Source organism: Oncorhynchus mykiss, chromosome 11, assembly GCF_057628025.1.
Source record: "Oncorhynchus mykiss isolate SJ-2025 chromosome 11, ASM5762802v1, whole genome shotgun sequence".
NCBI classification, from domain to species: domain Eukaryota; kingdom Metazoa; phylum Chordata; class Actinopteri; order Salmoniformes; family Salmonidae; genus Oncorhynchus; species Oncorhynchus mykiss.
Window position 1 is genome coordinate 64,435,701 of NC_143032.1, and position 57,514 is coordinate 64,493,214.

A 57,514-nucleotide genomic window follows, 5' to 3' on the forward strand; every position below is an offset into this window, starting at 1 on the left:
ATGAAGAGGTCCCAATGAATGTTATAAGAGTAAGGGTACATCCTTGTATGCCAAGGATTGTGTACCTATGTTAGTAAATTGTGAACCAAAAATAGTTTAAAAGTCGCAATGTATAAACACTTCTGTTCCAGCACACACATCTGATTCAATGTATCAAACCTAATTAGTTAATAAAGTGTGCTATTGTTGGGCTGGAACAGAAGTCTACTCACCCACTAGATCAGAGGAAGGAGGTTGGCTGCCACTGGTATTGACTTTTTTTTCTCACATTTAATTGTTTTAGTAATAGCTTACTTGTTACTAATATGTCTAACCTTTTACATAAGTTAGCTTACTTGTACACTTTGAAATATGAAAATGTTGATTTATTTGAAGTTAACAATTAAAACAAGTTTAAACATCTAACTTAACTATTATTCAAGATGACTAGTGTTGATGATAGATCACAATCCTACAATAAAGATGGGAAGGGAATATGTCTCTAATTTGTCTGTATTCTCAAATGAACATGACTTGTTTTTCTTCACTCGTAAGATCTCCACTTTAGTTTTATTTGATTGTCACAATTTTTTCCCAGGATATCAGCCATGTGAACCCATTTTGCAGTCCTTCAAGTAACCCCAACTGCACACTTTTGTTGTAGCCCCCGACAAACATGCCTGATTAGTTGACAAGTAGAATCCGGTGTGTTTCTCTGGGGCTACAATTGTGATAATGCCTAAGATATTTTAGGTCCCGAGGTAGGCCGTCATTGTAAAATAAGAATTTGTTCTTAACTGACTTGCTTAGTTAGTTAAATAAAAGACTATCACAATTTGTCTATGCTAAATGTGTTTAAATTGTAAAAATAAGGTGAAGGTGCTCCACTCAAACCACACAACAGAATCATTTAGATTAAACACGGCATATTACAACAATATTGTATAATTGAGGGATGTCTCCTTTCATATTTAGAAAATAACAAAGTAGTTTAAGTAGAAACTGATGCTGCAGCAGCATTCATCTTCACAGTGGTAATGCAGTTGATGTGGGTGTCTTTTATAGGTCAGCTGGTGAACCTACAGTAGTACATAAATGAAAAGCACACCTGTTGTTAGAATATCACTTCTTCAGGTCATCTAGACAATCAGGGTTCTTAATTGTTGGGTTGCGTTTAATTCATTCAGGTGTTTTAGTGTCGTATAAAGATGACATTGTTGGGCTGGAACAACCAGTCAACACAGCAGGTTGTCTTATCACATTGAGGCCTTTGTCCAATGCTGTAATTATCATTGGGTTATTTTATGACTATATGACAATCACTGGAGTTTTTTTTTGTTGTGTGTGTGCAATAGTGACCTCCAGGCTTCTCTTCGTGGTCATTGCTGGAAGGGATCCAGTTTTTGTTAAATTAATGTCATATTTGACATTTCATAGCAGATTATGAGAATTTAGGCTGCAGGTTGAGAATTAGGTAAGGGTTAGCTAAAATTCTAAACTATTTTGGGACAATTTGACCAAAGCTGGATCCCTTTTAGCCAGTACCCCTTCTTCATAGGCCTGGATTACATGGTTGCATTCAACAATGTCTAGAGTAGGCCTAGGCTACAATCGTATAAAAAAAGTGTGCTGATTTCTCCAGTCAGTGTAGAATTGCATGACATGCATGACAATGACATGACAAAGGCCACATTTTCCAGTGCGAAGGAAACGTTAACAACTACGCGCTTGTTAATAGCCTAAAGGGGATCACTATCCAATCTACTCAGCACAAATGCGATGATCGGGGCATGCAATCCTTTGTTATCAAGGTACATTTTTAGCTTCCCCAAAATGTTAAACTCACGTGATACATGCTAATTGCTAGACTACAAGCTTTCTAGCTAATTTTCGATAATTCTAAATTCGAAATCAGACCAGATTTGCCAGTGATCGTAACAGATCGGTTACTGAGAGCTGTTTTTTATTTTACTTTTATTTTGGGTTCAGGTCTTGAACCCAGATAGACCGTGTTGATGAATCAACCTGATTTTATGCACTGTTATCATACAGTTTGGGGAGCCACTCGGCTGTTGTGTCAGAATAATTAATGCGGTGTTCTAACATGGACGCCAGGAGGCGTCGTACGTCAACTGCAAGCCCTCTTTAGCCCGGTAATTTAGTAGGATCTCTATGGTTTTGTGGCTTTGTCTTAGTCTGCTGCAAAGCAGCCAGTTAGAAGCAGGTCAAGGCTAGAAGGGATCCAGCTTTTGTAAATGTAACGTTTTTTATTTATTTAATATTTATTAACCTAGGTAAGTCAGTTAAGATCAAATTCTTATTTACAATCACGGCCAACCCCGGACGACGCTGGGCCAATTGTGCGCCGCCCTATGGGACTCCCAATCACGGCCGGTGATACAGCCTGGATTCGAACCACTGTCTGCAATGACGCCTCTATCACTGGGATGCAGTGCCTTAGACCGCTACGCGACTCGGGAGCCCAACGTCAGCAGGCAGCAAGCTAATATCAAACACAGTACAGTGAAATATATTATATTATATTTATAAGTTACCCCTTCTGTCTGTGGTATAGTATGGTTTAGAAACTGATACGTTTATTGTTTACAACGGTTTCCACCGAAACCAACGACGCGTGGGAACCGTAAAGCATGATGGGTTGAAATAAAATGCAATGAGAAACACCAGCGAAAGCTGCGACAGATTAACCAATAACTACACCAAATGCGTAACGGCGTAGCCAATAGGAGATATGTGCGATCGGGTTCGGTCAGTTACACACCCACATTACTTTCTGTCAACCACTACTTAGCGGGAGTTGTAGCTGTGAAACCAAGCGTCCATACAGCGGAGACAACCGGCGTTGGATTAATTAGGTAAAAAATTAGCTTGGTTACTATGAGATGTCGATCGTTATAATTTGTTCATAGTGAAGGAGGTGGTATATTATTAATTTGCTATCTGAATTGATAAGTAACGTTACAGTGGAAACCGTTGTTTGCTTTTGAGTGGCACACAATGGTAATTGACGTTGATTCACCTGCAAGCTAGATAACGTTTAGATTGTCAGACAGCTATCAATAACTTCCATTTTGACACCTAACCTTAGCTAATATCCTGACATACTGACTTGTTAGGGAAGTAAGTTAGCACCTAAAGAAAACAATGCTGTTTGCTCAGAATGTTAACGTTAGCTAATTTTAACTCTTGACTCATTTGGGGAAATGGTATTAGCCAGCTACTGTATAACTTAGCTGTTTTGTCTGTAACAATCTTGATAACAAACGTTAACCAACTAGCAAACGGGTTATTTATCAAAGCAAAGGTCACCCCCCCCCCCCCCTCCCCCGTTATTTGGAGAAAATAATTCTAGCTAGCAATTAACTTTAGAAGCGTATCCATAGAAACTGCGCAGTAGCGGTGATGGAAATTGTTATGCAACGTTGATAAAATAATAGTTCCCAGGGATGCCATGTGCCTGTTATGTAACTGTTATTTACATGGCAGCCGGCCAAGTGGTGCTTTGTGTGTTAAGCTCTGATCTGAAGATGCAGCTTTAGCTACTAGTGGATTAGTTTTAACACGCCAATCGCTTTATAGAAGAAGTGAGTACCGTTAAATGCTGGGTGAGCCCATGTTGATCCTCCCATGCCATTAATACCGTGATGTGTTTTGGTTTCCTAGGGCAACCATGTCTGACAGAAAAGCAGTCATAAAAAATGCGGACATGTCGGAGGAGATGCAGCAGGACGCAGTGGAGTGCGCCACGCAGGCACTGGAGAAGTATAACATCGAGAAAGACATCGCTGCATACATCAAGAAGGTACCCAGATGACAGGTCAATGACTAACATGGTCTGTGGTCCATGGAAGTCACTGAACTTCACTAACAGTTGTGCGGAGACCAGGCTTTGTGGAATCTAGCCCATAATACATCGATTCGCCCAAGGTCAATTAAATGATTAAATGCCCACAGTCTACCTGTTTGGCCTCTGTAGTTGCATGCCTTTGTTTGCTGTCTATTTCAATAAATACTAGTCAAATACCACCACTGTTTCCTTGTTGAGATTCAATGGGTGCATTTGCACTGAGTTGCTAGCTTATAGCAACAGCATGAGCAAACGGTTTACGTTTATTGAAAAAGTGTGGATTTTTGCTAACAATCACAAAACTAGAGGACAAACTTAAGTACACGTGGCCAGTTGCGCTTTTAAGTATTGACCTTGGGCGAATCGACAGTGGGAGCTAGATTCCACAAAGTCTGGGTGAAGTTACTTAAACTTTCTTCACTGGCGAGTTTAGTCCGCTAGGTCTGTGGCTGAATAACTCTGCCTATTCCCCATGCAGAATAGTCCTTGTGACTCTTGCCAAAAGTTACACTCGGGGCTGCAGGGGATTGATTTGATGTTGCGATATGTTTGATGCTCAAAGGAACTGTATAATTGTGTACACGGGTAAAGAGATGTTTCGGTATGAAATTTAGTTTAAATAGTCAGACCTTCATACTAAATGTTAACTGCCTGACACGTTACTGGTTTACTATAAATCAAGGGAAAACTATATGAAATTATTTACTAGGTACAGTTACAGCTCCCGAGTGGCGTAGCGGCCTAAGGTACTGCATCTCAGTGGAAGAGGCGTCACTTGAGTTCCTTGGTGTCCACATCACCAACAAACTAACATGGTCCAAGCACACCGAAAACAGTTGTGAATAAGATATGACAAAGATTTGGCATGGGTCCTAAGATTCTCAAAAGGTTTTACAGCTGCACCATCGAGAGCATCCTGACGGGTTGTAATGGCAACTGCCTGGTATGGCAACTGCAAGGCACTACAGAGGGTAGTGCGTACAGCCCAGTACATCACTGGGGCCAAGCTTCCTGCCATCCAGGGCCTCTATACTAGGCGGTGTCAGAGGAAGGTCCTAAAAATTGTCAGACTCCAGCCACCCTAGTCATAGACTGTTCTTTGCTGCGGTACCGGTGCGCCAAGTCTAAGTCCAAAAAACCTCTTAACAGCTTCTACCCCCAAGCCATAAGACTCCTGAACATGCTGCTGCTACGCTCTGTTTATCTATGCATAGTCACTTTAACTCTGCCTACATGTACATATTACCTTGACTAACCAGTGCCCCCTGTATATAGCCTCGCTATTGTTATTTTACTGCTGCTCTTTAATTATTTGTATTTTTTTACTAAACACTTATTTTCTTAAAGGCTTGTAAGGTGTTGTATCTGCATGTGAGAAATAAAATTTGATTTGATGGATGCCAGGTTGCAGTTGTAAATGAGAACTTGTCCTCAACTAGCCTACCTGGTTAAAGGTGAAAAAAATAATCATTTGATCTTGGCAAATGAAAAATGATCTCTAACAGGTATTGTAAACAAAAATTTGAGATGCACTTTATGTGGAAAATTTCTGGGCTCCTTTATTTCAGCTAATGAAACATGGGACCAACACTAATTTTGTTCAGTAGCTCACTTAATAATGGTTTTGTCAATGCATGCTGCGTCTGATTCATCACTGCATTCCTCTCTGCCCCTCCCAGGAGTTTGACAAGAAGTATAACCCTACCTGGCATTGCATCGTAGGGAGGAACTTTGGCAGCTATGTGACCCATGAGACCAAGCATTTCATCTACTTCTACTTGGGCCAGGTGGCCATCCTGCTTTTCAAATCTGGCTAAGCGGCCCCAGCCCCTTCAACACCAACTGACCATTAAATACTGACTCGACAGAAAGGCCATCACCCTGGTCAATGGGGACTGCCTTGTTCTGTGCTGCTTTGTTTAAGAAAAAAAAATACATGGCCATGTGAGATTAAACACTTGTATTTATTTTTGATGTCACCGGTTTTTATTTTTATTAAAGCGATATTGTTTGGCTCTGTATCTTTTGGAGTACTTTATTTTAGCTACTTATGGTCACTCCTTTTATTTGTGCTATGACGCTAGCTTGTCACGAGGTGGATTGTCCAAGTTGATAGAATGACAGCACTGATTGTGTAAGAGGCCATTTTATTTATGATAACCAGATACTACATGCGGTGGGTGACAATTTTCACCTCACTCACTTAACCATTAAGGTAAATGTCGAAGATCACATGGGGTAAAGAGCTCTTTTCCAAAATAATCCATAAGATCGTGTTCATCTGCCACCAGGGCTCTAAAGGCAACGCGTAAAATCTTCCAGATTAAAAAAAAAATAGTTTTGCGCTGTACGGTTTCCAAGTACAGCAATGGTGCGGATTAGATGGCTACAGCAGCGAGAACGGATTACTTTTTAATTATTTAACCTTTAACTAGGCTAATCAACACATTCCCATTCACAATGACGTCTAAGAACAGTGAGTTGACTGCTTTGTTCAGGGGCAGAACGACAGATTTTTACCTGACAGCTCAGGGTTTCGTTCGAGCAACCTTTCGGTTACTTCTAGTCGAACCAGGGATGATATTTGACCCATACCGACGCAACATTTATCTTCCTATAGCAGTAGTTTAATTTAGGCCAAACCATAGAATGGGATTTATAGGATCCCTGGTCCAGACGTAAATTCAGACCGTCAGGGTACTCGCGCCTCGTTAACGATTTTTTTTACACGCAATCTGATGCCACAAAGTACTTAATTGAAATTGGATAGGTTTGGTATGCTAACATCACCGGCAACTCATATCCATTTGGGGCGAAGAATGACACCGCTTGCATGTCTCAGGACCTATTTAGAAACCTAATACTACATTTTATGTACAGTAATTCGAATAAACATCGATGGCATGTGCTAATTTAATTGAGTGTCCAGACCTAAGAATCAAGGTCCGTAACTCGTAAGGCCCAAGTTAAACTATAAAGGCAAGATGGAAAGAGTTACGGTTTTACCTGTTCCAACATCCTTGTATGGGAGGTTAATGTCAGTTTAATCGTGAAGACATCAGTGTAGGGGTGAATGAAAGACAACTGGAAACTGAGTTGGTCGACAAGACTTCAATGGCAGCACACAAACACCTGACGCTCCCTGAATGCCATGGCCTGCCACAACCCCATTGAGTTTTGAATTACAAGGGTGCTGCTGGGAGTTTAACAGGACACCTCAAAGATTGTATTGATGGAAAATGTCAACTTCAAAACATACAGCCAGAAGGTGGGATAGGACTGTGGTGGTACTCTTTATTACAACATTTAGAAAACCAGTTTGTGAGGGTAGACACCATTGGAGAGGCAGAAAGAGGAGCGCAGGTAGCCCTTCAGCTGGGGAACCTTCTTAATGAGGGGTAGCAGCTGAGAGTCTACAGTCTTCTGGTCTTCTTTCCTCTGCTCTGTCAACTGGTACTTCTGTAGCAGGGGGAAGAGAGATTGTCAGACAACTTTAGCTTCTGGCCTACCAATTAAAATCATTTTCTATTTACAACCTTGTTTAGCCACAACCAAAGAGGAAAGTAGTTATCTACCATTGAACGAAAGATTAGAGCTTTCTGGATAAACTGACTATTCTTCAAATAACGAGGGATTTGGATTTATACACATATTGCTCATCTAGTGCAGGCCAAAACCAGCTGGCAAGTAAATACAAAAAACACCAGGAATCCAGCTAAAAATATTTTATTTAGGAAATCTGTTCAAGTATTCCCACTAATACATTTTAAAAAGGAAATGTGATTGTGTCTAAATGTAATCAAGGTATAAAATTGTTATTTTAAAATGCAATCTCTTTGTGGTCAATTTGCAGTGTACCAGTTATTATAATTATGTTACTGCCCGTTGACCATCCACTGACAAATCGTCCCACAGCTGAATCTAGCTGCCTACCCCGATTTATTATGCCCACACTGCCTGTACGCTACCAGTCCAATGACAACCTTCAATAGTTACCCCTAACCTCTACTCCCTCCCAATAGTTTGTGAATCCCAGAAAGTGTGCATGTGTGTATAGGTTGTGTATGTCTAATGTGGGGTTTACCTCTTTCTCTGTGTCAAAAATCTCTCCCTCCTGGTGGCGGGGTCTCCTCAGCCTCTTCTTCTTGAAGTAGGCGTCTGACAGAGTCTTGGGGATCTTCATGCCAGAGATGTCAACCTTGGTTGCAGTGGCGATGACAAACTTTTGGTGTGCCCTGCGCAGAGGGACACGGTTCAGGGCCAGGGGACCTAAAAGTTGGAGTGCGAGTTGGGGATTGAGTTACAACTGAAATAGCAAGAAGAGCATATTTTCAAAACATCACATCAAGGTAGGTATGGATACCTGATGAGGTACTGCAGCTACACAGACATGAATGTGAAATAAAATCTCACTGGACATTCTGAAAATAACTTTATGCAACACTTGTTTTGCCAATCCACCGTGATGAATAAGAATATTTCAAAGAAAGCACTGGTTGTTCTTACCAGTTACAAGCAGGAGACCACTGGAGAGCTGCTTCAGGAACACAACACGCTGAGAGGAGAGAGAAGAGACAGTCACTGGATTGCACAGGACAACATCTACCACATGTACATGCTACAGTAGATCACCAGCCCTGATCCTGAAACAGGGCATACAGGCTTAGTTCCAGCCTAGCGCAAACCCACCAGATTCTTACTGGTAAAATCAAGTGCCACAGCTGAAACCATCAAACTTGTGGCTTAGAATAAAGAGCATTAACAAAACGATCTACAAAAATAGTACAACAAAAATTGTACTAGGCCACTGCCAATTTAAATGTATAGGGAAACGCATTACATAAATCTTTAACAAATCTGTTCAGATGTTCATCAACTTGAGTTTAATGGAAATGTTCCACTTTACACATTTATGTGCTCCCAATACAATGCTGCGAGTGTCCTCTGGCAATTGAGCCGCACTTAAAAGCTGACACCGTAGCAGCAGGACCTGCTGGGTGAATTCAGTGTGTGGGCGCAGTCCTGTGTGTGGGAACTACTGTAGTATGCCAGCAGTATGCCTGTGTGAGGCTTGTATGCGTGCGTGTTTCTATGTGTGGGCAAAAGGTGAACTGATTTGTCAGTGTGGGAGTATCAGGCAGCTTATCACATGTAGGGCACAAAGGGGCAGCAGAGCAACAAGGGGTTTAAATTCATATGCACAGCACACAATCTGCAATATTATTGTTTGCAAAATAATCATACAGTGGGTAAGCTTCAGTGTGTGAAAGCAACAGATATTTATAAGAGCATTGTTTGAGTTTGGCCATGAGGGTTCTCACCTTCCTGCACTGGCATCCAGTTAGCAGGACAAGGACAGTTTAAGGTGGTGGGGCTGGAGTGAGGTTACGGTATGATCCAACTCAATGACACATGAATGTGTGTGCATGCATGAGTATTAATGCATGCAATCTAACCTTTCCGCGGTGGCGTCCAGTGAGCAGTACAAGCACGGTTCCTGGGGTGATGGTGGCACGCAGGTTCCTCTTATGCTGGCTGAAGGGCTTCTTACCATGGTTCTTCAGTTTACGGGCCACATCCTCTGTGGGGTAGTAACGGGGCTGGGGGGCAAACGAGTCAAGGGATATTACACAACTTCACAAGTGTAGAATTAAGCAACATCTTGCTACCAGACCCAACTGTATGCAGTATATTGAACCGATGAAAAGTAAAAATCAGCCTTTTATGTATACGACAGACCAAATCCGTCTCAAACCGGAATCTTCATCTGCTGAATGTGGTAGTGAGCTACAAAATCCAGCAATGGTTACAACGACCCAAGAGAAACTTGATGCCAACCACAATATAGGAAACCATGTTTGAGTGAGCTAAAGACTCACCATTTTGCGCATCTTTACAACACGAGTGCCTCCATTCTTGTCACCGCCAACAGTCTTGGTGATGGTGGATGGGGTCTTGACCTTCAGCTTCTTCTCAATCTAAAACAAGCACCGACAGCACATGTTGAGGCTTTCCGTACACTACACAAATGACTTGACATTAACCAACATCTAGTTTTTAATAAACCCTTAACCTGTTAGTATTTATTAGGGATCCCCATTAGCTGCTGCCTTACTCTTCCTGGGGTCCAAACAAGTTTAACAGGTTCAATCTAGAGAACCAAAGTGACCGCTTCCCCCAGTCGGTGTGCCTCCCCTCTCTTACCTTGGTCTCAGTGGTCTTGGTCTTTCTCTTGTACATGGCCCTGCGGGCATACATGGCGGAGCGAGAGTAGCGACCGATGCCCCTGGCCAGGACAGGGTTCCGGCTGCAGTGAGCCTTCTTGGCCACCTTCTTGTCTCCCTCTGCCATCTGGGGAGACGGGGAACAGAATGGGTTAAACTCATGGATAGTTCTTCAATAGAAATATTGCTCTAATATAGATTTATAAGATTGTAGTAATTCCATGGTCGAACATTCATTACTAGTGGATCATGAATGACTGATGCTGGTTAGTTAGATACTTTCAATATGGTGCTGAAACAGAACGTGACAGCTAGCCTGATGTTAGCACACCAAACCTATCCGCTAAGAACATTGTGGCTTCAGATAGTCAAGAACGGGTAACCAAAATACGTGGCTGTAAACTATGGTCAAATTATAGAGCAAAATCAGCAGGCCCCATCAATGGATGATTGCCTGCCACTACAACACTGGCATGCCATGAACATTTCTGCAACTTGGTAACATAACAGCACAAGTGTGCAGGTAAAAACGGACATTTCAACAGACAAGTTAATTAGGCATTTCACAGAATTGACAAAACACATTAAAATGACTGGAGAAAGTGTACACACAAGCATGAGCATATACCGGCATGACAAGTCGTAGCTAACGTTACGTTAGCTATACCATTCACCTTAAGCTAGAAACCAAGCCAAATGTGAGGGCCAGTGAATAGAAATGAAACATGCGCCAAATCTGAAATCTGCTAAATTACAACGCGTTGAGATATGTAGCAGGCTGTGGGCCTACGCTTACGAAACATAACGCTATTTATTTACAAATCATCACACACAAAACAACCATATTCAAACATAAATAGTCTTAAGGACATAGTCAATAGCCCCGTATAAATTGGAAGCGGTTATTTGGTGCATTTTGTATGGATGAACACCGATTTTATTTATGCAGTAATGTGGTGAGAGGCCATTCTTACCTTTGCTATGAAAAAAAGACCGATATCCGGGAAGTTACGTATATAACCACGTTGCATTTGACGTTGACGTAAAAGACGCAAACAAATCTTGGCCCTTGTAGTCCTTTGAGAAACAACTCATTTATCAATAAAATAAAACAATTTATAGTCAAACATTGTAAATTAAATCTATGAATGCTGTATTTGTCTGGTAAGAGGAGTAATGTTCATATTTGTAATTTCTGGACAAATCTACATTATTTCCAGCAATCATCATCAAGTAATGATCTATGAAAATATTTGCATCTACAGTCTCATAGGACCAAGATTACTGTGGCGTTCCAGGTCACCTTCATTGCAGACACACTGCACAGAGCAGCACATTGCTATATCGATGTGGATCCTGAGATACATTACCAAAAGTATGTGGACACTTGCTCGTCAAAATCTCAATCCAAAGTCATGGGCATTAATATGGAGTTGGTCCCCCCTTTGCTGCTATAACAGCCTCCACTAATGGTAAGGCTTCCCACTAGATCTTGGAACATTGCTGTGGGGACTTGCTTCCATTCAGCTACAAGATAATTAGTGAGATTGGGCACGGATGCTGGATAATTAGGTCTGGCTTACAGTCCGCGGTCCAATTCACCCCAAAGGTGTTTGATGGGGTTGAGGTCAGAGCTCTGTTCAGGCCAGTTAAGTTCTTCCACACCAATCGCAACAAATAATTTCTGCATGGACCTCACTTTGTGCATGGGGGCTTTGTCATGCTGAAACAGGAAAGGGCCTTCCCCAAACTGTTGCCACAATGCTGTATGCTGTAGCATTAAGCTCTCTCTTCACTGGAACTAAGGGCTCTACCCGCATTCCATTATTCCTCCTCCCACCAAACTTTAGTGGGCACTATGCAAACCCTTTCTCTATGCACCCAGTAGCGTTCTCCTGGCTTCCGTCAAACCCAGATTTGTCTGTTGGACTGCCAGGTGGTGAAGCGTGATTCAAGACGCCAGAGAATGCATTTCCACTGCTCCAGAGTCGAATGACGGCGAGCTTAACACCACGCCAGCCGACGCTTGGCATTGCACATGGGCTTGCGTGTGTGGCTGCTCGGCCTTGGAATCCCATTTCATGAAGCTCCCGACCAACAGTTCTTGTGCTGACGTTGCTTCCAGAGGTAGGTTGGAACTCGGTAGTGAGTGTTACAACCAAAGATAATTTTTACATGTTACGGCACGGCACTCGAGTTCCTTGAGATGGTGTGGCCTACAACTCGCGGCTGGGCCGCTGTTACCCGTAGACATTTCCACGTCACAATAACAGCACTTACAGTTGACCGGGGCAGTTCTAGCAGGGCAGACATTAGACAAATTGACTTGCTAGAAAGCTGGCATCCTATGACAGTGCCACATTGAAAGTCTGAGGTTTTCAGTAAGGCCATTCTATAGCCAATGTTTCTCTGTGGAGATTGCATATGTGACTGAAACAGCTGAAGCCACTACTTTGAAGGGGTGTCAACTTCAGGCAATAGACAGTGAAAGACCTAGTAACTACTACATGATACTCCATAAAGAATCAACAACAATCTCACACATTAATTTGTGAATCCCAGGTTTTCACTTTAATCATAAAAAAAAACAAGATCTTTACAGGCAACCTTACATCATACACACATCTCACATATATATCTCCAGTAGATAAGGCAATGGTGATCCATGCAAAGGAGTGATAATTCAGGCAAGAAATTCTGGATCAATTATGCAGTTACTTCTCTTTCCACAGAAAGCAACATTGGTTACCTCAACTCAATAACACTCACCTCAACTATTCATATACTACAGCGAGATGTAAATGCTATGTCCTGTATGAGCTAGCATTGTCTCCAAGGCAAACAAAGACTTACAAAAACAGGAGTTAGCCCTTCAGATTCACAAGGCCTCTTTAAGCAGATTGTTCATGTATGGCAACCCATATTGTCTTTTAGAAAAAGGTAACAGGAATATGAAACATCCAAGAAAGGAAGTTTAGACATTTATGTTCCTAAACATACAAATACCATTGTCTTCTGTGTTCAGAGAAACAGCAACCATTTTCTGGAGTAATTATGAGATCTTTGTATTTTTTTTCTGAGTGTAGATGCTGGAGTCATGTCTAATTTGAAGTGTGGGTCAAACGTACAAAGAACCTAATTTTATTTATTTTTTTACATTGGAAGGTGGATATTCTTACATTAAGTCAATACTAAGAAAACTCTACCTTAGACAAAAACATAAGGTCTTACTCGAGTGTGTATATGGCATGTACTCTATTGAGTATGTAGGGTGTGGTGTGTGTTAAGAGTGTGGATGGTATTCTAACTGTGGATGGTTTGCTCGGTTCCTCAGTGAGTGTTCTCTATGATTATGGCGATACCCTGACCACCACCGATGCAAGCTGATCCCACAGCATACTTTCCTCCAATCCGCCTGAAGGAGAGAGCAAAATCACAAAATGGAAATCACTCACCTGTGAGATAATATGAATTGCTCAGCCATTGAATAGCGTTATTTATTGGTTTAGCTCCTGTATGCTGAGGTATAGAACTGCCCTTAGCTGTGGTATATTGGTCAGATACACTGTTTGTTGAACTACATAGAATGATAAGCAGTGCTCTGAGTAGTAAGAAGACTACTGGTGTGGTTACCTGAGCTCGTGGACCAGGTGAGCAGTGATGCGTGCTCCAGAGGCTCCCAGGGGGTGGCCAATGGCAATAGCCCCCCCATCAGCATTACTCTTCTCTGGGTCCAGACCCAATGCCTTGGCAACAGCCAGGTACTGAGCAGCAAATGCCTCATTCACCTGAGAGACAGCAAAGGTGAGAAAGAGGACATGAGAAGTCAGAGCAGGAGAAAGAGAAACAGTGAGAAGGAGGAAGTCAATTCTATAGGGTGCACCACAAGAAGGAGATTGAGTAAAGCAAAACAATATCTGCGATTTCCTGCACCAGTTCCTACTTCCTATTCATGAACTTAGATGAGCATACCTCCACCAGATCCATGTCTTGGAGGGTGAGACCTGCTTTCTTCAGGGCTTCTGTGATGGCTGGGACTGGGCCTGAGGGGGAGAATGACAGAATCTTACCAACAGAAACCACTAGATGGCCATGCTGGAAAGGACTATATTTGGCTGTATTATATGTTTTCATCAAGTACATGAGATATGTTGCCAGTCACCCACCGATTCCCATAATGCTTGGGTCACAGCCGGAGACGTGATAGGCCACTATTCTTGCCAATGGGGTGAGCTTGTGCTCCTTCACAGCTTCCTCACTGGCTATCACCACGGCAGCAGCGCCGTCAGACACACCCTGTTGAAAAGGAGCATATCTTGCAGAACAGTACATTCAAAACTAGCACAGGATTTAAACCTAGCACACAAAAATGATCTGCACGCCATTTAAAACCGGTGTGCTTGGGGACAGACTGAATGTGATACTCCGTTGGCAAGCGCTGGTAGGAACTGGGTGAAAGGGCTTGGACCCAGAAGTTAATCGGTTTTGTTAAGAACTCACTGATGCGTTGGCGGCAGTAACCGTTCCTCCCTTTTTGAAGACAGGGGGTAGCCTAGCCATCTGCTCCAGGGTGGTCTGGGGACGAGGGTGCTCATCCTGGGTCATGGGTACTTTGCCCTTCTTTGCCTTCACGTCGATGGGTGCTATCTCTGCCGTGTAGTGGCCCGCCTCATGGGCTAAGGTTTAGAGCGCACACAGACAAGGTCAGTGATGTAGTCAGCATTCAGATAGAAATCTGGAAAAACTGTTCATTGTCATGATAAGATACAGAAGTATTTCTGGTTTACCGAGGACAGATAATCAGGAATTCCTTATTAAAATCAGGACAGTCTTCATGCCTTAAGTAAGGATTGTAAACATGTAAGCTTAGTTATGGTAAGGGTTGACCTCTAACCTGCCTTCCACCTCTGCTGGGTCTGGTGAGCGTATTTGTCACAGTCGTCTCTGCTGATCTCATATTTCACTGCCAGGTTCTCTGCTGTGATGCCCATGGGGATCTTAATGTGCAGGTCAGTAAGCCCCGCCCACAGAGTGTCCTCTAGCTGAGACAAATACAGAACACATTAGTTTAGTCCTTGGCATTGGTTTAGAGCAGCTGTTAAAGGGCTCTTGCAGTCAAAAATTATCAAAACCACACACATTTGGTTCTTACCGCTCCTCATTTATTAATTCAATACCTTGAGGTCGAGTCCGAACTTGGTTCCGAAGCGGACGTTGCGGACAGCGTATGGCGCCTGGCTCATGCTCTCCGAGCCGCCACACAGCACCACCTCTGAATCCTTCAAACAGATTTCCTACAGAGACATACAGGGTCTTAAAGGGGACAAACGCACAAGGCTGCAAATGTTCCTAAGCAATCAGCAGAGGAAGAAACCATGCACCTACAATTGACCTACAAACAAAAAAGGGTAGGTGACACTGCAGCAGAAAGAACTTTCCTGGGGTCTCTGTGACAAATTTGTATAATATATATTTTTTAATTATAGTGTACAGTGGGCAGGAGTCCAGTTCAGACAGAGATACATTAAGAAATGCTGAGTGGAGAGTAACAGTGTAGATTATGTAGAGTCTTAGTGCTTAGTGTGTCTACTGTACCTGAGCGCCATTGATGATTGACTGAAAGCCGGACCCACACAGGCGGTTCACGGTGAGAGCAGGCACTGGAATGGGCACCCCACACCTCAGGCCCACGTGACGGGCAATGTATGGAGCATCTGCAGAGCTCTGGAGAGAAAGAGAATCTGTCTTATTAAGTCAACTCTCACATTTCCTTCCTAGAGAGTTTATCCTTGCCTCAGCTTGCCCTTTGGAGTTTTAGACACACCTGCATTACGTTTCCAAAGATAACACTGTTGACAAGCTCAGGTGCAACTCCCCCAGCAGCAAGGGCAGCCTTGGAGGCATGCTCTGCTAGGTCTGTTGCACTGTGATCCTTCAGCACCCCACCGTAGGTTCCAAACGGGGTCCGCTTAGCAGACACAATAAACACATCTGGATGGAAAGAAAGAGAAGTCGGTGTGAGGTGACTAATCAAGCTTTCCTGCAGCTTTGGACATGGTTTGAGTGACAAAACAGTATAAATATTGAACTTAAAAAAAGGGCGTCTTGCCTACTCTCACTGCATAAACGTTTGAGAGTTCTATCATAAAACTCCACTGCAGTGTCATTGCAATTCTCATGCAACTATGAATAGTGCCACGGTCACCTTCACCCTACATTCATTTTCAACTCAACTAGCCTTTAGAAATGAAACGATAGAGGCAACTGTCAGTTGTTGAATATGTAGAGGGCAGACATGACAAGAAATACACAAGTTTACATGTAGAGACAGACTGCCAACTGTCCTTTATTCATTCATTCAGAATAATGATCACAGCTGGAGAGGCTAAACGGTGACAACTCTAAAGGGGAACACAATGTTTAAATTCACAAATGTAGGCTATAGTCAGTAGTGAGCAACTAGCCATGAACAATAGTTTGAACTTCGTCGACTGGAGCTTCTAGTTATAATTTGGCAGACAGACAAGCTATCAACGTTACTACGCAGACACCTTTGCAGAGCAAGATAAACATGTTAGCAGAAAACTAAAGCATGCATTTCGTGGTGCGTGGTTTATGAAAAATAACAATATTACTTACTTCTGAGCAGTGACATAACGTTGATTCCTCCTTACGTCCACGAAGGTCAATGTATCTGTTTGAACCGGGAGTCAATTTAAGGGCGCTTTTATGACAAACTCTGGCTATCTTGGGGCGTCACTAGTTACCACAGCCACAAAGTCGTAAACCCCGCCCATTTCTACAATTTATATTCTTACAGGGTGCTTTTTAAACCTAACCTTAACCACACTGCGAACCGTATGCCTAACCTTAAATTATGACAAAAAGCACATTCTTGTTTTCATGATTTTTTACCATATAGACCATTTATACATTGAGGCTGTGGTAACTAGTGGAAATTTGACCTTTTGCCTAAATAATGTGTATCTAATCATTGAGACAACAACATTCGACAAAATAACTCTGATCAACATGTTTCTGTAAGGAAATGTTAAATGGTTACTTGTACAATATTAATTCAGTTATGTAGCTATGTTTACTTGAAAAAGTGTCTAATGTTACTGACAAATTGTATCTCTGATGTAACCAGTGCAATCTGGTCTCAGAGCATATCTTGTTATTCTTTATGTAAATCAAGGACACTCCGTTTAGTATGATATTCTACTTTCGTATGGTATGTATTAATTTGTGGATGTCCATCACCCATTTGTTGACATGTTACGAATTACAATTCGTATTATATCTTACGAATTAGCAAAACGTACAATATGTTACAAATATACTAAACACATTATATATTACGAAAATTCAAAATGTGCAATATGTTACGAATTAGCTAAAAGTGTTATATATTACGAATTTGAAAGACTCTCAATGTGTTACAAATTTGCAAAATGTGCAATATTGTAATGAAACAGCAGGGAGCAGGTCTCTAACCCTCGACCTTCTAGCCCGATGTCCCCAGGGTCGTTACAATATGGTACGAATTTGCTAAACGAATGATTATGTAGCGACCCGCAGAGACAGCTGTGTGTTATGTGTTAGGCTCGTAGGTGGTTGTGTTTTACTTACCAGTACCCAGTGTTCGCGGGGTCCGAAATGCCAATCAACCTGCTATCTGCCAATCACGGAAGTGCCTGGAATGTTCTGATGCCGGGCATCCTGGTGGTTGGCGGAGTGGCATGGAGGGGGGTTGGAGCATTGGATGTTAAGACCAGGTTTAGCTTTTGTTCTCTCTCTCTGGCCTTCACAAAATAAGGTCACGGTTGGCTTGTGGGTTATCCTTCATTTATTTGGCGTGGGCTACGGCCAAACAGTAGTGTAAAGTTGGGCTAATAAACCGTCAATTCGTAAACTCAAGCCTCAATCTGGACAATTGTTCCATAATGTTCTAGTCAGGTCATTACAATATGTTACGAGTTCTAGCTAGGTGGCTAGAGTTTAGGGTTAGGGTTAAATTTAGGATATAGGTTAGGTTTAGCTAACATGCTAAGAAGTCCCAAAGTTGTAAGTAGTGGAAAAGTTGCTGATTATCAAAAATGTGTTGCTAACGTTTGCGTTATACACCCAACCACTCACCTCAACCAACCACCTAAGTAACCATCTGTCTTATGCAACCATACTAAACGTAACATATCATACCAAATGGTGTATATTTACGTACATAATAATACGACATGCTCTGAGACCGAGTTGTAACGTGAGCGAGTCGAGCTACAACAATGGGATCGAAAGTGTCCATCTGAAGCTCGAGCTAAATTTACGTCTGTTTCAAGTTGCACTTCCGTCCTGCGGCTGTCAAGGGGACCGCAATGATAAAATGTGTTGATACACGTGAATAACTTTCATCTGATTTGATTGAATAGTAATCAAATAGTATATCGATCATGTCAATTGTTGTATCGCGTGCCCTGTGTAGGGTATTGTCCCGACAGACTGCAGTGCCAACTAACGTTAGGTGAGTTGTCTCATGCAATTCTGGTTAGCATAGGCAAGCTAGCTAACGTTAGCTACAGCAGTTGGAACATGTTTTCTTTTCTCATCCAGCTGTATTCTAAAACCTGAGCCAGTTAGCCAACTACGTTATCTATTCACTGCAGTGGAGTTCCACCAGGTTCGATTTGGGGTCTGGTAGTGTTCAGTTTATATATTTTACCTTTTGGCAGTGTTATCAGAAGGCACAGATTGATTTTCACTGCTACGCAGACAATACACACATTTGCATTCCTGTGTCACCAGAAGATTTTGGCTCCACGGATAAATTATTAGACTGTATTAGTGATTTAAATACTTGGATGGCTCACAACTTCCTCAAGCTAAATCAACACGACGAGGTACTTATTGTTGGAGCCAAAGCACAGAGATAAAATCAAGCTGCACATTTTAACTCACTGGCAATACAAATAAACACCAGGTACATAACATAGGTGTTGTTTTAGATTCTGAACAAAATGTTGAATCACACATTAGGAATGTGACCAAAATAGCTTTTTTTACCACCTAAGGAACATTGCCAAGGTGCGACCATTTCTCACAGGCTGATAGAGAGACTCATCCATGCTTTTATTACAAGCAGGTTTGACTACTGTACGGCTATCCTGTCTGGCCTACCTTAGAAAGCCATTGGTCAACTGCAAAACATACAGAATGCAGCAGCGTGGGTACTGACCAAGACCAGACAGAGAGGTCTCTGCACTGGCTGCCTATTAGTTTTAAAATTCATTTTAAGATAATTCTATTGTTAAAAAAAAAAATCAATCCACAATTGTGCACCCCAATACATGTCAGACATGCATTTAAGTTATGTACCCAGTAGGTCCCCTGGCACTGGCCTTTTAACTATCCCAAAGCCTAGGACCAAGAGGCAGGCAGCTGTTAGTTATTATGCCCCCAGCCTCTGGAATAGTGTACCTGAGGGGGGCTGAAACTGTAGACATAAAGAGTTCTTAAAACACATCTTTTCAGCTTTGCCTTTCCTTAGGGTGCTTTTTGGTTGTTTAGTTTGTCATTCTTTTTTATCATGTTTGTTGTGTAGTAAATACTTCAGCTTTTATTTTCATTTGTTTTTTCCTGTAAAGCATTGCATTCCATGTCTGAAATGTGCTTTATAAAGCTTGATTTGATCTGTTACAGTGGCTAGATTGAGCTAACTAGTAGTTCTCCCCTTCCTCTGATTTGGTATGTTGTTCTTCACAGCTTTTTGATGGGAGTGGACGGTCATGTCAGTCAAGGTCCTTGGTTTGCATCTGTCCTCACATTGAAGACATCTGCGCCACTAAGGTAGGTTGAAAATCCTTTTGTCTATAAAGGGTTTGTTCTCTGGTGCACTTTCAGACTCTCTTTGCAGTCCCCTTAGGCACCATTTGTTATAAATGCACTACAAGCTCAACTTTCACTCATTCTGCCTGCGTGTGCTCTAACAGAGCAGAGCCCAAGAAGAAGAAGAAAGTGGACCCTCGTAGAGAGCAGATGGTGAGAGAGAGACTGAAGAAGAAATTGAAGAAGCTGGAGAGAGTTCCTCCTGAGCTCATTCCCATTGAAGACTTCACAACCCCAGCCAAATACATGGACGAGACTAGGTATGGCTCACCCACCTTTAGTGTTTAAATTAATGGAGTGGCTGACATTCCCATACAAAATCTGGGCACCACCATGAGTTACTATGGTGGGCACACCCTAACATTGAAGTAGGCACATCCATAAGCTTGGAATATTTACTGTTGCTTCACCCCCAACAGTCAATAGTGGCTTAGTTTGAACCATGCTTACCATAGTGATCTCCAGCAATAGTCTTAGAAACACACCAAAATCAGCTGATGGATTGAAATTGAGTATGATGCTGTGCTTAACTGATTGTTCTGTTGAGTGACACACTATTAGTGCAACCCAAATGAATTTCGCTGTCCTAATGTACACCTGAATAGGTCCCTACTCTATTTGTTTGTTTTTCCTAGGGTGCGTGGTGCTGCTCAGCTTCCCTTTGAGGAGAGTGAACGTCGGGCTCTACTGCTGAAGGAGTGGTCCCGCTACAAACAGGTAAATGTGATCTTGTAAGCCATTGTTGGTTTAAACTATCACAGTCATATTTGGAAGCAGAAATCAGTGAGCAGCCATTGACAGTACCTTCTTTGTAGACATTTTGATATACCCAGTTTCTGTGCTACATTTTGACTTTCTGCTACGAGCAGACCCAACACCGGGCAGAGATGGAGGCAGTAGGCCTGGCTGTGGAGGCCCAGAGGGAGGCTCTGGAGGAGCTGAGGCTGGAGTCAGAGGAGCTCTACCAGGCAGCACTGAGGCCAGACCCCTTGCTCTTCCCCTTCAACCACCAGGGACCCAGCTACACACCGCCCAAGGCCCAGTATGAGGCACCTGAAGGCAAATACAACAACATCACCAAAGTCTACACCCAGTGAGAGGGTGGCAGCATTAACATTGTGGGCATAACATGTGTTGACATGGTTATTACATCCCCTGGTCTTTACATGATTTGGACAGACTAAATATTTGACGAGCATGTTCATGAAAATAGTTTAGACATGAAAGCTAGAACAACCTCCCTGCCACCAATAGTGGATGGATGTCTCATTCAAAGGGTATTTCAACCGCTTACCGACCAGAGGACCATGACCCCGTCATGTTCATCGTATTGACAACTGCCCTGTCATGGAACAAGTTTCAATTCACACTCATAAAGTGATTCACATTCTGTACTGTATTGTTACATTCATAAACGTCATAGTTTAAATACAACCAGTAAGTAAAACATACCAGAGGGTTGAAAAAGGATTCACTTTTTAATGTATTTTTATTATATACATTTGAATGTATATAACAGACTGTAGATGAGGTATCCTGTGAACTAATAAAGACAAAGAGCCCATGTAATGGTGTTACAGAAACACTGGCCTCCATTTCAATAGGTAGAGAAACATACAAGCGCTCACTTGAGTCTTTCCACACAATGACCTAGACAGTATAAAAAAAAGTCAGACCACTGGTGCAACCCAGAATACTGTATGGTATGGTGCTGTTACCCTTATGCCAATACAGTAATTATTTTCACCAAAATACACTCACCGGCCAGTTTGTTAGGTACACCACCCCGTTCATGAAAATGGATCGCTCCTACAGTCACCTGGCCGTGGCTTGTTATATAAAGCAGACAGGCTTCGAAGCTTTCAGTTACTGTTCGATTGAACGTTAGAATGGGCAAAACAAGTGATCTAAGTGACTTTGAGTGTGGCATGATCGTCGGTGCCAGGCGCGCCGGACCCTGTATCACTCACAAGTGTCTAGGATTTACCGAGAATGGTGCAACAAACAAAAAACATGCAGTCCTGTGGGAGAAAGCAGCTCGTTAATGAGAGAGATCGAAGAAAGGCAAGAATCATCCAAGCTAACAGGCGGTCCACAAAGGGACAAATAACGGTGCAGTACAACAGTAATATGCAGAATGGCATCTCGGAACGAACAACTCATTGATCCTTGTCACGGATGGGCTATTGTAGCAGACGGCCACACCGGGTTCCAGTCCTATCAGATAAAAACAAGAAGTGGCTCTAGTGGGCACACGGTCACCAACACTTGAAAATTGAGCAGTGGAAATCATTGCCTGGAACATGACAGCGAGGTCAGTTTACTTGAGTGGCCTGCCCAGTCCCCAGACCTCAACCCAATAGACCATCTTAGGGATGAGCAGGAACGAGCTGTTTTGTAACATTAAATGTACCGCCGTCCAATCTGCAGCAACTGTGCGATGCTATCGCGTCATCATAGACCAACATCCCTGTGGAATGTTTCAGACACCTTGTAGAATGCCCCAAAGAATTCCGGCTGCTCTGGAGGCAAGGGGGGTCCTAATAAACTGGCCAGTGAGTGGATATCATTGCTCAGTATATTGCTCACGCATATCTTAATTTGTATAACTTATGGAAAGAATAGAAAGCACATTTTCACAATCAATACTTGTGTTATTGATCTCGGTGTAGAACGCTGTGACTTTCAAGTGTAACAGTTTAGCTTCCGTCCCTCTCCTCGCCCCTACCTGGGCTCGAACCAGGGACCCTCTGCACACATCGACAACAGCCACCCTCAAAGCATCCTTTCCCATCGCTCCACAAAAGCTGCGGCCCTTGCAGAGCAAGGGGAACAACTACTTCAAGGTCTCAGAGCGAGTGACATCACCGATTGAAACGCTATTAGCACCCCGCTAACTAGCTAGCCATTTCACATCGGTTACACAAGCAGTAGAGGTACACTCTCCTAATACCATTGGAGTACACTGGACACCTCTGGGAAGAAACCATTTATGACAGAGTGGTTCTGGTGGTCCTGGAGAGCAGGCTTTTCCCCAGCCCACTGAACTAAACTAAACAAAAAGCCTTCACACCCTCTGCAGGGGGCATATTCAGCTAAATTACAGAACATTCAGATGTAATAAATTGTGTAGAACAGACATTCTGTCATGAACAAATACAACTTTTACCAGCTCTATACATAACAATTATAGATGCAATGTCAATATATTAGTCTGAATTAGCCACAGGGTCATGGTTTACTAGCCACAACTATACTGTGATTTAGTTTGTAACTCTACTGTGATTTAGTTTACGTAACTAAACAGACCTTAGATGCTACATTGTGGTTGGTTTGGCCATGGCAGTGTTAACTCGGGATGGTTAAGACTGGGAATCCAGGGGCTTACCCTAGTGCAGGGCCATGTGCCAGTCTCTGGGCCGATCTCGTCTCAGGTCCCACACAGGGGTGAACTTTCTCTGCTCCACCATCCGGTTCCTCTCACTCTGCTGTAATGACTCCCGGGGTAGGGGGAGGACAGTCAGAGTTGGTTTGGGGACAGTGCAAGAGAGATCTTTCACAATTTCCTGTTCATAAGCAAACTGTAGCCAATATTTCTGGATGTTGATTGCATTTGCCCTGTAAATGCAGGATTGCTGGTTCCTGTGCTGCTTAGGCATTTTCAAAGTGATGATTGAGTGCTCAACTGTACCTTGGTCTCTGGACTTGGGTTCTTCTCCCACTCTCGACATGTGTAGTAGTCTTCCTTCCACTGCCAGCAGGAGGGGGATGTGCCATGCGTATAGTAGTTATGGAAACGGTTCCACAGGCTTTTGCAGGGTCTGAATTCACGCCAGTAGTCATCACATGTCCGGGGTGGCTAGGGAGATTATAATTACAGGTAATTAGTAGACTTGGGTGGCATACCGTATAACGAGGTATTTGGAAATAGCCATGGGATGGTTTTACAATACCGTCAAAACGATTTCTTCGTTTTTGTTATTATAAATGTGAATATTTGTTGGTACTTTCTAAGTAAATACCTGAAGTCAAATTGTGCAATATGTTAGGAGATAAAGAAGATCGCGTTCATTTCACCTGTCACATAATTTTTCATTATGAATCTTACCGACCGAGGTAGACAGTTTCAAGTTCGATATTCGCGCTTTCAAACCACTTGAGCCACAGACTCCAAATAAGTGTCATGATGTTGGAAAAATTGCGCACAACATTGCACAAGTTTTATTTTCACGATTTAGACATGAATGTGCTTTCCAAAGCTAATAAACATGTGGAACTGTGAGCAGCGTTTCGTATTCCTAGTTGAATTAGTTAGGGAGCGTGAACAAAGTACAAACTTTTTTTACATTAACATTTCAATAGCTCCTTGGTCATGTGACATACTTACTTCAAACAAGGTTCAGAATGTCCACTGACTACTCTTCTATATTGCACACCCTTTAGTTTGTCAATTTTCATCTCACAAGATTTTGTGTGAATTTTTCAAAATGTAGAATTTCAATAGCTCCTTAGTCATGTGACCTGGTGACTTCAAACAGGGTTCAGAATGTCCACTCAGTGGGCCTACACTGCACACCCTTTAGTTTGTCCATTTTCATCTCACATGGTTTTCCATTAATTTTTCAAAATGTAGAATTTCAATAGCTCCTTGGTCATGTGACCTAGTGACTTCAAACAAGGTTCAGAATGTCCACTGACTACCCTTCTATATTGCACACCCTTTAGTTTGTCCATTTTCTTTATCTCACATGGTTTCCCATCAATTTTTCCAAATTTTGAATTTCAATAGCTCCTTGGTCTTGTGACTAACTGACCTCACAAGGTTCAGAATGTCCACTGACTATACCTTCATATTGCACACTCTGATGTTTGTCTACTTTCATCTCATGCTATTAGACTTAATTAGACTGTAAGCTTTGCAGAACTTCATTTTACATGGGTGTTTAAAAATAAAACTTTTCCATCCTCGCAATAGCTATCTTTCACATGGACACTGAAAAGATCTGCAAATAGCTGTATGTGGTATGGATCAAGGACAGGAGCGGTGTTCATACAGAGGTGCTTAAAGGAAGGTGCACAGGTAGGCCTTATGAAAAACAATGTTTCATATGCTCTTTTTAATCACAGTAATAGGCAGTGATTTGTCAGTCACAGTGAGCTTCATAACGTGAAAGAATCCTTTTTATAGCATCACTTTCATATACTGGACATTAAGACAAATCCTTCTACGTTGAGTATTAGAACACAGTTTACATAACGTGATAATGACTTGATACTTGAGTGCATAACGACATAACGTGATAATGACTTGATACTTGAGTGCATTCACAACAAGCCAGCTGCAGACAACTTACAAAATGCAATATTGAATTTGAGGGTTCGTTTTTTCTGATGAAAATAGTTATTTGATGCATGGCCTACTATTTCTAACTGGGAAAATAAATTCCTATGTCTTTTGTGAGTAAAATCCTTTTTCCAAAATTGATTTAGGTACACTTTTGTGAAGAGGTATGAGGGTTGTGATATGGGTAATTTAATAGTACAATCATTTAAGGGATCAATGCATTCTATATTGCTTCCCCAGTTTCTGCATGAACCATCAGGCCAAGTGTTTTTGGTTGACCCTGCTGGACAGAAAGAGAAGGAGGAATCGGAAACACGCTGCATTCAAATTCAGGTCTTAGTTATTCCATTGTACTGGATCAAATACATATTAGCATTTTACATACATTAATAAGTGTAATACTTTTTATGACATACTGTGAAAAACTCTCTTAGCTGCTGGCTCTGTCACTTTCAGACATGCGCAGAGCAGACTTGAACCACAGGGGTTCTCTGTAAAGAGAGAGTAATCCAGAAGGCACAGACACACCCCTTGACTTTCAATTGGCACCGTTAACCTGTATGTATCCTCTCCTGATTGGCTCTGTGGTGCACAGTCTGGCAGTCTGACTAAAGTGCCAGAGGTATGAGGAGAGACATTCTCCTTTGTATTTATGGGAACAAATATTTCCTAACACTTTGGATCCTATTCTTGGACAGTTAGAAGACAATGCATCAATGCAAAAAAAAAGTATATTACTAGTTACTGTCCATGAGTAACCTCAACCTTGTGGTTCTATGGGTGTTTGGGCCAATAAAGTGCCAACTCAATTCTACCACTGACTAGTCTCTCATGTCCCTATGAACGGGGACACAGGACAATAGTTTTTAATCTAAACCAGGCCTTTTTTACTGGAGTACACTAACCCCTAATTGGGTCTCTTTTCTTGACACACAACAGCAGTTTACCAGATATGAAGTCAAGAAGAACAAAAAGTAGATTGTTGTAAGGGTGTATTACGTCCTGTGCTGGCCCCATTGTCATATCCATTCTGGATTCTGAGTGGTAAAATCAGAGCTGAAAAATGTCTATGTATGTGTATACCTTTTCCGCCAAGACAGAACTGCCAAAGGGGGTGGAGTTGCAATCTACTGCAGAGACAGCCTGTAGAGTTCTGTCATGCTATCGAGGTCTTTTTAAAAGTAGAAGGTCGAACTGCCCAAACAGTTTGAGCTTCTACTTTTAAAAATCCACCTTTCCAGAAACAAGTCACTCACTTGTTACAGACCCCCCTCAGCCAACAGCTGTGCCCTGGACACCATATGTGAATGATTTGGCCCCTATTTATCTTCAGAGTTTGTACTGTTAGGTGACCTAAACTGGGATATGTTTAGCACCCCGGCCGTCCTACAATCTAAGCTAGATGCCCTCAATCTCACCCAAATTATGATGAAATCTACCAGGTACAACCCCAAATCAGTAACCTCGGGCATCCTCATAGATATCATCTTGACCAACCTGTCCTCTAAATACACCTCTGCTGTCTTCAACCAGGATCTCAGCGATCACTGCCTCATTGCCTGCGTCCATAATGGGTCTGCGGTCAAACGACCACCCCTCATCATAGTCAAAAGCTCCCTAAAACACTTCAGCGAGCAGACCTTTCTAATTGACCTGGCCCGGGTATCCTGGAAAGATATTGACCTCATTCCATCAGTAGAGGATGTCTGGTTATTCTTTAAAAGTGCTTTCCTCACCATCTTAAATAAGCATGCTCCATTAAAAAAAAATAGAATCAGGAACAGATATACAGTAGGGCAAAAAAGTATTTAGTCAGCCACCAATTGTGCAAGTTCTCTCACTTAAAAAGACGAGAGAGGCCTGTAATTTTCATCATAGGTACACTTCAGCTATGACAGACGAAATTAGAAAAATCCAGAAAATCACATTGTAGGATTTTTTATGAATTTATTTGCAAATTATGGTGGAAAATAAGTATTTGGTCACCTACAAACAAGCAATATTTCTGGCTCTCACAGACCTGTAACTTGTTCTTTAAGAGGCTCCTCTGTCCTCCACTCGTTACCTGTATTAATGGCACCTGTTTGAACTTGTTATCAGTATAAAATACACCTGTCCACAACCTCAAACAGTCACACTCCAAACTCCACTATGGCCAAGACCAAAGAGCTGTCAAAGGACACCAGAAACAAAATTGTAGACCTGCACCAGGCTGGGAAGACTGAATCTGCAATAGGTAAGCAGCTTGGTTTGAAGATATCAACTGTGGGAGCAATTATTAGGAAATGGAAGACCATACAAGACCACTGATAATCTCCCTCGATCTGGGGCTCCACGCAAGATCTCACCCCGTGGGGTCAAAATGATCACAAGAACGGTGAGCATAAATCCCAGAACCACACGGGGGGACCTAGTGAATGACCTGCAGAGAGCTGGGACCAAAGCAACAAAGCCTACCATCAGTAGCACACTACGCCGCCAGGGACTCAAATCCTGCAGTGCCAGACGTGTCCCCCTGCTTAAGCCAGTACATGTCCAGGCCCGTCTGAAGTTTGCTAGAGAGCATTTGGATGATCCAGAAGAAGATTGGGAGAATGTCATATGGTCAGATGAAACCAAAATATAACTTTTTGGAAAATTCATGTAAAATCTTGTGAGATTAAAATTGACAAATTAAAGGGTGTGCAATATAGAAGAGTAATCAGTGGACATACTGAACCTTGTTTGAGTTCCTAGGTCACATGACCAAGGAGCTATTGAAATTTTACATTTGGAAGAATTCATGTAAAAACATGTGAGATGAAAATTGACAAACTAAAGGGTGTGCAATATAGAAGGGTAGTCAGTGGACATTCTGAACCTTGTTTGAGTCCAGTAGGTCATGACCAACGAGCTATTGAAATTCAAAAATGTAAACAAATTTAAAATAGTACGAGATGTAAATCGACAAAAAATAATTGTGTGCAATGTGTGTCTGTGTCTATGCCATCGGGTTAGCTAGAACCAGTTTTGAAAGTTTTAGGAGTAATGGTTAAATAGCTATTGTAATTTGTAACATGTGATTTGTCACTATGTTGACAGTCCCTAACTGCTGTTGATGAACGTAAGGAAAACTACAGGCGAATATCCAATTTACCTCGGTTCCAGTTAGGTGGTGTTTGTTTACAAGAGACGAGAGACTTGTTGTGAGTCACTCATACTGCTTACACATAGGATTCACGGTAGGTAGGCTGTAAAAACAACTGGGCAACATTTATATTTTTACCTCTTTCTTTTCGGTATTCGCCTTTTATGTAGCCATTGTTTTTGTCAGGAAGGAGCAAAAGACATTCAACGTTGACCCTGTTGTGCGACCGTTGTCACGGTAACTTGACAGCTGCATGTTCTAAGTTCCTCATTTTAAATTCAGACCTTCCACTACTTTCCTTCCTTCACATTCACAACAGTAAGTTAGCAGCTTGTAATAGCCTACTTGTAAATAATTACCTTGTATTTTCCTGCTATGGTGAATAAAAAGTTGTCTACTCAAAACATTGTCAGATGGCCTATGTTCTGGTAATTATATAAGTTGGCTGGACAGAAATCCATGAATGTTCATGCAGGTCCTAAGAAACATCAGACAAACACAAAACACCAATGTTATTATATTATTGTATATGTGGACACAAGTTCCCTCTATTTGTTTTCATCACTGAGCAAATTTCAGGTCTGCTGAGCGCAAACTTGAACATCGCAATGATTTTTTCTTTATTTAACGAACATTTTAAAGAAAATTCTTATTTACAATGACGGCCAAACTCTCCTAACCCAGACGACGCTGTGCCAATTGTGCGCCATGGGACTCCCGATCACGACCAGTTGTGATACAGCCCGGGATCGAACCGGGGTATATCGTGACGCCTCTAGCACCGAGATGCAGTGCCTTAGGCCGCTGCGCCACTTGGTAACCTACATTCCCCTGCCCTGATCACAGTAGGGGAAAATAAAATAAAGACGCCCTTCCCCTCTGCTCTCAAAACAATGAGCTCTGTGTAGCAGGTAGAACGTCACATTGACATAACGCTGATGACAAAGCAACGTGAAGCTTATAGTAGAGCTGAAGTGTAACGCCGTATTCAAAACAACTGGGAACTCGGTAATCTCCAACTTCCGAGCGTTGAAGAAAAGTGAAAACTAGAAGAAGAACAAAAAAGCTCAGATTGGGAAAGATCGTCTTGAATTGTCGACCAACTTGAATTCCAAGAGCTCTGACTTTCTGACCAAAAGATCACCGAAGCCTATAATAAAAATAAAAAAATGTCCCGAGTCCCAGTTGTCTTGAAAGCACCATCAGCCTACATTCCCCTGTCCGGATCAGTCAACACATATGGCCTATATTTTATAGTAAGAATGAATATAATAGAACAAAATATAAACAATATTTTTCCCACAGAACTTGAGTGTCATTAACATGTGCAACTGCTGTCATAATAAACCAGTGGTATTTTGGAACAGAGCCCATGTGCTCATTGAGGTAGAAGCATTAGAATATGCTCTTCCAGATCATATAATACCATCTGCCCTGGATGAACCTCTGTATGAGCATTTCATAAAGTAGCTTTTTTGATCAACCTTGGATGTGATCACATTGCACACACTTTCTCTTCTCAACCTACTAGCCATTTGTAGTTTAAGTTAGAAACATGTGCACACTAACCCATCATGTATTCACTAAATATAGAGGGCTTTTAAATATTTATTTGTCAAAGTCAAGAAGAAAAAAATGAAAAGGAAGTGTGCACTCCAGTGGAGGCTGCTGAAGGGAGGATGGCTCATAAAAATGACTGGAACTGTGTAAATGGAATGGCATCAAGCACATAGAAACCATGTGTTTGATACCATTCCACTAATTCCGCTCCAGACATTACCTTGAGCGCTTTCTCCCCAATTAAGGTGCCACCTACCTCCTGTAGTGCATTCCCCCCACGCCAAATGCCAAAGTATTTCTGTGACAATAGACAAGAACAACTCAGACAGAACTACATGCATTTAAATGGAGAGAATAAATGCTTTTTATGCATTTCTGTAAAGCTTTGTGATTGACCAGAAATAGTTTGACGGACAACAGTGTTCATGACTTAATATGTGCCAATGAAAGGCAACATTTATACTCAGGACTTTTAAATACATTACTGCAATCATAACTAGGTCGGTTGGTGGAAATAAAAGTACAGGCTTTGTTGCCGGCATTACCAGTCAGATACAAAGAAAAGGCATCAAAAAGTTGGTGTTTTTCAGTCATGCAAAATGTCTAATGATTTCATTTCTCTGTTTTGTTCTATCCCAGTCCATACTGTGAGACTGCCCTCATCCTCACCAACCAACCATGCAGCTCAGACTCATAAATCCCTAAATTATTCACAAGTTGTTCTTGTATCCCTTTACTGTGTTTTGTTCTTGACTCCGCACACTTATCAATTACAATATGTAGCTATTTCAATAACTACTGATACACTTTAACATTAGGCTCTATAAACCAATATAATGGAAGCATCATTCCACACACAAATAATTTTAAGACAAAAATAAACAGATCTATACAGAGTGCATATTCAAAACACTGTACTTTACTTCAGAGTGTTGATAAATAAACAAACGAAATAGCATTTATCTACCACTCATCACTCAAAGTTCGAGTCCAACAGGTTCCAATGTCAGAGGAGCGTTTCCAAATTAATTTGATACATATTCCAAGAAAAATCAAACCCACTCCCAACATTTACAACTGTCATTCCGTTGAAAAGTAGAACATTGTTTATGATATTTATCATATTGTAGTGAAAGGAAAGGGTTGCTGTCTTTGAATGGGCTCATACCAGCAACTCTGGACTCTAACCACAGTCCCAATAACATTCCATTTTTTTGATGTGCTTTTAACATGCTTACCATGGGCAAGACCATTACAATATGATCAAAGGAGAGTAACGCCTTGTTGATTCCTGCCAAGGGAAAGAAAAAAAATGAACCCAGCTCTTTTCATGACCTGCCTTTATTGGTTGCTTATGGTGGGTGTGTGAGTATGTTTGTGGAGTCTGCAGTCAGTCAGTCTCTGCAGTTGAGTACTGTAGTGCCTCAAATCTTTCTGCCACCCTTCTTGCGAAGTGACTTTCCCTCACCAGAGAAGGCGATGAATTCCGAATCCTCCTGAAAACATGCAACTAGCTTTAGCGTACATCATTCAAATCTGGCACATACAATTTGAACCATCTAAATACAGCTTTTATGCCTTCCTGGAATTTCAGTGTTTGCAAGAAAGGGATGAAGCAGTTTATGACATTTTCCTTCTTTAACCATCATACTTACATCCTCTGTTGTTTTCCTGGGCAGAGGCCTAGAGTTTCTGATGAAGGTGATCCTGCCAACCTTGTACTCATAGTTAGGAATCCCTCTGCATTGGGACAGAGAGGGGTTAAATATTAAGATCAGAGTTGATTTCATCATAGCATGTCACATGTAGATGTGATCTGGAAACACAAAAGTTGCCCGGATATGGGGAAAGGATTATGGGATGTTTTAGGACTGATAATAGCTCCCAACCTTTTAATGTCACTGGGATCGATGGGGACGGGGCTGGGCTCGATGCCTTTCTTTTTGCCATCCAGACGATTGCCTGAACCTGTGAAAGCCTATAGAGAGAAGTATTCAGACTAATTCATGGGTTGAATTGAGGATTGCATGAGCTTCGCATAAATGAAAGAGAACGTGAACCATATGGGTATGAACTGAGGTAAGTAAGGAAAAAATCCATAAGCATAAACTCACTCTGAATCTCATGTCCATTTCAGTCCAAGTGTTGGGGTCTCCTTCCTCATCCTGTTGTGAGGAGTGATTAGAGTTCATCAAAACATACAGAATAAACACTGAGACCGGATTAGAAATACTCAACATGTGTTGTTCTTACTGTGGGCTCCTCTGGTGCTTTGTAACACCTCTCTGGTTCTTTGTAACCAAGCGGCGCATCAAAGTCCACCTGAGAGACAACAACAGGTATGGCTGGGTGAGGTAGAGCTATTAGGTACCATAATCTAAGTTAAAGTGTTGTGTCTCCACTTATGGTATGATAGATAGTACAGAAGATCTTACATTCATATCACATTCAATGATAGATACGGCCTTGTCTGGCTTAGTCTCCATCACTCGCAGTTCATAGATCTGAAATCAGTATAGAGAAAGATAACAGGTCAGGCACAACTGTATGCCACACACAGGCTGCCGGTGTCACATTATTTGGGGAGGACGGGTTCGTATTAATGGTTGGAACGGAATAAATGGAATGTTAACACAAACACATGGCTTCCATGTGTTTGATACCATTCCTGCCATTATTATAAGCCATCCTCCCCTCAGCAGCCTACTGTGATGCCACACCTTACATTTAGAAGAAACATTTCTGGTGACAAGTCAAATTCCATTACAGTTTTGCCTTGTGCATTGTAATACAGTCATCATACAGTATATGGCCAAATGTTTGTAGACACCCCTTCAAATGAGTGGATTTGGATATTTCAGCCACACCCTACAGGTGTATAAAATCAAGTACACATCCATACAATCTCCATAGACAAACACAGCCAGTAGAATTACCTTACTGAAGAGCTCAATTACTTCCAACGTGGTATCATCATAGGATGCCACCTTTCCAACAAGTCAGTTCATAAAATTTCTGCCCTGCTAGAGCTGCCCCGGTCAACTGTAAGTGCCGTTATTGTGAAGTGGAAATGTCTAGGAGCAACAACGGCTCAAATGCGAAGTGGTAGGCCACACAAGTGACTGAAGCGCATAAAACTTGCCTGTTCTCGGTTGCAACACTCACTACTGAGTTCCAACTGCCTCTGGAAGCAATGTCAGCACAAGAACTTCGTCGGGAGCTTCATGAAAGGGGTTTCCGTGGCCGAGCAGCCACACACACGCCTAAGATCACCATGCGCAATGCCAACATTGGCTGGAGTGGAGTAAAGCTCGCCGCCATTGGACTCTGGAAACACATTCTCTGGAGTGATGAATCTCACTTCACCATCTAGCAGTTCGACGGACTAATCTGGGTTTGGCGGATGCCAGGAGAACGCAACCTGGTCCATACAGAAATGGTTTGTCGAGATCAGTGTGGAAGAACTTGATTGGCCTGCTCAGAGCCCTGACCTCAACTCCATCAAACGCCTTTGGGATGAACTGTACCACCGACTGTGAGCCAGGCCAAACCGTCCTACATTAGTGCCCTACCTCACTAATGCTCATGGCTGAATAGATGTCCCCGCAGCAATGTTTCAACATCTAGTGGAAAGCCTTCCCAGAAGAGTGGAGGCTGTTATAGCAGGAATGGCGGGACCAACTCCATATTAATAGCCATGATTCTGGAATGAGATGTTCGATGAGCAGGTTTCCACATACTTTTGGCTGTGTAGTGTACCAACTAACTTCAAACAGTTACCTTTTCATTGTAGTTAATTGCGACAACATCTCCTGTAGTTAAGCAGGCAAAGTTTCTCAAGGCATTTTCCAACCTATAAGAGTGAAGTGAAAAGTGAGAATAATTTGCCTATTTTTAATGACACTTAAAGACAATGTGAAGAGGTGAGTGATTAAAGGTCTATAACTGTACATACACTGCTTTGGGGTTAGTGATATCCAGGAAGTCTGGGCTCTGTGGCTGGAACTTGGAGTATGTGGCCACCATGAGGTTCACACTCTCCACCTGGACCAGGCCTCCTTCCTCCAGCAGGAGATTCTGCATCATCTACAGGGGAAACACACAGGCAACCATGTCACTACAGACAACATACACACTAAAGTTCATGACCACAGAGAGGTGACGATTTTAATTAATGATTTTAATACAGGGCCACTGACACGGCCCGCTACCACACTTGCGGGCTCTCCTTCACCGTGGCCAACGTGAGTAAAACATGTTAACGCGTTAACCCTGCCCAGACGGCATCCCTAGCCGCATCCTCAGAGTATGCGCAGACCAGCTGGCTGGTGTGTTTACGGACATATTCAATCAATCCCTATCCCAGTCTGCTGTTCCCACATGCTTCAAGAGGGCCACCATTGTTCCTGTCCCCAAGAAAGCTAAGGTAACTGAGCTAAACGACTACCGCCCCGTAGCACTCACTTCCATCATCATGAAGTGCTTTGAGAGACCAGTCAAGGATCATATCACCTCCACCCTACCTGACACCCTAGACCCACTCCAATTTGCTTAACGCCCCAATAGGTCCACAGACGATGCAATCGCAATCACACTGCCCTAACCCATCTGGACAAGAGGAATACCTACGTAAGAATGCTGTTCATTGACTACAGCTCAGCATTTAACACCATAGTACCCTCCAAACTCGTCATTAAGCTTGAGACCCTGGGTCTCGACCCCGCCCTGTGCAACTGGGTCCTGGACTTTCTGACGGGCCTCCCCCAGGTGGTGAGGGTAGGTAACAACATCTCCACCCCGCTTATCCTCAACACTGGGGCCCCGCAAGGGTGCAATTCTCAGCCCTCTCCTGTACTCCCTGTTCACCCATGACTGCGTGGCCATGCACGCCTCCAACTCACTCATCTTGTTTGCAGACGACACTACAGTGGTAGGCTTGATTACCAACAACGACGAGATGGCCTATAGGGAGGAGGCGAGGGCCCTCGGAGTGTGGTGTCAGGAAAATAACCTCACACTCAACAAAACTAAGGAGATGATCGTGGACATCAGGAAACAGCAGAGGGAGCAGCCCCCTATCCACATCAATGGGAGAAGTGGAGAAGATGGAAAGTTAAGTTACTCGGCGTACACATCACGGACAAACTGAAATGGTCCACTCACACAGACAGTGTGGTGAAGAAGGCACAACAGCGCCTCTTCAACCTCAGGAGGCTGAAGAAATTTGGTTTGTCACCGAAAACACTCGCAATCTTTTACAGATGCACAATCACCGCCTGGTACGGCAACTGCTCCGCCCACAGCCGCAAGGCTCTCCAGAGTGTAGTGAGGTCTGCACAACACATCACCGGGGGCAAACTACCTGCCCTCTAGGACACCTACACCACCCGATGTCACAGGAAGGCCAAAAACATCAAAGGGCAACAACCACCCGAGCCAATGCCTGTTCACCCCGCTATCATCCAGAAGGCAAGGTTAGCACAGGTGCATCAAAGCAGGGACCAAGAGACTGAAAAACAGCTTCTATCTCAAGGCCATCAGACTGTTAAACAGCCATCACTAACATTGAGTGGCTGCTGCCAACATACTGACTCAATCTCTAGACACTTTAATAATAAAAAATTGGATGTAATAAATGTATCACTAGTCACTTTAAACAATGCCACTTTATATAATGTTTACATACCCTGCATTACTCATCTCATATTTATATACTGTACTCTATACCATCTACTGCATCTTGCCTATGCCGCACGGCCATCGCTCATCCATATATTTATATGTATATATTGTTATTCCTTCCTTAATACACACACGTGTAAGGTAGTTGTTGTGAAATTGTTAGATATTACTGCACAGTCAGAACTAGAAGCACAAGCATTTCACTACATTCACATTAACATCTGCTAACCATGTGTATGTGACCTATAAAATTTGATTTGAAATGTTTTGACTGTTCGAGTACTCCAATATCTTTTTCGAAAATATTTTTTGAACAAGGCCCGCTTTGGAAAAAAAATGCCTAATTAATCACAAACATTACAGATAACAAATCCTAATTGCCCCATAGAGACAGTGTACAAAACATTATGAACACTTGCTCTTTCCATGACAGACTGACCAGGTGAAAGCTATGATCTCTTATTGATGTCACTTGTTAAATCCACTTCAAATCAGTGTAGATGAAGGAGAGGAAACAGGTTAAAGAAGGATTTATAAGCCTAGAGACAATTGAAACATGGATTGTGTACAGTGTGTGCCATTCAGAGGGTGAATAGGCAATACAATGGTAGAAGGTGCCGGGCGAACCGGTTTGAGTGTGTCAAGAACTGCAAAGCTGCTGGGTTTTTCACACTCAACAGTTTCCTGTGTGTATCAAGAATGGTCCACCACCCAAAGGATATCCAGCCAACTTGACACAACTGTGGGAAGCATTGGAGTCAACATGGGGCCAGCATCCCTGTGAAACACTTGACACCATGTAGAGTCCATGCCGTGCCAGGCATAGACTGACCAGGTGAGAGCTATGATCTCTTATTGATGTCACTTGTTAAATCCAACTTCAAAACCAGTGTAGATGAAGGGGAGGAGACAGGTTAAATAAGTATTTTTAAGCCTTGAGAAAATTGTGACATGGATTGTGTACAGTATGCCATCGTTGTAAATAAGAATGTGTTCTTAAAATGATTTGCCTAGTTAAATAAAAGGTTCAATAAAATAAAAAATGCTCAGAAGAATTGAGGCTGTTCAGAGGGTAAAAGGGGATGCAACTCAATATTAGGCAATGCCATTTCAATATTAATTTATTGAAACCGTAATATCAACTGGTTACATTATATCATGAAACACAAGCTTTAAAAATGTCAGTAACCTTAGCAGTGGCGCTTGTTTGTAGAAGCCGATGGCTGTGCACTGGCATAGCCTTGTTTTGTGAATTTAGCAGACAAGATATGCGTAATTCCTGAGCCCGTAACACGGTCAAGACACATGTTATAGTAAAAAACATGTTGTAATATAAACAGAATTAAACAAAATATTTTTTCCAAGTGAAAAAAAAGTGATGCATCACGCATCTGGAACATAGCCATTACACAATTTCATTCTGTCTCGACACCAAGAAGTACCAAAAAGAGTGTCTGTTCAGAAAAGCAGAGAGAGTCCGGAGAGACGAGGCTTATTCAGGGTCCCAGCCCCAGACACATATGACCAGCTGCTAGATATAGGAATTCAACCGCTACAAGCACCGTTTTTCTGTGCATCATTGGCTGTAAGTGACAAAAAAGTGATCACTACACGAAAGTAGTTAAAGTGCTCTACCTTCGAACAACATAGCTATGATTTTTTGTTAGTTTATTATCCCAGTATTAATCATTACCCTCTTCATTGACTTATCGATTGTCCTACAGGCTCACATTTGTAGGCTACATTTAATAATATATTCAGTTGATCATGATGACAATTGTAGCCTAGATCCTTTGTACCGATTTTTCCCACTTAACAATGAAGTAACTGATAAAGCCCATTTTATGTGGCACATGCAAATGTGTTGCATAATGCATTATGAGTCTCAGATATTAAAACCTTATTTTCCTTTTATTTAAGGTCAATTTTACAACTACTTCTGGTAAAGTAACATATACTTAAGAGGTCCTTTGGAAATAATTGGTACATGTCTTCAAGAATCAGCCCAGAGCAATACAAAAGTATTTAATGCAAGAACCTCGGACACAATGTGCACCTCACAAAAGACCTCATCCAACATCAAGGTGCCCAAGTCCAGTTTGACATTGCACAGAAATTCAGCAGGACCATAACGAGAGAAGACAGACCTCATGCAGCAATTTGATAAAGACTGAGCTGACGCCAAAGTCTGGAAAGCACTCAATCTCAAGTAAATCTGAGGCCATCAACCATTTAGTAAGTGTGCTTCTTCATCAGAAGGAGTTTGCTTTGACACCTGGCAGGTTCTACCCGAGCATCCAGAACTTCAAAATAAACCTGCTGCACAAATTGGACTATGAGGAACAAGTGTAATGGATCAGATTCAGCAACCAAACTGACCTTACACCGCGAGAAGAACAAACTGTCTGTTTGGCACGCAGACAAAGGCACAAATGTTGACTGTTGATTTCAACTGTGGTGCTGAAACTCTGGATTGGAAACTGTCATCTTAAATGCCACAGTTAGAGAAGTAATTTAAGAAAGAGGAAAGACGTAATACTGAAACAAATGACAACGTAGACTGACAAAACGTGTATTTACTTTTATAACGTTACATTCTTTGTTGCATTTATTTATGCAATTATTTTAACTTTCTCCACATATTGTTACATTACAGCCTCACTCTAAAATGGATTTGAAAAACTCCTCAATCTACACACAATACCCCATAATGACAATGCAAAAACAGATTCAGAAATGTTGGCTAAAAAAGTAAATACATTTATTGAAGAACCTTCTTGGGTTTGATGCTACAAGCCTGGCACGCCTGTATTTGGAGAGTTTCTCCCATTCTTCTCTGCAGATCCTCTCAAGCTCTGTCAGGTTGGATGGGGAGCGTCGCTGCACAGCTACTTTCAGGTCTCTCCGGAGATCGATTGGGTTCAAGTCCGGGCTCTGGCTGGGCCATACAAGGACATTCAGAGACTTGTCCCGAAGCCACTGCTGTGTTGTCTTGGCTGTGTGCTTAGGGTCGTTGTCCTGTTGGGAGGTGTACCCTCGCCCCAGTCTCAGGTCCTGAGTGCTCTGGAGCAGGTTTTCATCAAGGAGCTCTCTGTACTTTGCTCCGTACCTCCCCTTGAGCCTGACTAGTATCCCAGTCCCTGCCGCTGAAAAACATCACAGCATGATGCTGCCACCACCACCATGCTTCACTGTAGGGATGGCCAGGTGATGAGCGATGCCTGGTTTCTAAAAACCTGTTTTCGCTTTGTCATTACGGGTATTGTGTGTAGATTGAAGAAGTAAAAAAATATATATATATATATATATATATATATATATATATATATATATATATTTTAGAATAAGGCTGTACTGTAACAAAATGTGGAGATGGTGAAGGGGCCGGAATACTTTCCGGATGCACTGTACATCCTTGCAGTTGCATGAGGTAGTAGCACAATTGTCACAGCAGCCATGTTTGGGTGATATTGGTTGTATGCCTTAATCATCAAAGAGCTGTAACAGTTTCAACCGCCTACAGCTGGTTCTGTTTGACACATACAGTCCGTTCTTATATGAAACTCAAACAAGCTGTCTTCCACGGTACAGGATAAATGAATTTTAGCTCATGCCGTCCCTCCCTGCTCTTCCATATGACTGCATGTAGGACTCAAGGTCTTGAGGTGGTCCATAGTTGACTACATGACACGCTTAAAGTCTATCCCCATTCCCAGTGCTGAAGTAGCCATCACAACTCTGAGATTAGATGACTCATTTTTCAAGGCTGCGATTATGTGCAATTTTATGCCCTTGGTTGTCTCGGTGCATGTTGAAAAGCCTGTTTTCCAGTGTGTCCTCTGCTCCTGCTGGATGCACAGATTTCTCCCCAAGGAACTGCTGAAAAACCTTGATGTACAGCAAAGAAGTCTTCAATTATCTTACAGTATATGACAGTCCTTGGGGTCTCAGGCCCTGAGCAACCATGAATTCTAAATGGCATCAGTAGTTCGCAAAGTAGCCTAAGCGGAAAATATACAGGACGCAATTATTCCAAAACTGCTGCTTGTTGTTGGAACACATTTTCCTACTTCAATCAACCAGTCCATTTTGCATTTGTGACAAAACTGATGCCATTTGGCAAGGAATGTAGGTTGTGTGTCTCATCAGTTAGATACGTTTTTATAGGCATTTCTGTAGGCCAAACGGGAGCTTGCGTGCGCCCTCAGCACACATGTGTAGAGGGAGCGGTCGGAATGCAATTGAGTGAAAGAGACACGGAGGGGAAAGGGAATTTAGGGAGAAGAATTGTATTCTTTTTTGTTGTGCCCCACAAATGTACATGTACAAATGGAACACTAGAGTCAAAGCAAATGAACGTTTGTTTTTTTAGGGATAAGGGTGACAAAATGTCACTTGCCCGTTCAGGAAGCCACAAAGCACATTCCACCAAATAGTTTTGCAGTATTTGAAAAAAAAAAGTGATCTCTGGTTAAAGATGGAGTTTTAAAGTAGTCCATTAGAGTACTCATGCCCATCCCTAACTTTAATGCACGTTACATAACATACACTGTTCCCAATTTAAAGCATCCATCCATCCATACATACATATACATATATATTTTTGGGTTTAGGTGTTCTCACTTTATTTAGACAGAAAGGAAATCAGAGGGGGAAACAGGCAACAAGGAGAGAAACAGTGGAAAGGGTGGGGATCAAACCCTGGTCTCTTGTGGGGAGTCTTATATATTTGACTTGTGCCAGGGAGTGTTACCACTTCACCACAGCTCTGCAGTTAAAGCATCCTTTGATATAAATATGGCACAAGGTTTATAAAAAATAAGTGTTGAAATAAAACAACCCTGCTCACCCAGTGTGGCAGGTAGCAAATCCCCTCATCTGCTACAAACTCCAGGACACCACAGTGTGTCATTCTGTCGGAGTTCTTGTTGGTAAGTTTGAACAACATGGGGTAGGTGATGTTAAGTCTGCCTTTGGGGGAAAAGAGTGAAGGGTAAGAAGAAGTCATCTGTTGGGTATAAAACTCTGGTTCGGAAAAATTGCATATGTAGATCATCAGAGTTTAAATCTGGATAAAGTAGGAGTATACTTACTTAGTTGGTCAAGTGCAGATGGCGGCATTATAACTATAATGAGAAAACAGAGCAATATGAGCACTACTAAACACTTAGAGCAGGATAAGGCTGAATCAACTGACAGTAGGATGACAGTGACTGCAATCTCTACAGTCACTTCACTTGTGTATAGGACACTGGGGCAAAGCTTAGGTGTCAAACTCCATACATTCCTGGTATAGTTATGATATATTTGAAAGTTAATATAGAATACTTACTTTTTCCTCCTTTCTCCACATCAGACCGGTCGTTGGGACCCGCTAGCATGGACACAGAGTAGCAGCGGTATTGAGTGGAGAAGCGGTTTTGGAAAGTCCGTGGCATCGGGTGGTCAAACATGTTGAAGGAAAACTGTGGCAAATATTTAGAAAAACAAAAAGTAGTTAGGTCAGGTAAAAATGAGTTATTTTTAGACAGTTTGTTAGACAACGTTACCCTAACTAATTTCAAATCCAACTTTAATTTCAAACATCATCATCATCATCATCATACCAACTAGTTAGCCTACTTCATGTGAAACTAGCTGACAAGTGACACCAGTTAACTTTTTAAAGCTGTACAATTCACAAGTAAAGTTGCTGAGCAAGGTAGATATTAATTTGTCAGAATGATGGTGCATATTTCCTTTGATTTGAATGGCTAACTATTTCCTACAACAGTTAACGGCTAGCTAGTGAATTCCGATACGATGTGGCACTGGTTATGTTAGCATTTTTCATAAGCAACAGTCAAAACCAGTGTTGTCGAGTACTTACCATGATGAAAATTAGCACTCCAAACGTTATATATCAAAATGTATAGAATAAAGCTATACTAAATAGCGTATTCTCCGACAAACTGCCTGCTGAAACTCCAATGTTATCTTCCGCTTAGCCGCAACTAAAGCAGGAAGTGACGGATTACCCAAAACAAAGCATGAACACCAATCAGAATCCTAACACGAACATTCTATCCTTTGTGATTGTCTAAACGCGCTGCCGCCTACCTGCATGCAATTTCTATTGGTCAATTTTACATAAGCCTACAAAGTGGAGTTTTATTGGTTGTTTAACATTCGGCAGCTGAAGTGCGAATTGGCGCCATATTTCCAACAAGGACAATTTGACCATACGACAGAAAAGCTCCTGGCTGCATTGAACAATAATAAAGTACCCGTAAAGTTATTTTATATTTTTCTGTTTTTATACAACCTTAGGAATATATTGTAAAATGTTTATTACGGACATAAGAAAGGAATTCTACGACGTTGTTGTCAACCAGGTAAGAACTTCTGACGCTGGATTTAGTTTCATGTTAACTAGCGCGTTATCTAACCGCAGAGAGGGGTGAAAATAGGAATACCACCGACATTTTTCAGTCAACTAACGTTAATTATTCGCCTGCTATTTTTGCTAAATAAAATAGGATGTTAACGCTAACGTTACTTTTTTACAAACTTCTGTGACTTGACTTGATCTGTTCCTCCATTACTTTCAGAGAGTTGCCCTCCTGGTGTCATCTGAAATCGATGCACTCTGCGCCTGTAAGATATTACAGGTAAGTCAAGGCCCCATCTTTTGCTGTCAAATAAGTTAACTGATCTGCTACATGTTTGTCTAATTCACATGTTTTCTTACTGCCTCTTTCACCCCCATCTACCCAGGCACTGTTTCACTGTGACCAGGTCCAGTACACCTTGGTGCCAGTGACAGGTTGGCAAGACCTTGGTACCGCCTTCTTAGAGCACAAGGAGCAGGTAATGTGAGACACCTGTCCACACCTGAATACCCTGGAATTCACCTTATTGTGTCTAACATGATTATCAAAACTACAAACATCCATGAAGGTGTCTGTTATTTGCTCTCATTTCAGTTCCGCTGTTTTGTCCTGATCAACTGTGGGGCCAATGTTGATCTCCTGGAGACCCTTCAGCCAGAGGAAGATTCCATCTTCTTCATCTGTGACACACACAGACCTGTGGATGTAGTTAATGTCTACAATGACACCCAGGTGAGCAGTCAATGTCTATCCTAAATGACAGCCTTTTCCCTACATAGTGCAAAAGTAGCACGCTATATGGGGAATAGGGTGCCATTTAAGGTCTAGCCTTATAAAACTAGCTCACTGTGTGACTTATTTACTAATCTTTGTCTGTGCTTGTTTGATGCTTTTCCCACGTCGGGAGCTATATCCGTGGGTGGTTCTGATTCAGAATGCCACGCTATGCCCAGGAACGAATTCAATTATTAGATGCTACTACCCCCTCCAAATCAATACCAAATATGGATGTCAGTGTTTGCTCGCACCCGCTCCATTGTACTTCCTGTCTGTGTCAGCATGGTGCCTGTGTTATAAGGCTGATTAGCTAGGACATACAGGTGTGAAACACAGGTGTGCGTGCAAAGCGAGAACACAACATGGAATCCATCTTTGGTTTTGATTTGGCGGGGGGTGGTAGCATCTAACAATTTCATTTAATAGTTTCTTATGCACTGCTCGTTCATGTAAGGGATGACATTTTAAGAAGGACTGTCTACCAACTATGGATATACATTCCGACATGGAACACGTGCTGCTACATAGGTAGTCATTTGATCGCGAGTTATCTCGAACGCATTCACTATGCAATACAATTAAACCTCTTAAGTTCAATTATTAATAAAGAGGTTTAAGTTTGGGCTAGTCCTTCACAAGGGGTTGCTTCACTTTGGCAGCAGTTGGGTGACTTCAGAGGAGGAAAGTCCTTTAGGATACTGCCTTTGAGATGATAATGAGCACAGAAGTTGCTGTCCAGATGAAGAGCCAGTGTCAATCAGTGTTCTGAACTCAATCTCCCACAATCCACCCCCCCCCCCCCCCCCCCCCCCAGGTGAAGCTGATGATAAAGCAGGATGATGACCTTGGAGTGCCCTCCTATGATGACATCTTCCGTGATGAAGAGGAGGAAGGTGGCAATGACTCTGGGAATGAGAGTGACGGAGGCTCTGAGCCTTCTGGGAAACGGAGGCGATACGATGAGGTATACTATGCTGTAGAGCTGAGACGATAAACCAAAAATTATCGACGCTGACCACACCGATCACTTATTGCAGTAATTTTGAAGATATTGTTCAGTACGATAAGTAGCCAATACTAAAGAAATGTAAAGTTTAATATGAAATAAGTTTGCTAATAAGGGTGATTGTTAATAGGACAATTGATGACTACAACCATCAAACTAGTAGTAGTTTAAAGGATAAAAAAATGGTACATGCTATTTTTATAAATGTATCATTCTATTTATTGTTATCGCATCAATTATATCCATATCGCAATAAATTGCCTTTTGTCCACATCGACCACCACTATGCTGTATTGATGTCACAAAAGTTGATAATAAAAAAGAAAAATGATATTGATCCCATCCCACCTCTACTTAACCCTTTGATCCAAGTTGGATACATATTTCTGATTCTTATTAATGTTTATTTTGCCAGGTGTAATTTTATTTGCATATGACAATGTTGATTTCCACAAAAAGTAGATGAAGCCGATCAAGTTTGCAGTGATGTATTGTTATTTATACCAACATGTTCCCATGTTTAGGGGGAAGTGGAGAGGAGGATTGAGCGACAGAGAGCAACGAGAGAGTGGGAGGCAAGGAGGTGACGTTTAAAGCCCCCATGCAGTCTTTTATAATTTAATATTTAAATCATCCCTGTTTGGTTAATAAATCACTGTTTATTTATTGAAAATTACTCAAATATATTTTGTATAATTTATTTCCCTGAACCAACTTTGGCCCTTGAAATGCTCTGTCTGATCGAGTGTGCGAAGATGTTTACTTACACAGCCCTAATTGGCTGATAGGATGATCTAGAGCCCACCCCCGTACCCAGATGAACAGTCATTGACTCTTTATAATCGGATCACATTGTCATGATGTGGGCCAGAAGTTCCATCCCATCTGAACAGGCTGAATTTCCAGGCATTTAAAAAAAAAAATTTTTAAATGGTTCTTACACAAAAAGGGCAATAACACCGAAATTGTGATAATTATGATATTTTGATCTCATTGTGTGGCCTTTAAAAATAATAATTACAACAGGTAAATCACGGTTTTAACCACACTGCCCCTTTAAAGGTTTAAACAGTCTTATAACTTTGACTTTTGAAACGTTTCATTTCAGACGTGAGATCCTGTTTGACTATGAGCAATATGAATACCATGGGACTTCGGTGAGTATGCATTATATATTGGTTATGTTGAAACTTGCTGTGTGTGTGTGCGATACATACATTCATGTAGAAATTGTAAAAATAAAGAAAAACCCTTGAATCAGTAGGCATGTCCAAACTTTTGTGTGTGTGTGTATATATGTGTTATATAAATAACATGGACATTTCTAAGTGACCCCAACCTTTTTTCATTTTTATTTATAAAAAAGAAAAGAAAAATGGGGGTCACTTAGAAATGTCCATGTTTTCCATGAAAACATACATGAAAGGAGTTGTTAAAATGAATAGGAAATATAGTCAAGACGTTGACAAAATTATAAATAATGATTTTTAATTTAAATAATAATTGTGTCCTTCAAACTTTGCTTTTGTCAAATAATCTTCCATTTGCAGCAATTACATCATTGCAGACCTTTTGGCATTCTAGTTGTCAATTTGTTGAGGTAATCTGAAGAGATTTCACCCCATGCTTCCTGAAGCACCTCCCACAAGTTGGATTGGCTTGATGGGCACTTCTATGGTCAAGCTGCTCCCACAACAGCTCAATAGGGTTGAGATCTGGTGACTGTGCTGGCCAGAATACCAGCTGACTGCTTCTTCTCTAAATAGTTTTTGCTTAGTTTGAAGCTGTGCTTTGGGTCATTGTCCTGTTGTAGGAGGAAATTGCCTCCAATTAAGTGCCGTCCACAGGGTATGGCATGGTGTTGCAAAATGGAGTGATAGCCTTCCTTTAAGATCCCTTTTACCCTGTACAAATCTCCCGCTTTACCACCACCAAAGCACCCCCAGACCATCACATTGCCTCCACCATGCTTGACAGATGGCGTCAAGCACTCCTCCAGCTTCTTTTAATTTTTTTCTGCTTATCACAAATGCTCTTCTTTGTGATCCGAAAACCTCAAACTTAGATTCGTCTGTCAATAACACTTTTTTCCAATCATCCTCTGTCCAGTGTTTTTATTATTTTGCCCATCTTAATCTTTTCTTTTTATTGGCCAGTTTGAGATATAGATTTTTCCCTGCAACTCTGCCTAGAAGGCCAGCATCCCGGAGTCGCCTCTTCATTGTTGACGTTGAGACTGGTGTTTTGCGGGTACTATTTCATGAAACTGCCAGTTGAGGACTTGCGAGGCGTCTGTTTCTCAAACTAGACACTAATGTACTTGTCCTCTTTTTCAGTTGTGCCCCTAGGCCTCCCACTCTTTCTATTCTGGTTAGAGCCAGTTTGCGCTGTTCTGTGAATGGAGTAGTACACGGCATTGTACGAGATCTTTTAGTTTCTTGGCAATTTCTCGCATGGAATAGCCTTCATTTCTCAGAACAAGAATAGATTGATGATTTTCAGAAGAAAGGTCTTTGTTTCTGGCCATTTTGAGCCTGTAATCAAACCCCCAAATGCTGATGCTCCAGATACCCAACTAGTCTAAAGAAGGCCAGTTTTATTGCCTCTTTAATCAGGACAACAGTTTTCAGCTGTGCTAACATAATTGCATAAGGGTTTTCTAATGAACAATTAGACTTTTATAAACTTGGATTAGCTAAAACAACGTGCCATTGGAACACATGAGTGATGGTTGCTGATAATGGTCCTCTGTAAGCCTATGTAGATATTCCATTATAAATCAACCGTTTCCAGCTACAATAGTCATTTACAACATTAACAATGTCTACACTGTATTTCTGATCAATTTTATGTTATTTTAATGGACAAAAAATGTGTTTTTCTTTCAAAAACAAGATTTCTAAGTGACCACAAACTTTTGAACGTGTGTGTGTGTATGTATGTATGTGTGCAGGCTGCAATGGTGATATTTGAGCTGGCATGGGTCCTGACTAAGGACACTAAAGATATGCTGTGGTAAGTGATCTTATAAATGTTTTTTGTGAAATTATATAAATGTAATTTATTGCATATGCAGACTATGACAACAATCTGTTAAACATTTGATGTTGGACAGGTGGGCCATCATTGGGCTGACTGACCAGTTGGTTCATGATAAAATCACTCAGTAAGAATATTTCACTCCAACTCTTCTATAACACTTCAAATCTGATGCAACATCTAGGATGCCTACAAAGTTTTTGAAAAATACAAAGCTCATGTCTTACACGAGCACTAACTTCCTTGTATTGTTCCTGTGCCTCCCAGTATGAAGTATGTAACAGACATCGCTACTCTGCAGCGCCACGTCTCACGTCACAACCACCGGAACGAGGATGAGGATAATTCTCTCTCTATCGACTGCATGAGGATCTCCTTCGAGTACGAGTATCCTTTAACTTCACTGGCCAAAGGACCAGGGGAGCTCAGACTTGTGCATGACAACTAGTTGAGACCTAACTTTTTGAGACCTTTGGTTCAGCTATTTTGTTGCTGTGGTGTTTTCTAGGGCTGTGACGATACCAGTATCATGGCAAGGAAACAAGACGCGAGGCGGATTTAACTTCAGGAAAACAGCCCTAATGTTGGAAACAAACAAACAATTGTTGTCATCCAGAGTCACATTTAGTTTATTTTCCAAGGTATAGGACACTAGTTTACCTACTGCGGGATTTTAAAGAAATGAAAAGGGAAGTTCTCATTTTTGCCCTGGTTTTGCCTCGATATGAACGAGTATCGTAATACTGGTATTGTCCCGGCCCTAGTTTTTTAATTTGGGTCCGCCGTGTTGTTAGTAAGCGTTGCCACATTCTTGTGGCTGTGTGTATGCTGTCCTGACTGTCACCCTCCCGTTCCTCCCTGTCATGTGTTATTAGTAAGCGTTGCCACATTCTTGTGGCTGTGTGTATGCTGTCCTGACTGTCACCCTCCCGTTCCTCCCTGTCATGCCTTTCTCTGTGTGTTAACCCCTTGACGCCCTGTCTCAGTCTGCGTCTGGCCCTGTACCAGCACTGGTCTCTGTTTGAGAGTATCTGTAACTCCTCTTACACCTCCTGCAACTTTAAGCTCTGGTCAATGCATGGCCAGAAGAAACTCCAGGAGTTCCTCGCTGACATGGGGTATGCTATCCCCAATTTATGACTGTCAAATAGAATAGGATCTCCATCAAATTATCATTTTAGGAACATGCATGACTCGCTTTCTTGAATATCAATTACTAATCAATTAGTTAATGGAAGCTACAATTAGTCTGTAGCCTCTGAAGGACAAATGTCACTTCATCAAAAGTAATGGGCAGCAGTTTGTTTTGATTTATTGATAACAATGGATTGTTTGAAGGCATCATCAAAGATGGTTTCTGTTTGTGTTGTCCCAGCCTGCCCCTGAAGCAGGTGAAGCAGAAGTTCAACTCCATGGACATGTCAGTCAAAGAAAACCTGCGAGAAGTTATAGAAGAATCCTCCAACAAATACGGGTAAGAGTGTTTGTCTATTCTAGTGCATCAAGATATCTGTAATCCCCATTATCAATGACTCTGTGTATATGATGAATAAAATATGCCCTTCTCCTAATATGCCCAATAGACTATTTTCGAGTACACGACACAATGACGTCACGTACAGATGTGCGCAACTCTTGGCAGCAGTAAGAAAGCCATTGCCATCTGCGCCCGTTCGACATAGCCTAGATTCACTTTTTTATTACTCCTAAACAAAATACCTTTGGTGTTCTCATACGCATACTATGTTTTGATTCTCACTTTAACAGTCGCTAAGATTCCATTTGTTTGCAAGCTTTGGAAAATAACTGTTTTGGGTACAGCAGTTGTAGTGTGAAATGCACTCATAAGCAACATGTAAATAGAGGCTTTTTTTTTTGCTGGCGTTCTAAATTATAAGAACTCCCACTTGTTCTGCCACTAACTTGCGCGCATCGCCCTTGTGTGGCAATGTTTGTAAACACAGAAAAGGGTCTATAGCCCTCATTTAATGCTGTTTTCTCTGTCCCTTCAGTATGAAGGACATCCGTATCCAGACTTTCGGCGTTCACTTTGGCTTCAAGAACCATTTCCTGGCCAGTGATGTCGTGCACGCTACTGCCGCCCTGCTGGAGAGCACTGAGAAGGACGACAGCCCCGGCGACAACTTTATCAAGGCCCTCGACTGCCTCTCCAGGTACACACACGTACATGCGCACACAAACTCTCCATAAGAAATGCCTTTGACTGCCTGTCCTGGTGTAGGAGGAGTACTGGACAATCCCAGAAAGCTGGATTGTTCTCTTATTCCTTGTTGAGCTCATGATGAAATGTATAATGATTAACAGAGAGCACAGGGTCTTGGGCCCTCACAGTGCTCGCCCCATGTGTGTATTCACTTGGGATCAAACGGGAGAGGGGCGAGGGTTGGGCGATTATTACGAACCTTTATCGATGACGATTGACAACCTCGTGATGTGACAAATGATGGTTTAGCCTATTTGAACTTGACTGGTGCTGCGCCATAGGCCTGAAGAACGAGGGTCGGACAGGGCAGCACACGAGTGACATTCAGAGGAATCTGCCTATTCCTGTTTACTATAGCCTATTTCAATAAATAGCCTATGTTGTATAGGGCAGCAGAACGCAAGAGAGGAATTTAGGCTAGACAGAATTCCACCAAAGCAGTGGAAAATGTCCATTCAGGAAATGTTTCTAGCTCTGTCGGATGCACAGACGTTAAAGCTTAAACTTATTACGTTTTATAACTGACACTCCTTAACTATATTGTCTAGCTGTTTAAAAAAAAAAAACGCTATATTCCCTTCTCTCCATTCAATATGACCTTTGGGCTAGGCCAGGGGTTCTCAAACTTTTTGGGGCCGGGGGCCACTTTTGTGATAGCAAATTCACCAGAGACCCCCCTCATTTTTCATAATTGATTGGATTTGTAAAGCACCTTTCTAACAACCAGAAGTAAAATCAGTTTACATAGTAGGGGGAATCTCACCTCATCCACCACTAATGTGTGGCACCCACCTGGGTGATGCACAGCAACCATTTTCTGCCAGAACTCTCACCACACATCACCTATCAAGTGAGGAGGCCGATTAGGTGGCCATAATGGAATGGGGCCAGGGTAGGAATTTAGCCATGACACAGGGTTTAACACCCCTACACTAATGATAAGTGACATGGGATTTCTTTAATGACTACAGAGTCAGAACACCTCTTTAACGTCCTATCTGAAAGATTGCACCCTCGCCGGGCAATGTCCCCTTCACTGCCCTGGGGCATTGGAATCTCCATAGACCGGAGTCGTCGTCCCTCCCCCCAACACCACTTCCAGCAGCATCTGGTCTCCCATCCATTTTGAGTACATAATCACGATATGACAAAGGTTCGCCCAACCCTAAGAGGGACCTATTTGAATTATGTCCAATAGTAACACATTGTGTTTGCAAAAAGTGTTACGGTGTGCACTAATGAATACATCCCAGGTGTTGGAATGATCCCATCCTGTTTTCTTTCCTCTGAAGGAGTAACCTGGAGCGTCTCCATGGTGGCATTGATTTGGCTAAGAAGAAGTTGATGGCCATCCAACAGACTGTAGCCAGTTGCATCTGCACCAACCTCATACTGTCACAGGGACCCTTCCTCTACTGCTACCTCTTGGAGGTGTGTGTTATACAGTATACTGTTACCACTGTAATATCACGGTACCAAAATGTCATGATACTTATGATGCCAGCATTTTAGAATACCATAGTACCACTTCATATGATACTACCAAATGTTTTGGCCCTACTGTTTAAAAAGCCAATGGGACCTGTTATAAAATGTCTATAAAGTCTGACATTTTTTATAAATTCTGTATAAAAAAAAAAAAGTTTAGCAACTAATGTCTTGTTTGCGCTGGTCCAATAATGTCCACTTGACTTTCATGAGCATATCATGTGGCAGCAGTAATCAGCCTGCCGCATCCCCTATCAGTCCTCACTCGCCTGTTTCTCTCTGTTCGCTCTTCCTGGACATCTGTTCCTCCATCAGTTGAAACGTAATGTAGTGGTGATGATGAGAGGGAATGCTGCCTGGTATCGTTTGTAAAATGTTGGTATCGTTTGTAAAATGTTGGTATCGTGACAACACTAGTGTGTGGTACGTCCTCCCTATGACCATCCATCTCTGTGCAGGGAACTCCTGATGTGAAGCTGTTCTCCAAGCCCATGGCCTTGACCCTGCTCTGCAAGTACCTGCTCAAAGCCTTTGTCCGCTCTGTGAGTAACTCAGTATTTCACTTACCCATTATCCAAGGCCCTGTCTAGCTCTTGCCCCTGGTCTTCAATTAGTTTCAAACAAAAATGACAGAGTTTTAGATGTTTGTTTATGGTATTTTGCATCGCTCTTGCTTGTCTGCCTATGCCTGTACATAGACGAGGAATAAACGATGTAAGCTGCTGCCCTTGATCATAGCTGCTCCCATGGATGTGGAGAAGAGAACTGTCATCGTTCTAGGCATCCCACCTGAGTCTGAGACATCCGACAAGAAGAAGTGAGTTCATAAGTTGTGTGCCTGTCTCAGTGCAAGCACTTGAATGTTCTTTATGTTTTGGGCAAAACTAAAACAAATGCTAATTTTAATCTTTGTTTTGTTCTCGCTCTCTCCCTAATTTCTTTCTCTCTCCTTCTCCAATAGTTTCTTTGGCCGTGCGTTTGAGAAAGCAGCAGAGAGCACCAGCTCCAGAACTCTCCACGACCACTTCGACACCTCTAGTAAGTCAAATGTTATTGTAATTGTATATATTTTCCACAAGAGGGCAGACATGACACACTACAGATGGGCCTTGTTTAGCAGTACACTGGTGTCGTACATATATTTCAGTACTTTATTTGGCTGTCATACAGGTGCTTTCTCATGTCATTGTTACAGCTTTAATCATTACATCATCAGGTGTTTAAAAAACATTTCCCTTGCACCTGCTAGCCATAACAGCTCAAATTGAGCAATACACATGCTCATACTTACCTATGTTTTGCCTTTGCAGTCATTGAGCTAAAGATGGAGGACAGGACTAAGTTTCTGGATGCCCTCATCACCCTGCTGTCCTAAGGAGTGAGCTAACTAAGACACACTGATGTATGGATAAAGTTCCTGAAATTGATATGTGAAATCTGTAGATGCTGGAAGAGACTCTATGACATTACAACTAGGTTCATGCCCAATGTGATGGAGAAATCTCTATTTTGTGCTTCACCTGTTTTGGCCAATGTTATGTATTTTCATTTCAGGATACTTTGTGATGCCTACATGTATATTGTACTGTTTTTCTACGTGTATTGTGAGGGTTTGTGTTTTTAATCTCATGTAAATACATTTTTATACATTCATGTAACACTTATTAAATGATATTTTATTGATGTATAATTATTGAAGTTACCATCTACTAAGAGAAGGAATGATACACTTGAAACATTTACTAGTAATAGGGGTATGTAATAACATTGAACTTTGGCGCAGAATGTGATATGGACCGTAGAAACTGCTTAACCATCTCCCTCAGTATACTGATCTGGAGCATAGGTTAACACACAGACCGTGGCCCATATAGCACAGTATAAATACAGTTCCATGGATGGGTGGGATCCAAGTCCCTCTCTGTGGGCTAATTGAGCCCCATGTCTCAAATCAGTAGGAGGTCATGACCCACAGAGAAGAGGGTTCTGGGGGTTTCACAGGAAAGGCTGATCTGCTCGCCATGGTGAAAGCGAAACGTGCCAGAAGGAGCTTACTGAGCTAGGGGAGGGGAACAGGATCCTCATAGCAGACGTGGTGTGTCTACTGTGTATATTATTTTATTGCCTTGAACACAAATGTGGATGTGTAACAATCTGACTTCCTGCTGATTGAATGTTTGGATGTACAGTATTATTGTATGTTCTCAACTAACTGGAAAATGGTCAGATGAATTTGCTATGAAGATAAAGCTCATACTGTTCACTGGTCTGGTGAGAGACATCTTATGATGTATAGTTCTATTGTTTACTATTTCATATCCTCTAAACACACCCCACTAGTTACTGGGTAGGTCCTGTTTATTTTTGAGTGATGTTATTACCTAAAGTGAGTTGATGGAGCCAAATTATTGTTTACTTTACTTGGAGTTTAGGAGAATGTCTCTAGATTGTAAAGAATTAGAATTTGGCCACTGGGATTTTGAACTTGGCAGCCATAATATCCCTAGTCTGGCTACACTATTCCACTGTTCCTTTACATTGTGAACTTCTTATCAAGGAATGTTCTGGCATCTGATGACGTCCTGTCTGCCTTTTCACCAAAAGGCAGCATGGTTGTGCCCCATCCCCCAATATCACCCTCACATAGCCTCACCCCTAGTACCTATACCCCAACCATACAGAGGTCACATCTTTCAGATGCCAGTGAAACGTGGAGAAATTGTGAATTCCAGTCTATTATGGTGTCTGCCCCCCCCCCCCCCCCCCCGCTGGCATTTCTCTCAACCAAACCACTTCACCCCTCAAACCCCATCCTATTCTTCAGTCCCCTCTTTCACCTTTCCAACCCCCAATGGTGGGGGGCCACTGGCCTTTCTGCTGCTCTGCCCCGGAGGAATGCAACACTACCCCCTGGTCATGTCACAACTACACGAACACACTCACATGTGGCAGGAGAGGGGTAGCGTGTGGGACAGAGGGTATTTGAGGGCCTCACAGTCACACATGTTGCCTTTACTCCTTGGGGTTAAGCTACTTTGTTCACAGAAGGAGCCCAGTGACTACTTTACCCAAGAGCACTGTGTGAGAGTGTGTCACTGTGTCAATACAAGTATATCTCTTTATTTGTACAGTACTGGATATTTGTTAATTAGTTAGAAAGATTAAGAGATTTGAAAGTTCTAGGGAAAACATTTTCCAACTTTCTTAATTTTACTTAATGATTAACAACTGCAACATCCTTCCAAACGAATCCACTTTCAGAGTGTAGGAAATGAGTTGTGATCTCTTCTACAGGTTACTCTAATAAAGAAATGTGGTCAATAAACTATGTTACAGTGGCTGTGAAGCATTCAGGCACATACATACATACAGCATGTCTCAATGACTTCTTGCACAGTAACCCTCTTTCTATCTAAAGCCTTTTCACTTGTTTTCTTCCTCTCCCTAACAATCCAGGATTCCTGATAGGATTAGCCAGACTGGACAACCGGGAACAAAAGCCCACAGCTGACTCCCACTGTCGACGCCTGTCTCACAGAGACGCTATGCTGGGGAGGGTGAGTGGGCTACACACACATACGTTGCCCTCCCCTAGTCATGCATTCACTGCCATCATCAGTAGCTCCCCAAAACATCAGCTGGGGTCTAAAGATGCCCCTCCCACTGTGACCTTTAACCTAAGTGACTGCCAACCTCTGTGACCTCTCACAGTTGTAGGGTCAGCCCATAGAATAAGAATATTAGGATCTCTATGGGTCAACCTCTGAAGCTGGCATTACTGTGTTCTTTCTAAAAGCACTCTTGAAAAAGATTTGAGTAGAAATGTTCATGTGCAGTTTTCTTATTTTTTTCATTGGTAGTTTAGCAATGAACCTGACTACAGTGTATGCATGTATTCTTTCATTTCTTCAAATATAGATACCATCGAACTACAGACCACATTGTGAAGAAAGGACCCGCTGCTTTCTGAACGTCTAACCATATACCCACCGTCATGGATGTGTGACTATACCGAATGTGAAGACACACTCATACACGCAGCATGGAGAGGCCAGTGTCTCAGATGAGTGGGCAGCCTCATTCACGGCCAGACCTGGGGCTTTTCATGAGAAGGGACTCGCGCTGCACTTCCTTTAAACCTCAGAGAGGGAAGGGCAATTTTTTTTTTTACACTACCCTAGTTTCCCTGGACACCAGAGACATAGGGTGTCCAGCCCTGAGAGGTCTGAATCATGCTGTTTGTGCTACTTAGTACAAAGATAAACTTTGAGAATGATAGAATACACTCACACACTCAAGAATTAGCTAAACACTAATTTCATCCTAAACAACTAGTTTGTTGTTTATTTTTCCAAAGCTGTTCTGTCGTTTGCAGAGCAAACCCACAGCAGTGCCTGGAATAGCAACACTGAATTTCCTGCAAGACGCAATTAATGTCAAAACAATGCTCTCCTCAGGATCCTGTGTGTGTGTGGTGTAAATATGTGGGCCAGCAGGCACAGCTGATACTAAACCCAATCTCCTCCATTAATTACAAAGACCTTGGGTTGACTAGACTGGGTAGATAGAGAACCTCTGGCATGGCACACACCCACATGTTAGGGGCAGCTTTTCTTAGGACATTAACTGTTTCTCTAAATTATGGGTTGTAGGTAATTCCTGGGTTATAATTTGGTTTATTTGGTTGATCAATACAATCCCCCCTTTTAGCTGAAAAGTTAAGACAGACATACAAGCAGAGAGAGACTGACAGTGTTTTCAGTGAGCCATGATACCCGTGATAAATAAGAAATGTCTCTTCATCTGTCTTTTGACATTCCTCAACCTGCAGGCCTTCTCCTTCATCTCATCTTCATTTCCTTCATCTCAGCCTAGTGCTTTCATGCCTTCTTTTTGGCCCGGTCTGTGTGTGTGCATGGCATGTTGTTGATTTGATGTCAAGTCTGGAACATGTTTTGGATTTTTTACACACCTTGTAGTTTCTTGGATGTGTTATCTGTTCTGTTCCCTGTTTGAGTAATTGAGGGGTTTGTTGTATTTGTGTTGTGGGCTGCCTGACGTTATATTGGTGCACTATACAGTAGGCAAAATGGTGTTTAGAATCTGTTAATCTATTCTGGATGATTGGTGGGGTGTAAAATGGGATAGAACTCTCAATCTCTTCACTATGTTAATATACAGTGCATTCGGAAAGTATTCAGACCCCTTCACTTTTTCCACATTTTGTTACGTTACAGCCTTATTCTAAAATGGCTTTAAAAAATATATACAGTACCAGTCAAAAGTTTGGACACCTACTCATTCAAGGGTTATACTTTATTTTTTAAACTATTTTCTACATTGTAGAATAATAGTGAAGACATTAACACTATGAAATAACACATATGGATTCATGTAGTAACCAAAAAAATGCCAAGAGTGTACAAAGCTGTCATCAAGGCAAAGGGTGGCTACTTAGAAGAATATCAAATATAAAATACACTGCTCAAAAAAATAAAGGGAACACTAAAATAACACATCCTAGATCTGAATGAATGAAAACTTCTTATTAAATACTTTTTTCTTTACATAGTTGAATGTGCTGACAACAAAATCACACAAAAATTATCAATGAAAATCAAATTTATCAACCCATGGAGGTCTGGATTTGGAGTCACACTCAAAATTAAAGTGGAAAACCACACTACAGGCTGATCCAACTTTGATGTAATGTCCTTAAAACAAGTCGAAATGAGGCTCAGTAGTGTGTGTGGCCTCCACGTGCCTGTATGACCTCCCTACAACACCTGGGCATGCTCCTGATGAGGTGGCGGATGGTCTCCTGAGGGATCTCCTCCCAGACCTGGACTAAAGCATCCGCCAACTCATTAGCATCGAACAGCCCCTGTGATATGCAGCTGTTCAGGGAAGCTAGAAACCATTATACACAGGCAGTTAGAAAAGCCAAGGCTAGCTTTTTCAAGCAGAAATTTGCTTCCTGCAACACTAACTCAAAACAGTTCTGGGACACTGTAAAGTCCATGGAGAATAAGAACACCTCCCAGCTGCCCACTGCACTGAAGATAGGAAACACTGTCACCGCTGATAAATCCACCATAATTGAGAATTTCAATAAGCATTTTTCTACGGCTGGCCATGCTTTCCACCTGGCTACTCCTACCCCGGTCAACAGCACTGCAAACCCCACAGCAACTCGCCCAAGCCTTCCCCATTTCTCCTTCTCCCAAATCCGTTCAGCTGGTGTTCTGAAAGAGCTGCAAAATCTGGACCCCTACAAATCAGCCGGGCTAGACAATCTGGACCCTTTCTTTCTAAAATTATCTGCCGAAATTGTTGCCACCCCTATTACTAGCCTGTTCAACCTCTCTTTCGTGTCGTCTGAGATTCCCAAAGATTGGAAAGCAGCTGCGGTCATCCCCCTCTTCAAAGGGGGGGACACTCTTGACCCAAACTGCTACAGACCTATATCTATCCTACCATGCCTTTCTAAGGTCTTCGAAAACCAAGTCAACAAACAGATTACCGACCATTTTGAATCTCACCATACCTTCTCTGCTATGAAATCTGGTTTCAGAGCTGGTCATGGGTGCACCTCAGCCACGCTCAAGGTCCTAAACGATATCTTAACTGCCATCGATAAGAAACATTACTGTGCAGCCGTATTCATTGATCTGGCCAAGGCTTTCGACTCTGTCAATCACCACATCGTCATCGGCAGACTCGACAGCCTTGGTTTCTCAAATGATTGCCTCGCCTGGTTCACCAACTACTTCTCTGATAGAGTTCAGTGTGTCAAATCGGAGGGTCTGCTGTCCGGACCTCTGGCAGTCTCTATGGGGGTGCCACAGGGTTCAATTCTTGGACCGACTCTCTTCTCTGTATACATCAATGATGTCGCTCTTGCTGCTGGTGAGTCTCTGATCCACCTCTACGCAGACGACACCAT

At 42.1% G+C, this 57,514-nt stretch overlaps 6 protein-coding genes across 7 annotated transcripts; 3 read left to right on the forward strand and 3 right to left on the reverse strand.

Annotated features, from left to right (window-relative positions):
* Positions 1-2,172: 2,172 nt before the first annotated feature.
* Positions 2,173-5,868, forward strand: LOC110536190 (dynein light chain 1, cytoplasmic). The gene is made up of 3 exons (XM_021621813.3): positions 2,173-2,855; positions 3,664-3,802; positions 5,527-5,868. Exons 1-3 carry the CDS (start codon positions 2,704-2,706, stop codon positions 5,662-5,664), a joined length of 429 nt encoding a protein of 142 aa, XP_021477488.1. The 5' UTR covers positions 2,173-2,703; the 3' UTR covers positions 5,665-5,868.
* Positions 5,869-7,121: 1,253 nt separating this feature from the next.
* LOC110536189 (large ribosomal subunit protein eL6) lies at positions 7,122-11,246 on the reverse strand. The gene is made up of 7 exons (XM_021621812.3): positions 11,046-11,246; positions 10,052-10,198; positions 9,727-9,825; positions 9,304-9,447; positions 8,354-8,402; positions 7,932-8,116; positions 7,122-7,306 (listed from the first exon to the last, which is right to left on the reverse strand). Exons 1-7 carry the CDS (start codon positions 11,100-11,102, stop codon positions 7,154-7,156), a joined length of 834 nt encoding a protein of 277 aa, XP_021477487.2. The 5' UTR covers positions 11,103-11,246; the 3' UTR covers positions 7,122-7,153.
* Positions 11,247-12,619: 1,373 nt separating this feature from the next.
* Positions 12,620-17,060, reverse strand: acaa2 (acetyl-CoA acyltransferase 2). Its single transcript, XM_021621814.3, has 10 exons — positions 16,711-17,060; positions 15,896-16,062; positions 15,667-15,795; positions 15,249-15,365; positions 14,966-15,113; positions 14,572-14,747; positions 14,238-14,367; positions 14,044-14,114; positions 13,705-13,859; positions 12,620-13,486 (listed from the first exon to the last, which is right to left on the reverse strand). The coding sequence occupies exons 1-10, from the start codon at positions 16,724-16,726 to the stop codon at positions 13,402-13,404; spliced, it is 1,194 nt and encodes a 397-aa protein (XP_021477489.1). The 5' UTR covers positions 16,727-17,060; the 3' UTR covers positions 12,620-13,401.
* A 1,257-nt stretch (positions 17,061-18,317) lies between these two features.
* mrpl40 (mitochondrial ribosomal protein L40) lies at positions 18,318-21,533 on the forward strand. Its single transcript, XM_021621815.3, has 5 exons — positions 18,318-18,589; positions 19,828-19,911; positions 20,055-20,210; positions 20,586-20,667; positions 20,820-21,533. Exons 1-5 carry the CDS (start codon positions 18,519-18,521, stop codon positions 21,045-21,047), a joined length of 621 nt encoding a protein of 206 aa, XP_021477490.3. The 5' UTR covers positions 18,318-18,518; the 3' UTR covers positions 21,048-21,533.
* Positions 21,534-30,878: 9,345 nt separating this feature from the next.
* LOC110536194 (ubiquitin recognition factor in ER-associated degradation protein 1) lies at positions 30,879-41,711 on the reverse strand. 2 transcript variants are annotated; one of them, XM_021621816.3, is made up of 12 exons: positions 41,533-41,711; positions 40,996-41,128; positions 40,757-40,789; positions 40,513-40,634; positions 33,937-34,067; positions 33,762-33,834; positions 32,417-32,485; positions 32,235-32,303; positions 32,096-32,146; positions 31,871-31,959; positions 31,637-31,721; positions 30,879-31,477 (listed from the first exon to the last, which is right to left on the reverse strand). In XM_021621816.3, exons 1-12 carry the CDS (start codon positions 41,533-41,535, stop codon positions 31,406-31,408), a joined length of 930 nt encoding a protein of 309 aa, XP_021477491.1. In that variant the 5' UTR covers positions 41,536-41,711; the 3' UTR covers positions 30,879-31,405. The 2 variants fall into 2 exon arrangements, with proteins under 2 accessions (XP_021477491.1, XP_021477492.1); XM_021621817.3 differs by having other exon boundaries at positions 30,879-31,474; positions 41,533-41,690.
* Positions 41,712-41,722: 11 nt separating this feature from the next.
* Positions 41,723-52,258, forward strand: cdc45 (CDC45 cell division cycle 45 homolog (S. cerevisiae)). The gene is made up of 18 exons (XM_036936077.2): positions 41,723-42,037; positions 42,254-42,313; positions 42,420-42,512; positions 42,629-42,766; positions 43,626-43,775; positions 44,342-44,400; positions 44,926-44,974; positions 46,771-46,832; positions 46,933-46,983; positions 47,124-47,243; positions 47,843-47,974; positions 48,232-48,330; positions 48,869-49,030; positions 50,373-50,511; positions 51,027-51,110; positions 51,267-51,385; positions 51,530-51,606; positions 51,879-52,258. The coding sequence occupies exons 1-18, from the start codon at positions 41,987-41,989 to the stop codon at positions 51,941-51,943; spliced, it is 1,710 nt and encodes a 569-aa protein (XP_036791972.1). The 5' UTR covers positions 41,723-41,986; the 3' UTR covers positions 51,944-52,258.
* The last annotated feature ends 5,256 nt before the right edge of the window (positions 52,259-57,514 follow it).

Coding starts and splice junctions, on each gene's coding strand:
- LOC110536190 (XM_021621813.3), top strand. CDS start 2,704: ATGCGTAACGGCGTAGCCAATAGGAGATATGTGCGATCGGGTTCGGTC. Junction 2,856..3,663: donor ACCGGCGTTGGATTAATTAG/GTAAAAAATTAG, acceptor TTGGTTTCCTAG/GGCAACCATGTCTGACAGAA. Junction 3,803..5,526: donor TCGCTGCATACATCAAGAAG/GTACCCAGATGA, acceptor TGCCCCTCCCAG/GAGTTTGACAAGAAGTATAA.
- LOC110536189 (XM_021621812.3), bottom strand. CDS start 11,102: ATGCAACGTGGTTATATACGTAACTTCCCGGATATCGGTCTTTTTTTC. Junction 10,199..11,045: donor GTCTTTTTTTCATAGCAAAG/GTAAGAATGGCC, acceptor CCGTCTCCCCAG/ATGGCAGAGGGAGACAAGAA. Junction 9,826..10,051: donor CCAAGACCACTGAGACCAAG/GTAAGAGAGGGG, acceptor TGCTTGTTTTAG/ATTGAGAAGAAGCTGAAGGT.
- acaa2 (XM_021621814.3), bottom strand. Junction 14,368..14,571: donor TTACTGCCGCCAACGCATCA/GTGAGTTCTTAA, acceptor CCTTTTCAACAG/GGTGTGTCTGACGGCGCTGC. Junction 13,860..14,043: donor AAGACATGGATCTGGTGGAG/GTATGCTCATCT, acceptor GCTGTCTCTCAG/GTGAATGAGGCATTTGCTGC.
- mrpl40 (XM_021621815.3), top strand. CDS start 18,519: ATGTCAATTGTTGTATCGCGTGCCCTGTGTAGGGTATTGTCCCGACAG. Junction 20,211..20,585: donor AAATACATGGACGAGACTAG/GTATGGCTCACC, acceptor TGTTTTTCCTAG/GGTGCGTGGTGCTGCTCAGC. Junction 20,668..20,819: donor AGTGGTCCCGCTACAAACAG/GTAAATGTGATC, acceptor TGCTACGAGCAG/ACCCAACACCGGGCAGAGAT.
- LOC110536194 (XM_021621816.3), bottom strand. Junction 33,835..33,936: donor ATCACTAACCCCAAAGCAGT/GTATGTACAGTT, acceptor TCACTCTTATAG/GTTGGAAAATGCCTTGAGAA. Junction 31,478..31,636: donor CCAGGAAAACAACAGAGGAT/GTAAGTATGATG, acceptor GCATGTTTTCAG/GAGGATTCGGAATTCATCGC.
- cdc45 (XM_036936077.2), top strand. CDS start 41,987: ATGTTTATTACGGACATAAGAAAGGAATTCTACGACGTTGTTGTCAAC. Junction 51,111..51,266: donor TCAAAGCCTTTGTCCGCTCT/GTGAGTAACTCA, acceptor GCCTGTACATAG/ACGAGGAATAAACGATGTAA. Junction 51,607..51,878: donor CGACCACTTCGACACCTCTA/GTAAGTCAAATG, acceptor TTGCCTTTGCAG/TCATTGAGCTAAAGATGGAG.